At 35.1% G+C, this 72,089-nt stretch overlaps 1 protein-coding gene and 1 long non-coding RNA gene across 2 annotated transcripts; both read left to right on the plus strand.

Annotated features, from left to right (window-relative positions):
• Positions 1-3,720: 3,720 nt before the first annotated feature.
• On the plus strand, positions 3,721-14,170 carry LOC127879878 (uncharacterized). The gene is made up of 3 exons (XR_008049316.1): positions 3,721-4,045; positions 13,491-13,645; positions 13,947-14,170. It is a non-coding gene; the product is annotated as an uncharacterized LOC127879878 (long non-coding RNA).
• A 19,523-nt stretch (positions 14,171-33,693) lies between these two features.
• On the plus strand, positions 33,694-40,737 carry LOC127875981 (uncharacterized). Its single transcript, XM_052420768.1, has 8 exons — positions 33,694-33,829; positions 35,980-36,072; positions 36,841-36,936; positions 37,559-37,620; positions 38,173-38,239; positions 38,787-38,855; positions 40,074-40,240; positions 40,564-40,737. The coding sequence occupies exons 1-7, from the start codon at positions 33,706-33,708 to the stop codon at positions 40,238-40,240; spliced, it is 678 nt and encodes a 225-aa protein (XP_052276728.1). The 5' UTR covers positions 33,694-33,705; the 3' UTR covers positions 40,564-40,737.
• Positions 40,738-72,089: the final 31,352 nt, after the last annotated feature.

Genomic DNA, 72,089 nt, shown 5'->3' on the forward strand with positions numbered 1-72,089 from the left:
ACATTACAAATATGCAAATAATCTAAGTGTATCAATATATATTTATATGAAACGCTTATGCTTATGTATTTATGTTAATAACCACCGTCATGTTAAAGATTGAAAGCCGATTGTTATAACGTTTAATAGGCCCCACAAGCTCGTGGATGACCGTGTTGCTCTTGAAATTTCATTCAAACGGCAAAGTGTATTCACAATAACATGTCATAGTTGTAGATTATCTTGTCAATTATATGTTTATTTACTATTAATATTTTATGCGCATTAACCTCAATACTGTTATTCCATACCTTAGGGGCCGATTTAACGGTGGTCAGTATCTCTCGAAACAGTTTATTTCAATCACTGCACACGTAGCGAAATATACATAGCCAAAGAGGGACGGTCTAATTGACATAAGATACTGGAACTTATTAAACCAATTGTGTAATTATTTCTTCTTCGCCATGTTAAAGGGGACTTTTCACGTTTGGGTAAATTGAAAAAATTGAAAAAAGTTATTTCAGATTCGCAAATTTTCGTTTAAGTTATGATTTTGTGAGGAAACAGTTATACTGAACACTTACCATGCTCTAAAATAGCCATTATATGCATCTTTTTACGATTTAAAAACCCGAAAATTATAAAGCGTTGCAACGCGAAACGAATTAATAATTTGGAGAGTTCTGTTGTTGTCGTTATATTTTGTGACACTACGAGGATTGCTTATATAAAGTATAAAATACATCTGACTTTATATTCGGAAGGATAGCCGAGTGGTCTAAGTGGTAGACTTTCAACTCCAGGACTCCAGGGGTAGTGGTTCGAGCCCTACTGAGGGTTACCTTTTTTCTATTTTTAATTTTATTCTTGTATTTGTACTGGAGCTTTGTAAAATTAATGTTTACATTTATCAATATAAAGCATTTAATGTCAAACTTCAAAACATGCCTAAAATCTGTGAAAAGGCCCCTTAAATTGCCTTCCTTAGAGAACGAATGAGGTGTTTTTATTCTGCAAGCAATATTAGCGGTGCCTAAAATAGACAAAGTTGTTCCGCTAATTCCAAGACGTTTTGCATTTATATAAACGTGCTTTACTTGCACAATACCAAACGTATGACGAACGAGAACATTGATCAAAATGTTATGCAATAACAACACGTTGTCTTGTCGTTAATATTCGTCTTTTATACTCATCCGCATGGGTCGTATTTGTTGTACCGATATAGCACACTAAACAATGCTTTTTCTTTCTTTTTCGCCCCTATTTATCCTATGTCCTCGCTCACTGGGACACACAAGTTGGCCAAGTTTTGTTGCTCTCGGACACATAATTGGGATATAAGGCTCCCATTATAGGGTAATGAAACCTATACAGGCAGTATAGCGAACTTTCGGCGACACTTCCACCGGCAACCACGGCGCCTGAACGGACGGTCGAACTTGGCGCATGCACCGAGACACACATGTGTGCCAAGTTTCGTCGCTCTCGGATACATACTCGGACATAAGCGTGTGTTATAAGGCTCCCATTATAGGGTAACGGAGCTAATGCGGGCAGTATTGCGAACGTTCGGCGACACTTTCAACCAAAGCGACGGCGCCCGAACAGATGGTCAAACTTGGCTGATGCGTGGCACACAGGGACACACCAGTGTGCCAATTTTCGTCGCTCTCTGACACAAACTCGGACACACTCTTTCGTTATAAGCTCCCACTATAGGGTAACCGAGCCAATACGGGCCTTGAAACGAACCCTTTGCGACACTTTCACCGGAAACGACGGCGCCCGGACGGACGGTCGAACTTGGCGCATACGTGGTCAAACGGAACTTCAAGTAAACAGGATTTTTGATCCGGCAAAAACAACCTTTACATACAACTACTCAAGGCCAGTCGTATGGAAAGTATACAATATAAATATGCATTGTCAGAAAAAACTAACAATTATAATTTCTAAGTTTACATTTTAAAAGAACAACAACAGCAACACCAAGCAACTATAAGCCTGAATGAAGAAAAAAAAAGTGACCATATTAGCGGATAAATCGACAATATTGAAGATTGTAGGAACGTGAAAAAATGCCATGATTCAATACCAAAATCCTTACGAATGACGATCTATGCAAGTCAAAAAGCATAGATTGTCAAAAAGAATAAACACTTGTATTTAGATTTAGTTATCAGTATAAGTATTAAATTGATATAACATTTATAGAGGTTTATTGAAAACATCGGCAATGGCATAATATATAAATAACCTTATTAGGAAAACAGACAAAGAATAGGCCGTTTCCAAACATATTCTCAACTTTTCAAAATCTCTAAAGAACTATATGAGCCGCGGCGTGTAAAACAAGGTCGTAGGCGTAGTCTGGTCAGGGGATACCCAGTACGCTTATAATATTACAAAACCTGGATTGACTTGATAGCGGACATGGTGGCTTCTGACCAGACTGCCTGAATGTGAGGGATTATTAAAAGATGAGCTGACGAATACGGCGTCAGATCCATATTTGGATAATGTGTCTTATTTTGTTGATTAGATGTCTTTCCAGTTATCTACTTCTAATGTCTAAGCTGCATATACAATAACACATTTTCATCTTACACACTGATTGTATACAGGAAGTTGCAAATATATTTTTTTACAATCGTGAACACATAGTTATTAGGCAAGGTTATATGCTCTGTGAAAAAGGGCTTTAATGCATGAGCGTAAAGTGTCGTTCCAGACTAGCATGTGCAGTCCGCACAGGCTAATCAGGGACGACGCATTCCGTTTTTAGCTCCACTGGCCAAAGGCCAGCGGGGCTTATGTCGTTGTCCTGTGTCCGTCGTGTGTGCGTGCGTGCGTGCGTGCGTCCGTGCGTGCGTTAACTTTTTCTTAAAACATCTTCTTCTCCTAAACTACTGGTCCAATTCTGATGAAATTTCTCAGGAATGTTCCTGTGGTGAACATCTTTCAAATTTTTTCAAATGATGCTTCTGGGGTCAAATTTGACTTTGCCCCTGGGGGTCAAAAAATTGAAAATTTGCTTATATAAGGCCTATTTTGTGCAAACTTTATAAATCTTCTTGTCAAGAACCATTGGGCCTAGGGCTACCAAACTTGGTATGTAGTGACATTTTATAGTCCTCTACCATGTTTGTTCAAATTATGCCCCTGGGGTCAAATTTGACCCTGCCCCGGGGGGTCATAAAATGAAAATTTGCTTATATAAGGCCTATTTTGTGAAAACTTTAAAAATCTTCTTGTCCATAACCATTGGACCTAGGGCTACCAAATTTTGTATGTAGTGACATCTAATAGTCCTCTACCAAGTTTGTTCAAATTATGCCCCTAGGGTCAAATTTGACCCCGCCCTGGGGGGTCAAAAAATCGAAAATTTGCTTATATAAGTCCTATTTTGTGCAAACTTTAAAAATCTTCTAGTCCATAACCGTATGGCATAGGGCTACCTAATTTGGTATGTAATGACATCTTATAGTCCTCTACCAAGTTTGTTCAAATTAAGCCCCTGGGATCAAATTTGACCGTTCCCCAGGGGTCACAAAATTGAACAAATGCTTATATTGGGCCCATTTTGTGCAAACTATAAAAATCTTCTTGTCCATAACCATTGGGCCTATTTCTATCAAATTTGGTAGGTTGTAGACATCTCATAGTTCTCTACTTAGTTTTTTCAAATTATGCCCCTGGGAACAAATTTGACCTTGCCCCAGGGGCCACAAAAATGAACATATGCTTAAATAAGGCCTATTTTGTGCAAACTTCAAACATCTTCTTGTTCTTAATTATAGAGCCTAGGGCTACTAAATTTGGTATGTTGTGATATCTAATAGTTCTCTACCAAATTTGTTCAAATTATTCCCCAGGGCTCAAATTTGACCCTGTCCCGGGAGGTCACAAAACTGAACATATGACGTTTACCAGGGGAGATTACTGCGGCCGTGTGGCTGTGACCAACAACAACAACAACAACATCTTGTAAACATGAGATAAAACCCTGTCATTTAGTGCCATTTTAGATCAGATGATGACTGCTTACAAAGGAATTGAAGTAAGAACATGTGTTCTGAATGCTTTTCTTATAAACTGAAAAAAGTCGGGATTTATTTAAATATGTCGAAAGTGACCATATATCCGGATAAAAAAATTTCGGATGACATGTTTATTTTATGTCTTTTTTGTAGTGTTTAAACCAGTTTAATAATATCTTATTGATTTTAAAACACAACTTCCATGAACATAATTATTTCCATAAAAGTCAATATATGATTCTGCATTGTAAACTCAAACTTTGTATCCAAGAGAAGGTGTTGGAATTAATGAAGTGCAATGTTCTTAACTGTCTATATGCTGCTTTTTAATAACTAATGATTCATTGTTCCATTTGTGAATTGTGATTCATGAATTGTGGAGATATGATTGTCAATTGCTCAACGATCTATATAAATTTCTGATCATTTTATAATTTTCTTAATATAAGTTATGAATTGATCTTAGAAGTCATATGTATTACTTAATTAAATACATTTATAAATATAAGAAATAATCTTTAGATTATCATAATATTCTCATGCCTGTTGGTCTAAGGGATGTGTGGGTTGTTAATTATATGTATGCCCATCTTCGAAGAAGAGGGTGTTTATTGTTTTGCACATGTCGGTCCGTCCGTCATCCGTATGTCCGTCCACCAGATGGTTTCTGGATGATAACTCAAGAACGCTTAGGTCTAGGATCATGACACTTCAAAGGTACATTGATCATGACTCGCAGATGACCCCTGCTGATTTTGAAGTCACTAGGTCAAAGGTCAAGGTCACGGTGACCCGAAATAGTAAAATATTTTCCGGATGATAACTCAAGAACGCTAATGCCTATGATCATGAAACTTGATAGGTACATTGATCATGACTCGCAGATGAACCCTATTGATTTTCAGGTCACTAGGTCAAAGGTCAAGGTCACGGTGACCGGAAATAGTAAAATGGTTTCCGGATGATAACTCAAGAACGTTTTATGCCTAGGATCATGAAACTTCATAGTTGCATTGATCATGATTCGCAGATGACCCCTATTGATTATCAGGTGAAAGGTCAAGGTCACTGTGACCCGAAATAGTAAAATGTTTTCTCGATGATAACTCAAGAACGCTTATTCCTAGGATCATGAAACTTCATAGGTACATGGATCATGACTCGCAGATTACCCCTATTGATTTTCAGGTCACTAGGTCAAAGGTCACGGTGACTCAACTTAGAAAAATGGTTTCCGGATTATAACTCAAGAACACTTACGCCTAGGATCATGAAACTTCATAGGTACATTTATCATGACTCGCAGATGACTCCTATTGACTTTCAGGTCACTAGGTCAAAGGTCAAGGTCACGGTGACTTCACACAAAAAAATGGTTTCCGGATGATAACTAAAGAAAGCTTACACCTAGGATCATGAAACTTCATAGGTACATTAATCATGACTCACAGATGGACCCCTATTGATTTTCATGTCACTAGGTCAAAGGTCAAGGTCACAGTGCCAAAAATGTATTCACTCAATGGCTGCCACTACAACTGACAGCCCATATGGGGGGCATGCATGTTTTACAAACAGCCCTTGTTTGAGATGATTCTTTACAAAGAAAGATGCTACTATTGTATTTGTTATAAATGTGTGAAAGGCTCTAAGAAGGAACCAGAGATTATTAACCCTTTACCAAACACCAACAGGATTTTACGGGTTTATAGCTGACGACTTTATAAAAAATTATGATTAAATGAGAAATTGCTCAAGATGAGCAATTTTTCCTTTTATCACAATTATTTCTATCCTACCTGATTATTTCCTTAATAGTCCATTACAATTTAATTGTCGTCTGCAACCTTTTTCAAATTGGGAAAGTCCAAAATGTGTAGTTTGGTAAAGGGTTAAGGCATTTTGATTCCTACGGGTCTTGTGAATCTGTTTCAAATCAAATGCGTATATTTGATCTTCAGCATCTAAAAATATGTTAAAATAGAAAGAACGAAAATATCTTTTGGAGAGATAAATGTACCTACGTTATAAGCAATGGGACTGTGCTTCAAAGGAACAATTCACAGGCTTTTTAGTCTGTTTAGTTAACACAGTAGTAACTTTTTCCATATATAAAAATGCTCAGCCTTCCAACTTTAAGCGCCCAATGGGACGAGGGATAGACAGAGAAAGTCACATGCTTGAGTACATTTCAACCCATGCGCATTGCGCGTTTTTTTCGCATAAAAAACAGTGGAGCGATACAGGGCCATCATGGCCCTCTTGTTATGATATTGTCTGTTTAAAGAAAGTCTCTCGTTATCAAAAGTCCAGTTTAAGCGGAAAGTATCGTCCCTGATTAGCCTGTGCTGACTGCACAGGCTAATCTGGGATGACACTTTACGCACATGCTTTTAACCCCCTTTCACTATAAACACTCGCGTATTCGAAATATACTAGGGTTGACAGAGCACTTCTTTCAAGACAGGTCATGTTCGAAGCAACACCTAAAGAGATTCATATAAATTATGTTATGGTTCATAATAACTTGAATCAAAATTGCATGTTCTCACAATGAAAGACATTTGGTGTCGATGGCTACCTCAAGTAACAAGAACACAACGCAACATAGGAAATTGAAGAACAACATAGAAAAGAGAAACGAAGAAAGCATAATACTAAGGCCTTTATTGTATAAAAAAGAACGTACGTACATTAACTGTTCTATTCAAAAGTACTTAATAGAAGAATATATTCACCTAATATAATGTGTACTTGTACACTTTAAAAGAAAAAGTCCAGATGAAACTTGCATAATTTTTTATTTCTATTTTTACATGACATTTATTTTATCTTATCAATTCAATTTGGAGTTTCTTTCCCATCTCATGCCCTTTGTTGGCTGGCTGGCTGGCTGGCTTGCTGGCTGGCTGGCAATAACACAATTTAATACTTATTATGCCAATAAAACCATATAAATAGTTAATGGTGAAATAACAGAACACATAATCAGGAGATCTTTTTGTATGAACGTCAGTTAATACGCATACGATACAGGTCATGTATAAATTGTAACACTTTATAAATGATTTAAATTTCGATAACCGCGGTGGAAAGGACGATGCCAAACCTTTTTGGGCGTTTTCCGGTTTAACAGCTAGGTAAATATTACTTTAAGCTCAGAATCAATCGCAAAGCATACGCAAAACGTAACGAAGCAGTATTATGTGTACAAACATGGCATTTTAATCTAGCACTTTAAACTTTTGCCGATGCTCAAATCTTAATAAGAGAAATGTAAATTTAAAGTTTGGAGGACAGACGGATAGATAGACAGACAGACAGACGGAAGGATGGACGGACGGTCGATCGGACGGACGGGCGGACAGACAGACAGCCAGACTGGCAGGCAGGCAGGCAGGCAGGCAGGCAGGCAGGCAGGCAGGCAGGCAGGCAGGCAGGCAGGCAGGCAGGCAGGCAGGCAGGCAGGCAGGCAGGCAGGCAGGCAGGCAGGCAGGCAGGCAGGCAGGCAGGCAGGCAGGCAGGCAGGCAGGCAGGCAGGCAGGCAGGCAGGCAGGCAGGCAGGCAGGCAGGCAGGCAGCAGACAGACAGACAGACAGACAGACAGACAGACAGACAGACAGACAGACAGACAGACAGACAGACAGACAGACAGACAGACAGACAGACAGACAGACAGACAGACAGACAGACAGACAGACAGACAGACAGACAGACAGACAGACAGACAGACAGACAGACAGACAGACAGACAGACAGACAGACAGACAGACAGACAGACAGACAGACAGACAGACAGACAGACAGACAGACAGACAGACAGACAGACAGACCGACCGACCGACCGACCGACCGACCGACCGACCGACCGACCGACCGACCGACCGACCGACCGACCGACCGACCGACCGACCGACCGACCGACCGACCGACCGACCGACCGACCGACAGACAGACAGACAGACAGGCATTTTATTTGACTTTCAGAATGTACATCGTCAACATCAAGCGTGGTTTGTATTGATATATGACAACAACTATATGCGCAAAAAACAAATGTCAACTAACATAAATGTATACAAAAAATGAATATTGAAGTACAGAGGATGATCAAGTTTGTTAAATTATGTTTCATGACTTTACAAATTCGATCTGATACTCAACGATTCCTTAACAAATTAACAAAAATCCATTAATTCAGACCCGTCGGTTGATTGCAGCAACTGTACATACTAAACACAGATGGATTATTATAGTGATATATTTGTATGTATTTCTTTCTAATGTCAACAGATGTTGAACACATACATTCAAAATGCAATTTGTCCCTAATATTCGTGACATTACAACAAGGACAATATCTTTTTATGTAGCAATTAATACTGTTTTCATTATATCTATCAGTATCTATACGAAGTGGATGAACAGATAATCTTAATCGGATTTAATAAAACCTTTAATATTTCGTAAAATTAATATTCAAGATTTGACTTGAGTGTTCAATAAATATCTAACATTGAACTATCTTCTAGTGTACGGTGCCAAGCCAATTTTGTTAATATAAATCTATAATTTTGGATTTTATAATAGGTTTTAATTTTTTAACACTAATATCATGAACTCTCTTAAAGACATAAAAGACAAAATATAATTGAACCAGTAATCATCACTTAATTTCTTGATGTTATAAATTCAATCTCGACAAAGTCGGGCGTTATCTGAAATTCCAAATTGTAAACAGTTTTGAGAATTATGTTTTCAGAGGTTGCTATTTTAAACAAATATTGTACGATTCTTGTGTATCACTGTATAAAGAGAGGATATCTACCGAACCCTCGATAAACACATTCTTTACACAAATGGCGATCCGCAAATGACGAATATTTATTTAATATTTCTTTAATAAATCATAATTTATTTAAAAACAAATATTTGGGTGTTATTTGTGTCGATCTGATGGAATGCTTTGATACTATATATATGAATGGTTTATTGTTGACAAGTTTTAAATGTGGAATTGAAGGCAAAATATTAAGAATTGTGCGAGATATCTACCAACAAGTTGTCATATATTAAATCATTATGATCAATTTCAGATATTTAAACAATGCTGTTAGTTTACGTCAAGGATAAGTTATGTGCACTTTGTTATTTTATATCTTTGTTTAAGATCATGAGTTGTTTTTGAAAATTAATATTGATTGAGGTTTGCAACTAGATAACATTTTTAATTAATTTTTGCAGACGACATTGCGATTAGACAATGTATATATTTACTGTAGTGCTTAGGGACTGATTATGATAAGACAAAGATAATGATTTTTTAGAGAAAAAAAGAGGATTATTGCCAAATGAAAAGTGGACATACAATGACCATGCTATAGTAACTGTTAATAGTTTTAATTATATAGGTGTTGTTTTTAGTTAAACAGGTAGTCTTAATTTTTAATCAATTACATTTAATTGGCAAAGCTCGTAAAGCGTTGAACCACAGGGTCCAGTAAAAAAATAAAATAAAAATTGTTTATGTATGTTTCCTTTTTCTTACAAAAACAATTTTTTTTTTTTTTTTTTTTTTTTTTTTTACTGGACCCTGTGCGTTGAACAACTTGCTTTGCAAATATTTTTTATTTAAAGCCGCGAATTCTTTATCAGCTATTAGATTCATTTGTTGGGACTTTTTACGTTTATTCAACAGAAGTTTGAGGTTATACGAAATCTAAGTTATCAGAATGGATACATCAGATGCTCTGAAAGAGGCTTTTAAGAGTTAAAACTTCGGATTTGGAACCTTGTTTCTGAAGGATAACATAATACCGTCCGTCCAATGCTCCGGAAAATAACGGAATTTAGTATATTGTTAAACAAATCATATAAATTAGAAGACAAAATGTTAATAGATTCAATTAAATATTCATTAAATAGGTTGTCATTTCCATAAGCTTTAAATCGTTGAAGTGATTTTACAGCAGTTGCTATTTCATGAACCTTTATCGTTTCGGCTTATAAAAGGTATACATGAGTAGGAAGATTAAAAACATTTACAACTTTCCGCTTCTAATTTTGATGCTCCAATATTATTCAAGCATTTCCGCGAAAAATAATCTGTAAATTCCGCTAACGGTATATTATTAGATCTTTTGTTTATCTGGTTGATATGTTTAAAAAAACATCCCATTGGTTATCTTTTCTTTAACTCTGTTATTTCAGCAATTCTTCAATTGTAATCGCAACATTTTATCTTTCTGACATTATGTTTATACTATTTTTTCTTTTACATAAAAACTAGTCTGTAAGTATTCATGACATCAATGTTATATCAGCATGAAAGTAAATCTTAATCTAAATTACTGGCATTTAAGCATTCATTGTCAAACCACCCCTTATCTCTTCTAAGGTAGTTTTTAATAGCAACCTCATCTTTAAACACACACTCTTTCGAAAACAAATGGTCAGCTATATGACGAATACTGTTTGTTAAGAAAAGTAACATTATTGTATTGTTAACCCAATACTTGCTTTTACAATTTGCGGTATGAACACTGTTTTTAAATAACGGCAAAGGTGAAACTTATTCGTGAGCGACACTGATCTCTAAACGTGGAACCAAATTTATACCTAGTCTCTGAAAAGTACGAACCACCACGGGGAATGTTATTACAGTTCAGCGAAAAGTGCAAACGAGCGTGATCACTGCACTCATTGAAGGGACATATCATAATTGATTTAATATGGTGGGAAATACATTTTGGTTAAAAAGTTTTCAATAACTGAGTACCAAAAAACGTATATTGGTCAGTATTACCTATACGATCGTTAATAATTCGCCAACATATACCTTTACTTATTCCACAAAGATTAGAAATTGACCGCAACAATAACACAAACAATTGGTCAATGAAAGTACGGGACATTCTCAACCAAACCGGTTTTAACGATGTATGGCTATTTCCTGAATCTGTGAACTCTAATGAACTAATCCCGTTACTTAAAATCCGATTACGAGACCAGTATATCACTAACTGGAATATAAGTGTCACATCATATACTTCAATGATTTTATATACGGAATTAAAACCAATATTCGAAATATTTGAGTATCTTGATATTGTTGAAAATAAAAAAACATGAGAACGTTATTGCATAATTACATGTGTCGTCTCACGAATTATTTATTGAAACGGGTAGACACCAGAACAATGTCAAAGATCAACTCAAATGTGTTATATAAAACCTAAATGATATCGAGGATGAATATCACTTTGTTATTAAATGTCCTTACTATGCCGATGTTAGGAATACAATAATTCCAAAGTATTATAGATCTCGCCCAAATATGTTCAAGTTTATCGAACTACGTAATAGTTCAAATAAAATAGTGTTAGGAAAACTAGCTATGTTTTGTTTAAAATGCGTTAAAATGCGAGAAAATGTCTTATATATGTATAAATTATATATTTTTCACAAAGACAATAAGCTTAGAATAATGTTATACGTGTTGTTATTATCAAACTATATGTATTAACCTCATGCATGTGACATTCTTACTAAAACACCTTGTATTTCATTCCTTTCTAAATTGATATTTCTTCGGAATGGTGTATGATGTATGTTTTGTATTTAATTGAAACACATGCTGTTGTTGCATATTTATGTTTATGATGATGAGCTGTATATATGCTTAAGTCGAAATAAACTATTATGTTCTGTTCTTATTTAACCTTATTCCCTCATCATTCATGAAGAGCAGAACAAATAGTCAGACAAATATTACAATAATTAACAAAAAGCATGAGCATATGTATACATAGTACAATATGTTACACGTCGTAAGTGTAAAAACACAGTTATAAACATAGAAAACTTATATACATGTGAGTTTGAACTATTATTTAAAGGCATGGAATACAATTAGGTACAGGTATTCAAGTTACAGCATTTTATAATATATATTGATTAATGTTTTGGATCATAGTGCCCGAGCAAGACTATTATATGTTAAAAGCATCCCTTCATCCCACGAAATAACGTTTTTAGCATTGCAAAATTTTACGCGCCTTCATTGTGGAATGTTTAACACACTAATACATCTGCTTGATGTTCAATAGATAAACTGCACCATTGTAAGTAAAAGTCTCTCCCATAAGTTCTAATGATGAGTACAATTATGAGTGCATTGTGCGGATCATTATACGGACAGAAAAAAACAACAAATGTTTAACAATATTGTCACACAAGCTTGAGCACTTGTGACACTTTTCCGCGTATGATCTTGATAACATACACCCTATCGCCCTGTTTACTGAACTCACAATGGGCAGCAACTCTGGATGGGTTTTCGAGATAGCAAACCTTGTCTGTGAGTGTATAGGTCACATAACCCCAAACCGGAACTCCTGTTTTTAGGGTTACATGCAGTCAGTTTGATACTTAGCACACATTGTTCAGTGCATGCTGCATAGGATTTATAAAATACATTGCAAATGGAATGTTTTGGTATCAATTTAAAGGTATATTTGTAAGCAATAATGAAAAAGCCATTTTTGTGCTCTACTTTTTCTGTTGATGGTTCCCGGCTTTGAAAGTAGGTCATACTATTTGAGCCCAAAATGGTCGCCTGCACAGCTGTCAAAACCGGTTTGCCTATTCTAAGGTGAATATTTTGAGTTACAACACATAGAATTTAATGACATCCATTTTTTCAAAAGCTTATGCATTTATTTTTCCAATGATGTATGATGATATAGTAGGTCATTGCTTGATCATGGTAAAAATTGATATCGAATCTTCAACTTTTTTATATGTAATATAGAAGGAAATTAAATGCGCACGCGTAACCTTTAAGCACATCCGACCAAGTTAGTCGTCTGCCAGAATTTTGACATTTGACCATCAAAAACTCTCTGTATTGCAAAACATAACTGCCAGATGTCATTTTGACCCAAATTAGGGCTGTTTGCAATTGGGCTGTTGCACATGGGGTCATAAGGGGGGTAAATGCTGGAAAATCCCACCGAAACCTGTTCCGGAGACATATTCTAAGACTACTTAAACACGCGGTATTGTTTTTCAGTGCCATTTTGACATTAATTTGCATCAATCTCAATAATGAACCTTATGTATGTCTTTATTTCATCTGTATTTATTATTATTGTTTACTTTTTGAGCCTTTTACTGTAAAAAATGCCCGCCAATTTTGGACCGACACTTCTATCTGCCTTCGCCTTTAACCCCGTCAGGCAGATCTACTCAGAATAACACTACTTTGCCTTATTTTACCTGTTTGGATATCTTGCTGAGTTCAAGTAAAATCAAGTATTCAGCTGAAAACACAAAAATGATGATACTATTATGCTTTCTTTCCTGGAAGAATGTTGTTGTGATAGACCCTGCGTGAAAAAACACCAGAGAATCTGTATTTAAGTGACCTCAATATTATGCGTTAACCTAAGTGTGCATTTGTAGGCGGTGTCGAAATGGGTCTATAGCTCTGCCTGATCCGTCGTCCAATTGGTAAACCGGCTGAAGTGACAGGCCATCAAAAACTGTACAGCATGACTGTTTCGGAGACGGCCCTCAACACTCGCCCAGTCGTGTCGAGAGGATCGGTGTCTTTGCAGGTTAGTACGCCGTTATTTTCAATTAAATCTATTGTAAAATGATTTCTTTGATATCCTGGCACACTTTTGTCACCAAATTTAGGACAATTGGGTGTTTTACATTGACTGCAGCTCTGAAACCACATTTTGTGGCGATGACTTTGCCGGTGTGCCCGACAATGTGATGCCGGCGTGGTGAATTAACAATTTGCAGCAAATAAAGCAACAACGGCTATTGAAAGCTTACTGTAATTGTATCTAACTTACATTAGTTGGCACCGTGATGGGTAAATGTGCACAAAAAAACTTTTTGTTTTCTCAGATTACACGGAATTGAGCACCCGGGCCAGACTGACACTTTCCGGAGCCTGTCCGAGACGGAACTCGAGCCGAGGAATCATAGGTACAGGTGTGACAAAAGACTTGAAGCTCATGTCTGACGATGACTTTTTTCAGTCAGGAAGTCAAGTGTGTTGTTTTTCCATGCAAGCAAGTCCTTTTGTTGGGTCAAATGACATCAGAATTGCTGCTTCTACATGGATTTTACCTAAAATGTGCAAAAAATAAAATAAAAAAAGTTTGTTTGAATCTAGTTCAAAACCTTTGATGCACAAATATTGCCATTGATGATTTTTTACTTATTAAGTCATATGTTAGATCAGCTTTGCCTATTAGAACCGAAAGTCATGCCTTGTATGGAGTCTAAGTGTTGCATGTATGATGTAACCAAGTTTGGCTTTTCTACCTTAATTCTTGACGCGAAACGCTGTTACGCATGGCGCTTTCAACGAAACTTTTATGAATTTATCTTTGTGTCATTGTGCCGGAACTTTGTGATCTTTCTCAAAACAGATTATACCTGTGGGAAAAGTGCCTTTAATTTAAATTTGAAGGGGTTGGGTTCTCTAAAAGGTCACATAACCCCAAACCGGAACTCCTGTTTTAGGGTTACATGCAGTCAGTTTGATACTTAGCACACATTGTTCAGTGCATGCTGCATAGGATTTGTAAAATACATTGCAAATGGAATGTTTTGGTATCAATTTGAAGGTATATTTGTAAGCAATAAGAAAAAAAGCCATTTTTGTGCTTTACTTTTTCTGTTGATGGTTCCCGGCTTTGAAAGTAGGTCATACTATTTGAGCCCAAAATGGTCGCCTGCACAGCTGTCAAAACCTGTTTGCCTATTCTAAGGTGAATATTTTGAGTTACAACACATAGAATTTAATGACATCAATTTCTTCAAAAGCTTATGCATTTATCTTTCCAATGATGTATGATGATATAGTGGGTCATTGCTTGATCATGGTAAAAATCGATATCGATCTTCAACTATTTTATATGTAATATAGAAGGAAGTCAATTGCGCATGCGTAACCTATATTTCCGAGTACATAGCATCTCTGGACGGTTTTATCACGTGTCTCCGGAGGATGCTCTTCCAATGCATTTTTGAAACGAAGGTCCCACTGCTCAAATACATATTTAGACACTCATTTAGATTGTACTTATGAAGTAACCTAAATATATCTGGGATAAAACCTTGGCATTGATAATCAAGGTTAAGAAAACGCGTAAGTCTTTTTAGGAACACGTGCTTGGCCAAGTATCTACAAGAAAGTCTGCTTATCTGTCCAAAAATGTTTCTTTGCGTCAAAACCTGTTTCGAGAGAATCAACATCTGACGTTGATAGTGAAAGGTCAGTGCTGTTAGACAGTTTCAATGATTGTATGTGCTTAACGCAAAACCGGTGGTCTACCTGAAATATTTAAAGTCCGTTTGCGTACACGTATTCCAATGTTCACATCTGTATAGTGCTTTAGGTAAAAGCACTGATTGATATAACGTTTTAAGTGTAAGCGGGTTTTAACCTCCTGTATGTAACCCACTATTCAGTATGTTTAGGGACGTTCATCTCAGTTTTTTGCAAGTGTCTTTAAGTGATTTGGCTGTAAAAAGTGACTCGTCGCATACAAGACCTAGGTGGTTGTACACCTTAACTTAGTTGTTGCGTTCCCATTAACCACGTTCTTTCACGACAAAACCACACACTGTCATTAAAGGCGATAACGCCACACTTGTCGGGCATATACTCGAACCGCCACTGCTTGGAGTACTTGTCACAAATGAACATGCATTGTATCCCTTGGCGGGATAATGATCTCATAATCATATCGTCCGCAGCGGTCGGTGCACAAATGTTTATATTAAACATACAGAATCCGTACCCACTATCCGTCAGTTCTTTAATTAGGTCGTTGATGAAAGTCAGATACCGATTCGATGAAGTTTTGCTTCCCTGCCTGGTCCCCTGTTAAATTTGAAAGGCTTCCGACATTAGACCTTTATACCTCATGCAACTTGTGATGTTACGGTACAACTCTGCGATATTGATGAGCGTAGAGTCGTCAAGGCCGGCCTCCGTCACCTTGTGAATAAGGCATTGCTGCCAGACCCGGTCAAAAGCCTGGCAGCAATCCAGAAAGCAGACGTATCTAACAATTTTATCCCGTAGATATTATGGGACCTATCATTGGCGGCCCGTGCATGTCTGGTTTCGAAAACATAATCAGGACAAGCATAACAATCATTTAACTTGTATAGTATAATGTAATTACTATTCGACTGTACTGTTTAAATTGCCACAAATAATACACTACCTAGGCTGTCTTACAGAAACAAGCCATTTTCTAGAATATCAAATAAATCGACATTTAGGTTGTTGCAGATAGTTGAATCTTCTTCCAAAATATAGGGTCCGCATACATAGATATCGTTCAAGGTTTTACAAAACAAATGGTCAAGTTGAAGTCAAATGATTGTATAAAAATGATTTTTAATAACAAGTACATGTATATGTGAACCATCTCCTAATTGTTCTTTATATTATATAACAAATGTCCTCCAATTTTTCTTCGTATTCTTCTATGCTTAAATTTACGGTAAAAATTATGTGAAATGTATCCGTTTAAATGTGTGTTACTTTAATGATCGTACAATGATTCGTAAACAAAACAAATTTCAGACAGTTTTTAATATTTACATTTTCAAGACTGTTCTTTTGTCACTGGTAAGGCCATGTATGTTCCACGAAAGGAAAGAAAGTTCATCACCGTCGTGTTCCTTCCGTTCTACTGTCTTGCTGTCCACGTTAAGGGTATCATACACGATCCAAGACAGGCTATTCTAGCGGCGCTAGACAACCGAAAAACCTTCGAGTGACGCCCCCATCCCTTTATCCGCCTCTAATGAAGCATTGCAGATAAGTCCCATAATGGCTGCAGCGACCATCATGTCGTCGCAACGCATCTAATTATTGGCAAGGGCCTATTGTAATGAAAATGTTTCGATATTGACTTTAAACTCCAGTTTGATCCGTGCCAGTGCTGCATATTAAAATTCTAATGTTGCTGCCGCTTGATGCCGATTTCTTAATCAATTGTCGATTTTGTTTATACAGAAAGTGATAACGGTATTTTAAGGTAATGGTTGTCAAACTTTTTTTTGACGCCCCGTTCCAAACTTATTGATTGTAGGACAAACGCACCCGGACAATCTGCTCCCTGCATGCATTCACGATATATTGGCACCTTGTTAATGTGTCGATAAGGACATTTGGCAACCGATTAAATTGTATACCCGGTCAATCGATGCCTAATAAAACCCCGGACGGCGTGAAATAAATATAACCATTTACATAACGCTCTAAACCTTAAAAAACTTTCCCTTATCCCTCTGATAGTGATGTGTGTCCCTAAATGATTTGATAGAGACGGAAAATAGTCTGTCATCCCGACCAAGGTAAATTTAAGGTACGTAGACTATATTTTCTATTTAATATATGATGACAAATGAAAGAGAGTATTTTTTTTAACACACAATATATTTAAAGCACACATTTAGAAATATGTTAACATACATTCAGATCTTCTTTCTCAGTGACATAATTATGTAGCGGAAAACATAGAGAAAATAATACTCTGGCATGACGCAAGAAATGCTATACATTTCATGCTACACGTGAAACAAGGCTTCGCATCAGCCTACTAGCTCTCATAGCTATTGGAATTGGGAACAAACTTCACATTCTTTACGTCTATTACCACCCTCCTATCTGAAACGTGACGTACTTTATGGACGGCCCCCAGCAGGACGTCTCAACTCATACACAGATCTGTCATAAACATGCTCGATTTGTGTGGGATTCACGGATTTATTAGAGATGGTGCATTCACACTTCAATATCGTTGACAGGCTTTAATGCAAATTACGTACAAATTTCATGATGATAGCCGGTTATATATGAATAATACATGCCAATTACGAATTGTCAATAAATCAAATATCATCATCATGTTTGTACGTTAAAAATAGTATTGAATGAATAAAACATTAAACATTAAAATATGGAAAACAAATAAAAGAACAACATCAATTATTTACCAAAAGGTAAAGACGCGATTTAAGGCTTTGCTTAACAGTATTCCAGAAGCACATAATTAACTTTAAAGTCGCTAAAGAAACATTTTCGAACAGTTTGTTTAGTACTAACAAAATCAGTTCAGACATATAAGATATAAAGCGATACTCCAATTTCATCTGTAAAAATCATGTTTTCTCTGCTTTTTACATCTAAAAATAATTGGTTTGACTTATTAATTGATTTTTACATATACCATCTATATTAACATACTTGTAAGATGGTAAATATAAAGTAACTATGCAATGGTTTTGTCTACATGTTGACTATATTGTATCTGGCATCAATAAAGGTATTAAGCTACCTCAATAATATTGCGTTAAGGCATTAAATTGTAACTTATCCAGAATATGCGTTACGTATTACATTTGAATTGTTGTTTTATTCTATGACCACAACACGTTACCATTTGATTTTGAAATAAAATATTGTGATATTGACACACTGCTTGGCGTTAATTTGCATTAAAGATTTGTCTTAATGTAGGTTAAGAATTATCGTGTTTGGTAATAAACGTCGACTTTGCGTTAAAATTATGTTAGGCTAATAAGCGGTTTTTATTAAAACTTATAGAAATAATGATTTGCATTCAAAAGAATGCGGAAGCTATCTATTTGAAAACAAAATAAGCTGTTGCATATACATACACAATTGAAAAGGAGCAACTGGGAAAATTCTTTGAGATTTGCTATCTTAATGAACAGTATCGCTATTAAAATCCTAAACAAATTGTTATTTGATTGGGCAAATAGTAATTACCAAAAATATCGGGAGATCATTTAACATAATTTGACTCTCCTGTTTTGAGTAATGTTTTTTTTTAGAAACACGTTCTGCTTTTCCGTATTTCGACGATTTTTATAAACTTATAAATGCTTTATTTTTTATATCATAACTGACGCACACAAGAAATAAAGCAAACAATGAAACACCAAAAACTATATCGGGAACGAAACTCGTGTGATCATCAAATTTTTATAATAAAAAACAGCTATATATAGATCTTAACTGTAAATACAGACTTGGAGCGGTCAAATGCAAAGCAATTTGGATATAAATCAGTTTGAGGGCTAGCCGAACCTAAAGATCTTTTTAATAAATGCAAACGGACGATAACAACGCCATATCACTACTTGGATAACACAATGGGAAATGCTTAGCATTTCTTAAACTAGACATTTAATGGTGATCATAATTAATATGAAATATTATATTTACGCAAAATAGTTTATCCTTTCTGATTTAATTCTTACATGTGTTATTTAGAGGCATGTGTTATGTAAATTGGTTTTAATATTAAAGCAGTGAAAGCCAATGTCTACCCTGATATTTATACATTTCATTTAGGGTAAATAGCCATTGAGTCGATTTTGCATTTGAGTCGGACATTTTTATCTTTGTAGTTTGCAAAGAGAAGTTTTGTTTAGCATGATTTTCGACGATATAACGAACACTATACCATCGGCATTTTTGTCAGACACATTTCACATCATTAACAAATGACGTGATATTGAAAACATTACCTTATTCTATAATAAGGACAGGTAGTTTTTTGTCGTTCGCTTTATTGTATAGATTTTACAGTAAACAATGTATATCAATTCAATTTGCCCTTGAGGCGATCATTCGTGTATCTATTGACAGAGGCATGCAATTAAATATAAACCAAATATCTTTTCATATTAACATGACTCAATCTATAAAGAAACCCTGAGCTCACAAACAAAGAGAATCACATACTGTTTTATCTGTGTATGTTTGTACTTTTCTTTGTCAAACCTCAGTGCTACAAATGGTTCCGTTACTGGACAGTTCGGATAGAAACTAAAAGTGACCATGTAATTTGTCCTTTTTTATGACTTATTTTCGTCAATATTGCAAAAATAATAAAGTTATAACTTCAACACAAGACTGTTACTGTGAAAATTGCATTTTTATAAATATTAGGAATTTATAACCAAATAAATGCTTAAAACAAATTTGTGTCCGTGTTAAGGGCGAATTCAGCGGGTTTTGTTAATCAACTGTTTTCCAATTAACATTAACTGGAAATCAAAAAACTATTTGTAAAAATGACTCATATATGAAACTTATAGCTTGCACAAGCTTTAAGTCCCGGCTTTGATCGCAAAGCTTGTTTATTATAGAGTTATACCGTTAACCCGTCCGACTCAAGGGCACAGAAGCGCAGTGATTTTCAATATATGTACAAAATGCATGAATCTAGCGGAAATACGTTCAAAATTACTTTAGTCACGACTTTAACAAATCAACCAAAGATAATCCTATAAGACACATGTTTCTTAAAGGGGCCGTCCAACAGATAAAGCGTCGATGCGAAACGATAATTTGGGAAATAACTAGGATTGCTTATATAGCTAAAAAAATACATCCGCTCAGCATGAGCGTGGACGGTCGAGTGGTCTAAGCGGGAGACTTTTTACTCCAAGATTCCAGGGGTCAGTGGTTTGAGTCCTGTTGAGGGTTACTTCTTTTTCTTTTTTAAATTGTATTCTTGTTTTTTTTTACTGGAGATTTTTAGTTCAAGTGTTTAAATCAATCAATATAAAGCATTTTAAGCATTTAATGAAAAGCCTTAATACATGCCCAAATCTGTTGGACGGCCCCTTTCAAATAAATCAAAATCGCCGTATTTCACGGATTACTTAATATTATTCATATGTTTTTAAGTTTTACAACCGTACCAAGTTTGTTCAGTCTTCACCTAAAAACTATCCTACAGAGGTAAGATACACAAAATGAAAGTCTACCCTAGAAAGCCCGCTAGAAGTGGAGGCATAAACAATGACCCTCTAAGTAAGCCTATAATGAAGAATATGCATATTTGTAAGTGTTCGATAGGTGAATCAAAAACGTGTCGGCCAAGCGAAGTCGTTTGCGCTCGACCGCCTGATAACGTATATCGCTCTATACTGAACTCAGAGGGGGTAATCACGTGATTATCAAGATGGCGACGTCCATGCCGAGGCCGGTAATTTTCGCCGTTTTATACCGTTTAATAACTTGAATTATTTTTCAAATTACGCCCACATTCCAGCCATATTAGCAAGAAAGTTACTGGCGTTTATTTCATAGTAATATTCGCTCTTTATCTCGACTTTACTCGGTGCGAAATTTCTTAACGGGATGACCTAATTAGGGCTCCACTAAGACAATTTGCGGGAGTAAAGTCGAGATATATAGCGATTTTAAATACGAAATAAACGCGTTTTTTTCCAGTATTGGCTGGAAACAAAAGGTCGTTTAAACTATAAAAAAGGAGTAATAAAGTGTATACAACGGCGAAAAATAACTGTCTCGGCGTGGACGTCGCCATCTTGTCTATCACGTGATTACCCCCTCTGGAACTATCCTCGAGGCGTTGACATAGTTTACCAACTATCGATACGCAATCTGCTTATTTCAGTCAATAAAATATTATACGGACATCAACACCTTAAAGAAAGAAAAATTACAACTCCATCTTTTAAACATGGGATAATCCCACTTAAAAAGAAGAATTATTTTTCCCTATTTACTAAGTGGAACATTGGTACACGTAGTTTTCCGGCAAGCGTTAGCTTTAGAAAAGACAATCATTTAAAAGAGTCATTATTTTGCAATAATAAAGAAGGTTTTTTAATAATTGATGTAATATGTGTTATTAAGCTGGCCATTGTGTATGACCCTCGTGAAGTTTGTTTTGAAATGTTCCACCCTCGCAATATTCCGACCCACTAAGCGGGTTTAAGTACAAAACTAAACAGTCTTTATAATAATGCACGATTGGTAGAAATATTACAAAATACAGCTTTTTATGCCCACACTACATTCTAGCAATTAAGCTCCGTTGATAAAACACAATACGGGAAAACATAAGCTACCCAATATGTGGTCAGATACTCCTGTATACCATTTAGACCAACGTTTTAATAGATTATAACAATAAAAATTGTAAAAGAACCAGGTCAATTAACTGGACTGGGAAAAAGTTGACAATATGCGCAAATAAAACGAGGTCCGTTTAAGAATTACTGGCTTTACATTTACATTAGCTTAACCAACAAAACTCATCAGTTTTTCTTGATGTCATGTTTAGTGCGTACAGACGTCTTGGTGATGTCAAATTGTACGAGAAAAATTTCACCACACATACTGTTCACATTACAGCGCATTTACATTCAATTGTTATTTCAATATCGCGTTTAATATCATACATAAACAAGTGAGATAGTTTCAATAGCATATTTGACTCTTCTCCTGTATCGCACATAAAACAATACTTGCATAATCCATAGAACGCAGAAAACACAATATTAACTCTCGATTGGTCATTGTCGGCTCGGGTTCTACTTTCATGTACCGCGGGTACGGTAAATATACTTAAACGTACCCGGTCGATATAAGACTGTACCCGAGTTGTTATCCCGGCCAAAATCCGATGTCGTTAAACGCGCTACCGATTACCATGAAACAATTTTGTTTATCTTAAACAAACTTCTCTTTTTAAAAAACTGCATCAACATGCTTTTTGAGTTTGAGTTTCGATAATATAGGGGCCATTAAACATAATATTTGACTAACATGTGAACATTATTAATTAAAAAAAATTAGCCGACAACGACCGATTTAGCGTTAAAATTCCGGGTACGTTTTAGTATATTTAGTTAAAACTATCGCGAGGGAAGGACCCCCGATAATGTTGAAGAACTTCAGGTCAAACCCTTGTTCCATTCTGTATGTATGGACCAATGTATATATTTGTATAATGTCATTATCTGGAAATAAAATATGTTTAAAGTAAAAGTATATTTACCGTATCAAGGGTACATGTAAGAATACCCGGGGTACATGTAAGTAGTACCCGAGCCGACAATGACCAATCGAGCATTATTAACCATACCGTGCGATTACTATTTGCATGGTGTGATAGTGTTCACAGCGAATTATAAGCACGTTTAAAGTGTGTTCATAGAGCAATCTTATGAACGAATAAAATGTTTAATTTCTACCTGTTATGATACGTTGCAAAAGTAAACATGTTGTAAGTGTCTGAAGCTTATTGCAATAATTAATATAGTGCTGTTTCATTTTGCATGTTGTGCTAGTTTAACACTAGGCTACAGGTACCTAGCATATCATTGAATTTGACAGTTCGGTAATGACATGGAAACGAACAAAAAAGTGCATAACAGACAAAGCAGTAATTTGGACAATATCAGTATAGTAGGTCCGAAAACCCACTTTAAAGTATTATATATGGGCTTCGCTCTGTGAAAAGGGGGTTTAACGCATGTGCCAATAGTGTCGTCCCAGATTAGCCTGTGCAGTCCACATAGGCTACTTAAAGACGCCACTTTCCGCCTAAACTTGATTTTTGCGAAAAAGAAACTTCACAGGCTAATCTAAGAAGACACTTTACGCACACGCATTCAACCCCCTTTTCACAGACCACTTCTTGCATTATTGTGTAAATTAAGCCTGTCAATGGACAATACAGGGATTTATAATTACATCACCAAAATAATATCGCTTTAAGTCATTATATTAAAAATGTGTAATGTACCTTTACAGAATAATGGGTACGGATAAGTTAACTGTTTAAATTACGCACTTTCGGTATATCACTGTTGTTATCGACATAATACCTTGCATAAATATGCATTAAAGATTTATCTTATTTTAGTTCAGAATTATTGCTTGAGGTCATAAACTTCGACAAATAAATAATATTATTTTAGGCAAAGGGTCGGATTTGATCATGTTGAAATCATATCGATTTAATTCGTATAACCATTATTAGTTAGAATCGCCTTACACTTTAATGCGTTATTTTTTGGGCCGACAAACAACGACAAAATGACAATTTATTGTTTCAATTCGTTAACAAAATTAGACTTTTGGGTTTGGAACTGTTTTAAATGTTTCAGAAATACGTTGTCTTTGCCCTCCTTTCGAAACATTTCTTCAAATAATAAATATTTTTTATTTTGTATCATCGACTGACGTTTATAAAAAAATATAGCAAACTATGAATCTGAAGAGCCTCTATCGGGAGAGATATTCTTTATACCAAACAATTGAGACGCGTTATGAGAAAACGGGGCTTAATGCATGTGCGTAAAGTGTTATCCCTGATTAGCCTGTGCAGTCCGCCCAGGCTAATCAGGGACGACACTTTCCGCCTTAACTGGATTTACGCGATGAAGAGACTTCCTTTAAACGAAAAATACCATAAAAGCGGAAAGTGTCGTCCCTGATTAGCCTTTGCGGACTGCGAGCGAGTGATAATTATTACTGTTTTTTTATTTCATACTTTTATTTAACACTGAAATTAATTACTTACTACTTCACAAATAGTATTATTGTACTAACAACTCATAACAAAATACAAACAACGATCACATGTATCAAGCAGCTGAAAAAAACAAACTTATTGAACTTGGTGGCTTTCGGTCAAAGCATTTAAAAAATCTTCTAGTCACTTGAAATACCTCAATACCCGTTACTGTTAACGTGGTAGGTATTAAGTAGACCCAAGGCAATACTGATGCGAACGGTTGTCAATCAGTTATGCGTGAATAACTCCATGACACTATCAATCGACAATATCAGTGGTTGTGGTTGCATTTTTCGGCTTAAGTAGGTGGTAGCTATAGCCCTGATCGGTCCATACATTTTACTCCTCCTCGATTGCGTGGTAGTTAGTTACTTAGAAGAATGCTGATTGCAACCAGGCGGTGATTGTGCATTTGATGCATTAACCCATTTATGAACAGAACAGAACAGAACACAACTTTATTTACATCTCAGGCATACAGGTATGCAGTAAGAGGAACAATATATATTAAGTTATACAATATTTAAATAGACATGTGCTTCACGGTTAACGTCGTATACAAGTAACAACAACAACAACAACAACAGAAAAAGACAAAATTTTAAGTAGAAAACAAAAGCAGACAAAGACAAAAAAGTTATATTTTTTGGAACAATTTGAATCCAAGACACTCGTTGTTTTCAATGTTATGTATCTATGGCCATAAACACAACTAGGTAAAATCCAGTTATTAGATATTTCTAAAAGGGTTTTTAGCAAATGTACTAAATTTATGTAGAAGGGAGAAGAATAATATGTATTTATTTATACAATATTTTAATAGACATGTGCTTCACGATTAAAGTGGTACACTCATATGCAAGTAACAACAACAACCGCAAAAAGACAAAAAAATAATCAGAAAATAAAAGCGGACAATGACAAAAAAGTTATATTTTCTGGAACAATTTGAATCTAAGAGACTCAATATTTTCAATTTTATGAATCTATGGTCATAAACATAACTAGGTAAAATCCAGTTATTGGATATTTCTCAAAGGGTTTTAGCAAATGTACTAAATTTATGTAGTAGGGAGAACTATGTATATATATATTCAGCTATACAATATTTAAATAGACATGTGCTTCACGATTAAAGTGGTACACTTATATGCAAGTAACAACAACAACCGCAAAAAGACAAAAAAAAATAATCAGAAAATAAAAACGGACAATGACCAAATATGGTCATAAACATAACTAGGTAAAATCGAGTTATTTGATATTTCTCAAAAGGGTATTAGCAAATTTACTTAATTTTTGTAGAGATTCCACGTTTTCTATAGACATTATATACTTAAGTTTATTAACATCGCAAAAATGTCTTGAAAACCTAGTTATATCGATTCTATCGGTAGTAAAATGAGTGCACTTTAAAATGTAATGTTCTTCATTGCCAATGTAGCCTTCGTTACATAAAGTGCACATTCTATTAATTTCGGGTGTGCCGTTCCATCTGCCAGCTTCGATAGGGAAATTAGCAGTGCGGAGCTTCAATATGGGTAGATACCTAGATTTTGGGAGCAGCTTAAGGTAATTCTCAAGTTCAAGATTGCTTTTAAAGGAATTATAAAATTTACCTTTATTTGATTGGTTCATGTCTACATGCCACTGCTGAATGTATTGATCAATGAGTACACGTTTTACTTGTAATGATAGTGATTTCATACTAGACGAGTTTTGTTCTTGCCACACGATCGATTTTCCTGTCATGTCTAATATTTGTTTAATTTTCGATAACCATTTAAAGTTATGCAAATTGTTATTGGTAAGGTTAATATACATTTTTTAAGAATATTTGTTTTCGTTACCTGAAAGAATTCTAGCCCAGAAGCCTATCATTTTGCTGTAAATAGTGACAGATAGCGGGTATCTCCCAAGTTCGCCATTTAGCATATATGACGGAGTACTTTTACGAGACATTGTAATTTTCGAAGGAATTCCCTATGTACGCGTTCGATAATGTCCATGTTTTTATAGCGCCATATTTCGCATCCGTAATTAAGTATCGGTACAATATTGTGATCAAAAAGGTTTAGCGTTAAGTCCAGTGGCAGATCGGAATTATTTGCACGGATATAAAGTAAATTCACTGCTTGTTCAACATTGTTTTGACGTGCGCTTAGAAATGAACCGTATACTGAAAATGTGACACCAAGGTATTTGTATTGCTTAACAATTTCAATTTCACTTCTGCCGATGTAAAATGTATACCGCGCGATGTTTCTAGCCCCAAATATGATTATTTTTGTTTTGTTAGTGTTTGCATTGAGTTTCCTTTGTGTGCAATATTCATTAAAAGCATTTAAACATCTTTGAAAATCTTTTTCATCGTCTGACAGAATAATAGTGTCGTTGGCGTATAACAAGACAAGTAGCTTCAGTCAGTGATAAGCACTAGATGGATCAGGTATATCAACACCTTTACCGTCGTATATAAGAATATGATTTTCAAGGTCATTTAAAAATATTGAAAACAGGATCGGTGACAAATTTTCACCTTGCCGAACGCCGTTTTCGCATGGAAAGAGCGGAGACGAGTTATGATAGACGGAAACACATGATTTAATATTCTGGTATATGTTATAGATAACATTAAATATTCTTCCTGTCACAGAGCTAGATAGCAGCTTAAACCAGAGACCATTTCTCCAGACTTTGTCGAAAGCCTGGGAGAAATCTATAAAGGCACAGTACAACTTCTTTTTATTGCTGCGTAAGATTTCAATTAGAGATTGAAGAACAAATATGTGGTCCATACAAGAATGATTTTTTTCTAAAACCTGTCTGATTTTCGTTGAGAATTCCATTTGATTCTAAAAATTTGTTAAGCCTTTCATTTAGAATTGATGTAAAGAGTTTTCCAAAACACCTTAGTAATGTTATAGGCCTATAGTTATTAGGGTCGCTGCTGTCACCTTTATTTTTGTAAATAGCGTAAATAGTGCCTTCAAGCCAGACATTAGGCATATGAACAGTATCGAGTATCACGTTGAATAACTTAACATAAATAGGTAGAAACATGTGTTTAGTATGTTTTATATATTCAATTTCGGTCTCGGTAAAAGGCATGTTTAATTCTAGTGTGTCGTACACGGGATCGTTTTCGAGCGTATGTAAGTTAAACTCATTGTTTTCGGCAGTGCTATCATTACAATTTATACTTTTGAAACGAGTAATTAATGAAACCAAGCTCGGTGTTTTCTTGTTTTTTTTTGCGCCAATTCTATGAATATATTTCCAGTATTCTTTTGGACTATTCGAATGCATTGTACGTAATGTTTGTGCATTTTTAAATTTATATTGATTATTAAAAAAGTTCATCGTTCGTTTGTATTTGTTACTAGCATTTTGTAAAAGAGTCTTATTTCTTAATGATCGCTCGCATTTATATCTGTTTTAGCCTCATAATAAAAAGTTTGTGCTTGTTTACATTTAATACCGAAACATGGACTTTTAAATACGTGATTGAGAGAACGTTGTTTGGTGAGCGTTTCGGCTGCGGCATTATGGAACATTACGGTAATTGTGTTAGTTATTTCATCAATCGATGATGGTGCGCAAGGGCTAACATCGCACAGATATTTAAGGTGGTCAAGTTGTTCTTGGTTTATATTGTTAATAAAATTGCTCGATAAGTTTGGTTTCCATTTTGCGTGCGTAGTATTTTTATGTGATTTCTGCTTGTGTGGTAGTGCTTCTTTAATCCTTCTAGATACGATAAATTTTATTATAGCGTGCCCATCAGAAAACAGCGAATCCGTCTCGATGATCTCGAACGCGGTTAAAACACAAAACATTCAGCAGTGGCAATGGCATAATCGATAACTGAGCTATTCCGGTAGGTAATTTGACCAGTGTCAGAGTCCGTGCCCATTCGACCGTTTAGTATAAAGAGATTGTTATTACGACAAATATCGATCAGCGCAAATCCGTTACTGTTGTTTTTTTTATCCATAGATGTTCTGGACAGGGGTACATTACATTTGGTTAAGATATGGGACTTTTTAAGTGTACTAAGGGTGTCTGGATCAATACCCTGTAAATCTGCACAGAAATCATCAATACAAGTAAAGTCGGGTAGCGTGGCTGTTCTGGCATTCATGTCTCCTATAAGAATTGTGAATTTAAATTCGTCTATTTATGCCTAGTGCACTCTCCCATCCTTCTTTATTGGATCAATTTATTTCCAAAATAAGGGATGTCTAATTTTTTTTCTATATTTAGAATATTTCTTGCATAAATTCCTTTAAGCAAACAGCGCAGACCCTGATGAGACGCCGCATCATGCGGCGTTTCATCTGGGTCTACTCTGTTTGCCAAGGCCTTTTTTCTAGACGCTCGGCATAAATGGGTTAAATTGTCAAAACAATATTTTGCCACTTAAAGCGTATTAACAGATTATAATTGAATTTGATACACACCACTTTTAATGTTTTGTTGAATTCTCAAATAAGTATGTTTTTCCTTATTAGAAAATAGTTTCCAGTTGTAATGGCAAAAATAATTTGAATCTTTAAAGTAAACGTTCAGTAAGATTGAACATTTAAAAAATATTATTAGTGCTACGTCAACCAAACAATATGGCCGTTTGTGGATAAACGAATCAATCTCCAGTATGCATAGTGCGTTAACTACCCAAACAGATGTTAACACATATATCATTAAAGCATTTAAATATTACTTTGAACATCTTGGACATGGAAGCATATTTGATAATCTGATTGTAAATATAACTTTTGCTGGTTTTGTAATGATTATGGATGTGATTATAATTATGCAAATTGTCATATTTATTGTTGTCACCATCCCATAGATTATCTCAATAAACAATCTTATCTTTAATTACTGTGTTCAGTTTAATCGATCCATGATTACATTGAGACCTCCGTCGATCTTTATCATCATAAGACAAATCGGCATCCATACAAGTTACTGATGCTGCTACCACCATTGAAATGGCTACAACTGAAATCATCACCCCCATGGCTTCTACTGACACCCTCGCCACATCAACCACCTCCACCGCCACCGCAACCACTGCCACCACAACCCTCACAGCATCTTCCGCCACCGCCGCTGCCACAATCACCAGTGCAACAACCCCAACTACCATATAACTTGTAGTGTATATACATGTACATATCAATAAATCTTTACTCAAATAGTTTATGTACTGTCTGACTTTTCTTGTCATCAAGAAGTAATTTTATTAAATCTTCAAAATAAATATATAAATTAAATTAATTAATTGCACGCATTGTATGTTGTTATAATGTTAGGAATAGTTTGTAGAAAAGTATCAATATTTCATTAAGATAAACAGTGCATGCATAATAATTTAAAATGCGCATTTATTTCACAATACAACATATTAACTATTTCAGTGCTGGAACTGAATTTTGAAGGTCTTTGCAAACAGTTTGGATCCAGATGAGACGCCACAGAACGTGGCGTCTCATCAGGATCCAAACTGTTTGCAATTCTGATAGTATTCTTAAAAAAATCGAAGTAAATGCTAATTTTAGAAATTCAGCAGACGACATATTAGCAGACGACAAAATTCCCAGCATGCAAAGGGTTAAAGCATGGCAGGTGTGATTTGCGAAGACAACGGTTTCTTTCTTAACTGAAGAACAACATCTGTTCTATATGTTCTGTTTAAAAACTTCTAACTGTTTTATGGGTGGATTTGAGTCCGCAGGAAACAGCAATGCACTAAACAAAATTGGTCTAAAAACTTACACAGTAGACAAATAGAAAGTGAACCCCAATATCCAGATGCGCAGTTACGGAACGGAAAAAAACGGGCGAAAAACAAAAAACATTTGGACGGACGGATGGGCAAAAAATGAATATATATACGACATCAAACCCGGCTATAACTGGAGGCATTACAAAACAACATTCTAATAAAGGGTTAAGTGGAACATGTGCCTATTGATGTTTAATCAGTTAGTGAATCAAAACGAACAGTCTCGGTATAGCGCCGCCGATTCACGTGGAAAGACTTCATAAACAAAAGATACGCAATATGCTTATTTTTTTGTAAAGAACATTTTCCACTTACATTAAAATCGTAAAAAAAATCTGGCATTTAAACATAGAAAACAATTTAACTTTCAACGTTTTTTTTTCTTTTAACTTAAGTAGGAAAATGTCCCCTTAGATGTCAAGGAGAGGTTAGGCTTAGAAAACCGTATCGTTTGAAAAGGTATTTATTTTGAAATTATAAAGTAGGTGTTTAAATATTTTAATAGCGTGTGTGTTTTGAATTTTGCAATTCTGTCGGTCTCCCGTGGTGTAGTTTTGAAATGTTCCACCCTCGTAATATTCTGACACAAAAGCGCTAAGCGGGTTATTTGAAACAGTTAAGAACAAAAGTAAACACTCATTGTCATACTACTAGATTAAGTGGACTATTTTACAATACATTTCGTTATACATAAACAACCTTAATCTGCCTTGATACACAACAATACAGTAATAAATAAGCTCTCCAATAAGTGTTACTTTTACCAGTTTGGACCAACGTTAACCTCTTTGGACCAACGTTTAAACAGTAGACATGATAAGTATTGATGCAAAGCCTCAACGGGCGTCGGTAATTTCAGTGTTAAAGGCACTCAATGAAGTTACATGGAACGATTTGTTTTCTACTGTAAATATTAATATATCTGCCGATTATTTTAAACAAAATAAAAAAAAGATACTGGTATAACCATTATCTATGATTTTGTGTTATAACCTCCAAATAACCATTATCTATGATATTGTGTTATAACCCCCAAATAACTATTATCTATGATTTTGTGTTGTAACAGCCAAATATTTCATAGTTCATTTTATTTACACTGGTTTCCTTTTTTACTGGCATCCGTGTGCAGTTTTCAATAATGGAACAGAACTGTGTAGGTTTTAAATAAATCTGCTTCATCTTGTAAGCGTAATTTCATATTTTTCTCAACTTCAAGGGGAGATGATTCTGAACTTATTCTTACGTTGCTCATTTGCTCGTTTACGATAGGGGTTGAGTACTCATTGATATGAAATCACTGTAAAAGATTTAATGTGTATACGAACCCCCCCACCCTCTCACACATATATTTCATGGGCATAATAAAAACAAAAAATGGTTACAATAAAACAGCATATTTATTTAAACTAAAATGTCTACATCAAAACAAAAAGTTAACATAAAACACAAATAAAATAATTTGATTCTACTGGAGCTCGAACCTTGGACCTCTCACATGTGAAGCGAGCGTGTAACCACTACACAGCTTGAAAAATCACCTTCTAACTAAGATATTAATAAGCTATTAATAGTCGGTTTAAATGTAAACCCGGACGTTTAAACGCTGCATAGCGAGCTGGGTGAAAGGTCCATACCAAAGGGTCCATACTACTGGCAAGATACGGGTCAGGCCTGCGGCCTTCTATATGTGTTTCTTAAAAAATAAACCTGTAGGAGGACTTGATAGTAATGAGACTGGGGTGCTGTGATGGTGCTCCTCATTGATAAGCGGCTGCTTCCTTTATCAAGACTCATTATTACAAATAATAATACGTGTCGCGCTTCGCGCTCTATAGCGCGTTTATTAGTAACTAGGTGGTTGCTAGGATAGTGGAACAAAGAAGTTTTGTTTTTATACAAAACAAGAAAGTTTCACAGGTTCGCGTATTTACCCAGTCCCTGTGATTTTTTTTATTATTGCCCAGTCCCCGTGATCAGTTATTAATTAAAAGAATTAGCTTTGCATTATTGGCGATAAATGTTGTCGTAAATGTAATAGGCACAAATGCAGTACTTATTTACACTAATTTACACAAAAAATCACCACTATGCAAGATATTCTGACAACAAAAATATACACATTGATCCGTAAAATAACTTCTCCTCCCATAAGCGAAAAAAAAGGTATTACATACTAGTCGCCGCACTTCAGTGCGACGCCAATAACAATACAACTTGTCAAAAAATAAGGCCAATTATGTGAATGGTTTAATGCATTTATCCTGGGAAAAGTTAAGAATATACGAACATAAAATGAGGCCCGTCCCAGAAAAGCAGTCGACACATTCGCATGTTCATGACCAACAAACCACATCAATACTTTTCCTTTGCGTGACATGTTCATGATGTACAGATTAATTAATGATATCAAATTATATGAACAAATATAGCTATAATTGCCGAATTACGGCTCAAGATTCACTTTTCACTACATTTAAATATAGTCTTGCATAACATACATGTAAATGATGGTATTTACAAGAAGCAATGGCTCTTCTGTTTGTATGGTACATGAAAGCTTTCTAACATCATTCATAAGGCAGATATCACACATCCAGAATTATACTGCGATATTACACATTGAATACTATGATAGCGTAAATTGTGACACATATGCATGTTCATAGTTCAACCTATTATTAAGTATAATCTATTTACGTCCATGATATTTAAATTTGAATGTTATGGAACGTTGTGATAGTAAACAATATGCAGTTTCTAAAGCTCATAGTGATAGTACATATATATCTTGTTCTAATAAAACTGGGCATAATGCATGTGCGTAAAGTGTCGTCCCAGATTAGCCTGTGCATTCCGCTTTACTTAACATTCTCGCGCGTTTCCAGAATAAATTGGTTTAACAGTGTACAATCCTATGTCTTGAACTTTCCTACTTGATGAGGAATAGAGTAAGTGGCGTGTTTGGTGTCTTTTAATCAAACCCGACATCCTGATTTGTAGTATCGCGCTATAGCGGAAAAATAAATTAAATTGTTCTCTTCGTGGCTGCACGTGCATCTGACGAGATAAGGAAAAGTGAGCCGTGTCTTTTAAGCATATAACATGAGACGATAAGAGCACTTATCGTGAGACGCAAGAAGTATTTGATTCGGTAATTTTTTGCAATTATTTTTAATAAAAAAATTCCATTGTGTAATGATCTCCGCATTAAAAAAACTTTGCATACTTCATACTTGCACAGATTTTTTTGCCTGAATCTTAAACCCATGCCGAGCCTCTGTCATGTTCTACTTTTTGAAAGTCCGATAATTTTATGGTTGAAAGAAAACGAACAATATAGAGCAAAATGACCACCTGCATTACTTCGGATAATGAATACACCCGAGCTCCGGCCGGGAGGGCTATATATTGGGAACCTTTCATTCGTTGTCATCACTCTTGGCCGCAACTTGACACCACAACCATGAAGGCTACTCTGGCTGTTTTGGGACTCGCACTGTTCGCTGTCCTTGCGGAATGCAAGCGCGCGGAAGAGCCCGCACAAAATCTGTTGAGGAAACAAATTCTGGAAAAACTTGCTGCACGAGGTAAAGCGCCGTTTTGTTGTTGTGTTTTAGGTTCATTTTAAATAAAGCGATATGCTTATGTTATATCTGTTTCAAGATTCTGATTTTTTTATAAGGAAATGTATCTATGTCAAATAAAGTTTAAATGACTATATTATAAAGGTAGTTTTAAACACTTGAATGGAAATATTACAATTTAACAGAATCGGTATTTTTTATTTCGCGTTTTAATATATTATTGAATTTATCTGCGGGAAAATTTTCTTGTGATAATACACGGGCGAAATGGATAATAAACCGTTGGAAACACAATTAACATAAAATGACATTTGATACATATATAGGTATGTGTTTATATACGCAATTACCTCAAAATTGCCTTATTATCAATAACAGACCATGTAAAGAGGCAACCATACATATTCCGGTCCTTGAAAAAAAATTGCCAAGTTTATGTATGTTATATTGACAACATATTGAAAGCGCATGTGATGTTTTGAAAGGCGACTATAATTCCGTTGCAACTTTGATTGTGTTAATGTCATACACCATTTATTAAAAGTATGTACTTTTTACTATAAAAGTTTTATATCAAATATCGTCTCTTAAAACTCCATATTATGTCTGGTGTTTTGTATTTATAAGGAATATCGTTCATAGTTAATTTAAATAGCATCAAACATTTGTTTTAATCAGCGACGTCTCATATAAAGTATGAATGGTAAAACCAATACTAGTTCTTTATCTGTAATATGCTCGCTGTAATTTTAACAAGGTTTCTTTGCATCGGATTATGTTACTTTATTAACGCTAAAAGTGATGCAAAACATAAAATTTTGAAAAACATTTAATCTTTCTGCATCATATGTTTTATGTACTATAAGCCATCTATCAGCACATGTGTGATGAATAAAGTATGAACCGCAATAAATCAGCATATGTGTATTTAATCATAGGCGCTCGATGTCAATGACAATGTTTTTTATATTTATTCATTTGTTTTTAGTTACCCGTTGTTTATTATAATGCATACACATACTAAATGAATAAAAATCTTCTGATAAAACGTCTTCTTAAAAAAAAGATTCGTTCGACTTTGTACATAGAAATTGACAAGGTAAATCACTCGCCATTTTCTAAAGCAACGGAAGTGCGTCATTATGCATAATAAATCGCTGTCACCCCATTCGCTTATAGAAATGCGCGCACAGGCCGGGAACCTCGCTCTTTCTCTATCTACTTTCAGTTTCAACAGAAACATCCACAGACGATGTGATAAATCCTAGTAACTATTGTTTTACTCAATTAATGGGGCAATCAACCAAATATATTGTAAATTGCATACACATGAATCATTCCTTACCAATTGTTTAACTTGATTTCGTCTGCCATTGTGATTTCCAGAAAAAAAATCAGCGCGTCAAAAATCAAAGCTGGCGCTTAGTGGCTGTTATTGTGTATAATGAGCGAGGTTCCCGGCCTACGCGCGCATTTCAATAAGCAAGCGGGATGACAGCGATTTAATTATGCATTATGACGCACTTCCGTTGCTTTAGAAAATGGCGAGTGATTTACCTTGTCAATTTCTATAAATACATAGTCGAAATATCTTTTTTTAAGAAGACGTTTTGTCGGAAGATTTTTATTAATTTAGTATGTGTATGCATTATTATAAACAACGGGTAACTAAAAAATAAATAAATAAAAAATAAACATTGTCATTGACATCGAGCGCCTATGTATTTAATAAGTAACACATAATGTGTCATCAGCAGATGTGTATAAAGAAAGATGAACTATCTCTCAAAAAACGTGTGATGAGTACCATGTAAAGCTTGGCAGCATATTTGAACAGACTATAGGATGCAAGATAACAATTATCATACATATGCGTACTTAATTGTTTGTATTGATGTAGGTGCCAGGAGAATCACATAAGCTTTCGCGATCACATGTTACTACGTTCCGTTCCAATTTCAAACGAGGCGCGCCCTGAGATAAATGGGTTTAATGATTATTGCGTAAACCGTCGCCCTAAACTGAGGACACTAGACGAAAATCCAGTTTGGGCGGAAAGTTTCGTCCCTGATTAGCTTGTGCTTATCTGGGACGATACTTCACTCACATGCATTCAAACCATTATTTACAATCCAATTTCAAATATATTGCAGGTAAACTTGGCGAACAAAACTTCGGATCCGAGAAATCTGAGGTTTCCGAAGAGGATCCGGAAGAACCGCGGTGGCCCTACGGCTGGATGGAATGTAAACTCGCTTTCTCGTTATAACATATGATTATATGATTTTTTATGTATATGTGAAAAGAGGGTTTAATGCAAGTGCGTAAAGTGTCGTCCCAGATCAGCCTGTGCAGGCCGCACATGATAATCAGGGACAACACTTTCCGCTTTTATTAATTTTTTTAAAAAAAGTCTCTTCACAGTCAAAATCCAGTTAAGGCGGAAAGTGGCCTGCACAGGCTTAACTTGGACGACACTTTACGCACATAGATTAAACCCCTTTTTAACAGAGCATGGCTCATATAAATAACGGAAAAATCAGAATTCTTTTTGTGGGTAAATTATAGGGGTGCGTATACAGATTTCTTAACCCATTTATGCCTAGTGGACTCACCCATCCTTTTAAAGTTGATCAATTTATTTCCAAAATTAGAGATGTCTAGTATATTTATTTCTATATTTAGAATATTTCTTACAGAAATTCCTTAAAGCAAACAGCGCAGACCCTGATGAGACGCCGCATCGTGCGGCGTCTCATCTGGTTCTACGCTGTTTGCCAAGGCCTTTTTTGTCTAGACGCTAGGCATAAATGGGTTAAGTTGCAGTTTATAGAAACAATCAACATGCCGAATACTAATAATACTGTATATAGTTTTAAGTTAAACGTATTCTTGTCCTATGCCAAGTAGTGGTCATTTTTAATGCGTATTTAAACCGGTAGGATATGGCACGAGTGTTAAGGCTATTTATTTTAAATTTGGTTATTATTTATTGACATATCTATCATGTTCAGTTGCCGCCCTGTACGCCAAGTGTGAGAGTGGTTCAATACTGATTGGGGAGTGGGGAGAGTACACCAACACGGCACTCGAATCGGTCGGCATTGACGGTACGTATTTTTAGTCACCTTGTGATGTAATTACATCGAGGCGGCAGTCGGCGTTGACGGTACGTATTATTCGGCGGCTAATGGGAATGTTTTACTTCAACGCGGCTCTCGAATCAGTCGGCATTAAAGGTACGTATTATTATGCATCTTGTGATGTGATGACATCGAGGCAGTCGGAGTGTACGGTACGAATTATACGGCGGCTAGCCGGGTGATTTGATAACATCGGCACTCAAAGTCACTCGAAGCCGACCGTATGTATTATTGCGATGTTAGTGTTGAAATAACATCAACGCGATCTTCGAAATTAGTTTGATTTAATGACTTGTATGGCACAAATGGTACTTTATATATTTATCACTGTTGGTATTTACAACGATTTATACTGATTTTATTATTTCACAATGTTAAATAGTGGCAATCTAACTACAACAAAAACCAGCAAACATAGAAAAAAAACAAAAAAAAACATGTAAAAAGAAACACTTAATAATGCATTGTACATTAAATTAATTACTAATTGATTCGAGGTAAAAGTGGCAATGTCCTTGTTAAAAAAAACTTATTGTGAAATGTTACACAAAAAGTACATAAAGCATGCATACTTGTTTCTAACTTACAGGCAAAGACTCGGTTTTGGCGTATGCTTGCCCCGGAGTTATGGAGACTGGTAAAATTTTGATGGTAAGGTCAGAAATATATATTTTTTCTACTCATATCGTGGTCGCAAACAAGCGTGTCCAACAATAAAAAAATAACATGTTTCTCTCATCAACAAAGAAAGAACTGTTCTGTACATGAAACGAGCCCGAACGTCAGTATCTCAAACAAAAGAACTTTGAATGTAAGTATTTCAAGAAAGTTTGAAGTACAGAATTTCCTTAACGCGACTAATTGTTCCATCGTAGACATTCCACATAGCCGTCCATGCTAATTGCTGATGAAAAGAACTTTGAATGTAAGTATTTCAATAAAGATAAAAGGTACAGAATTTCTTTAATGCGACTAATTCTTTGTTCACCCTTCCACATGGTGCAGCTAGTGTATATTGATATCCAGTTGACCATGTTGCAATTAATATTTTAAAATAAATCATAGCACATAAGATGACATCAACAAATCATCAAATTTCCCCAATCACCACATGTTACTTTTTGACGTGTTTAAATAACCAGTTGACTTAACCATCTTACAGCTATCTTTTTAAAATAACCAGTTGCCTCCCCTATATTTTAGGAAGCCGATGACGAGGGAAGGAAGGCCGCCGAACCATTTCTCGCTATGGGATTACCTGTCACGCAGTGTAAGGATAACTGTAACTGTTATTGTGAATGTATCCAGTATAATTGCATTAGGTGTGATACAATAGGAGAAGAAAACAAACTCATGGTTTTTATTGTTTATGATCATGATTATTATTTTTATCGATTTACCTATCCTCCTCCTCCTCCTCCTCCTCCTCTTCTTCTTATCATCCTACTCCTCCCCCTATTCTTCTTCTTCTTATTCCTCCTCCTCCTCCTCCTCATTATCATCATCATCATCATCATCATCATCATCATCATCATCATCATCACCATCATCATCATCGTCATCATTGTCATCATTATCATCATCATCTTCATCATCACCAACACCATCATCATCATCATCACAACCACCACCACCACCACCATCAGCAGCAGCAGCAGCAGCAACAACAACAACAACAACAACATGATCACCACCACAACCACTATCAGCATCGCATTTCGTTTATCATAAACATTGTTATACTTGTACAAATAATAATTATTACTAAATTTAACTATTTTGTATCATTATTATCATGATTATATTTGTTTCATTAGGCGTGAACCTGATCGCCGAAACGGAAAATCTGGCTTTCCTCATGTTACTGACTGACAAGGATATAGAGGGTAGGTACCCGGGCGTGGTCTGCCTAACAATATAACAATACCCCCACCCCCATATCTGCACTAAGTAATTTAACTTTAGAATATTCACACTGAAATCTTGAAATCTGTTTTCACTTCGGCAAGTTTGACAATTTATTGAAAAGGCTCTACCATATGTATACGAAGCTTTATAATCCGTGCACTAAGCTAATGTTAATTCGCTACTTTGTTAAGTTCATAAAAATGAATCGCATTTTGCCCAGTTATACCGATTATACCGTTAGTAGGTTCTGTTTGCTGAACGATTTAATCATACATGATAAATATCAAAACAGGATACTATTTCCAAAGTCTTATGCTGTGTACTGTGTTCAGCATTACGAATGCGCGTTGCTGGCATTAAAACGTAACCTTTATTTGATCCAAGTTTATACCTGTATTGTACTCATTATGTGAATACTGTGTCCATTATGTACGATATGACAGGCTTTTGATTGGGTTTCTTTAATAATAAACGTTTCTCGCGGTTACTTCGCTCCACTTTAACCAAAACAAAGATAGACCTACTACATAATGTGAGACCATTTGCGTCATTGCCCGATGTGTTTGTCATACTTGTCTGTGATACATCGCGATTGGACGAGTGTGCTTGTTATACTTGTCTGCGATACATCGAGATGGGACGAGTATGTTTGTTATACTTGTCTGCGATACATCGCGATGGGTCGAGTGTGTTTATTATACTTGTCTGCGATACATCGCGATGGGACGAGGGGGTGACTTGGGAGTCACTTGCAGGAGGTGGGCCCTGCTACACATGCCAATTAACTAGTTAACTGTGATAGGCAATAGTAACTGGTCATTCGTGTAGCATGACAATTAACGGATACGGTGTTATGATTCGCGGATTAATTTCTTTTTTATATAAAATGACGTAAACGTGTTTTTTTGTGTTTAATCAATTTCGTCAATCGCGTTCTGAGAAAACTGGGCTTAATAATTATGTGTAAAGTGTCGTCCCAGATTAGCCTGTGTGTGCAGTCCGCACAGGCTAATCTGGGACGACACTTTCCGCCTTAATTGGATTTTTGCTAACAAGAGACTTCACTTACACGAAAAATGTCATTAAAGCGGAAAGTGTCGTCCCTGATTAGCCTGTGCACATTGCACAGGCTAATCTGGGACCACCTTTACGCACTTGCATTATGTCCAGTTTCTCAGAACACGACTCAATTTCAGAGAGTGAGTTCCTGAAGGAGACGGACGTGCTGTTCAATCTGTGTTACGAGGTGTTTAATAATGTGAATGAACAGCTAGAAGAGGAGGAGGACGAGGCAGTATCAGTCGTTGAGGCAGCAGCGGCAAAGAGGAGCCTCAAGCAGCTACTCGCGCACGTTAGGAAATAGGTGAGAACACGATGTATGTTCATGATATTTTAAATGAACACTTACGATAACAGAGGAGAACACGATGCAGTTTTATTGTAGAGTTATTGAGGGCTTCTGGAATAGGTGAGAACGCAATGCGAGGTTTTACTAATAATACCTTAGATGGGAATCTATCCTCATTAATTCTGAGACATTTTCGCCATGCAAACATTTTGTTTTTACAAAATGAACCCATGGTTAAGCCATGCTAAATATGGATACGTTTAAAAAATGCCTTCTAAATTTTTAAGACGTATACATATAGCAGAAATAAAATGTGTATTATGAAATTGATTTTGCAGACTGGAAATCCGACTACGCTACCCCTACGACGACAACGGCAATTCGAAAAGTGAAGTTAGGAAAAAGAACATGTTAATGATATAATCCATCTTCAACGAACATCTTGTACACAAACTTTGTGTCTGGTGTTGTTTTTAATAAATACAATTGCATTTGTGTTCACGTTTGTGTTTTATTATTTACCTTTTAAATGTTTGAGAACACATTGGCGAACGTGTGAGAAAGATCATAATGTGTTGATTCACAGTGTTTCTAACCACCTGGCTTGGCCGATTAAAATAGTATTACATTGTTCAACGAAAAAGACATAAGTAACTTGTTCATTGATATTTCAAAAAGTTATTATGGTGGCTAACATATAGTATTTACATAGCTTAGTTTGCTTATAATTTATAATAAACAATTTAAGCACGTTTTACATCAATATTTAGTTCGGAATATAAAAATTTGAGCTTAATCTAATCCTGTTTAAGCAGGCTTCAGAATGTTTAAACAGTCGGGGTCATGTTTATACTATTCTTCACATGTTTTACTTTTCGTATGAAGAATTGTGTTGCTGGCAAACTTTGATATGCTATGAAATACTGTCCTTATGCAAAACAATCTCACGCATTCATCTTTTTCACAAATGTTATACTACCATTCTTTCAAATATGTCTTAAGTATAATATTTGTGAAAATGTAAAGTTGTTCATAGTCAGTTTAGTATCAACACACACTAGCACTACGAAACAGAAATTATTTACACATGTATTACAGCATGCGTAATGGTATACTTCAATAACATGTGGGCATGCTAAATATACTGAACTATCGGGATATTGTTAAGATTTACAAACATTCATTCCAGTTTGATCAATACTAAGTCAGACAAGTGACATCTTAAATGGCAATTATGTTTGTCTATACATTGACCTGGTGACCTAGTTGTGCCCCCTCATGACAGATAAAATTGGTTTAGATAAGTCCAAACCTTAGATTACGTTTTGTCTTATCATCTACATAATTCATACCCGTCAACTTAACTTGATTCGATAGCGACGTTGATGCTGTCTTCCTCTGTTATACGTATTGTTAACTTCTACTGATACAAAGGAAGTGTTGATATCAGCTCCCAACAGGTCCCTGTATACTATTTAACGTCAGCTCCAACTGATTTGAATAACGAGTTGATTAAAACTAGACCCAGTATAATATATATAATACGGGCAACTCCGACGGATTACAAAACCATGTACATATAATCTCCCGTGCTGGTCCCTGTCTTATACGTACCGTCAAATGCGACCTGAATGATGGCCGTGTTGTTGTCATCTCCCAACCCGCCGTTGAATAATACTCACCGTCAACTCAGATTGATTCAAAGGACGTGCAGATGTTATCTAACCACAACTGGGTCTTCTTTAAACTTCACAGATAGTATTTTTTAATCGTGTGTCCGCAATTGGCGCATCATACTCTTCAAACAACTAAAGTTTCTATCGCATCCACACATGTCTACATTGAGTGAATACTGTGATAATTGTGTTGGCATTTACAGAAACAAGTTCATTTTTAGCTTGGCGAGATGCGCTATAAAATAGTACTGAGCATGTGCTTTTGACGTGCGATTGTTATCACGTATACTGATGATCTATTAACTTCACGATATATTATAACAATTATACATATGTGATTGTTTTCGGAAATGAAACAATTTTATCTTTATCATATCAACTTCATGCGGAATATGAGGCATTCAATGTACATTTCAAACGGATTCATATTTATGTCAAGATCGCTTTCAATTTATCCTGCTTTTAATTTGCAATTATTCAGTGAATAATTTGCATTTTGAACTTGCAAAGTTAGCTTGCCATCGGCTCTAAATACCCACAGGTCTAGGGTATAATGTATGGCCACAAGTGTTGCCTGCTCCATTTAATGCTAGCAGTAGAGGGGTATAGTTGAACTATGACAAAGTTAAGAACTACGCCTTTAATGAAATATGTACTCATGTTTGTTTTTAACATACTATGACGTCTTTATGTCGTATGAAAAAGTCTGAACATAATTTCCGGGTTTTCCAAACATTGTATATTTCTTTTATATATGAATGCGTGTTTGAATGCTAAAACGAAATGCGTTTGCAATTGTACAAAAATGAAATTTTGCGGATTGACTGGTCTCATTTCTTCGGAATAATTATTTTGTTATATCATCTATGGACTATTTAAAAAATAACAGACACGCAGACAAATATATTTTATTGGTGATACAATAATGAACGTATTTACATAAATCTTTGAGGGGGCCTTTTGTGAACAATATGTAAATGTGTTTGATCCGCGTGAACAAACACTTATTGTCATATATTCCTCCACAAATAAATTCGATCTTAAACCTATTTACCTGCTGAAGTTTGCAAAAGCGATTACCACAAATGAATACACCTCCGATTTTGAAATGTTTGACCATAGATTTGGATAATAAGATATACATTTCTACTGGTTCTTTCAAAGGTTATATTGTTATAAGTGATTTAAAAGACCCGTTTGCTTAACAAGTGTAATGGTCTTATTTTTTGTTAACTTGTGTATTTACTACTTTACAAGTATAATGGGTCTTATTTTTTGGTTAACTTGTGTATTTACTACCTTTTAAGTATAATGTGTCTTATTTTTGGTTTACTTGTGTATTTACTACTTTACAAGTATAATGGGTCTTATTTTTGGTTTACTTGTGTATTTACTACTTTACAAGTATAATGGGTCTTATTTTTTGGTTAACTTGTGTATTTACTACTTTACAAGTATAATGGGTCTTATTTTTGGTTTACTTGTGTATTTACTACTTTACGAGTATAATGGGTCTTATTTTTGGTTTACTTGTGTATTTACTACTTTACAAGTATAATGGGTCTTATTTTTGGTAAACTTGTGTATTTACTACTTTACAAGTATAATGGGTCTTATTTTTGGTTTACTTGTGTATTTACTACTTTACAAGTATAATGGGTCTTATTTTTGGTTTACTTGTGTATTTAAACTCATCAGGCTCAGTGTGGGTAAATTTTGTAATCAAAAGCATTTGTAATTAAATTTTGAAAAAAATATGTCGTTATACTTGAATAAAAAGCGGTTCATTTATGTAGGGCGTACGCTTGGGTTATCACAGCACAACGGTCCCTCGCGCAATACGATGTTGATTCGAAAGACCCGAACAATGTTTGTTTTATTTTCATTCGAACTAAATAAACCAATCATCACCTCATAGAACGACCATATGATTTTGTTTTAAATATTTCAAAATGTTTAGTTTAAATTACTTAATTGATAAGTCACCTTAACTCTTATATTTCTTTTATTTGTCAATTGTTTTTTATTAACATTAACACGATAAATTATTATGTACACGAAATACTCGAATCAAAAGTCTCATTCGTTAGTTGATTTGTGGTGTATATTTTGTAAGCTTTTTAACTTTGTACAAATAATTTAACATGCAATAATGGCTCGCAAAAATAATATGTAAGCAAACAACAATAACGTCACTAGTCTATAAATTGAGAAGTAGAAACAAAGCATCCGTAATAAAATATTTATTTCCAGCTCGTGTGTAAACCCCTAAACCCTTAACAAAACTTTGATTCTGCACCCTGTTACATTACGTGAAAAACATTGTTTCAATGAACATGTCATTTGTTTAAGACGTTGAAATTGTATTACAGAATACATCGGCTCGAAACCCGATGGTCTGATATTGATGTCTTAGACCCGCGGAGACCAAGTCTCACTATTGCCGGTAGAGTCCCGATCAATCCCGATTTGCTAACGCCGGTTGACCAGCCAGAACCGGAATGATGCGTAGAATTTAGATTTTTTTTAACGCGGTCACACTATTTCCCGGTGCCGCCATAGTTGAAACCGGTCAACAACCCGGCAGAGTCCCGGTCAAACCCGAACTAGCTACGGTTTATCTCGGTGAAGCCCCGGCAGAACCACGGTTGTCGCCGGTAATGCACAGGTGGAGCCCCGGTGAAATCTTGCAGCGTCCCGGAAAATCCCCGGTATCACAAATTGAATAAAGTTAATCTACCGCAGTAACTATGTCTGACATTTTATAGTCAAATAAATCAGCTGTGGTACCGATAAAACCTTTCAGTTCGCTTAAGGGAATTATTTATTTCCAAGCGTTTTTGTACTTCAATTTTTCAAAGGATATGCAAAATAAATTTATTTTTTTGGATCATGGTGTCCGAGCAAGACTACTATATGTTAAAAATATCCATTCATCCCACAATATAACGTTTTTTCTTTGCATTGCAAAATTTGAGGCGCTTGCATTGTGGATTGTTTGACACACTGATACATCTGCTTCTTGTTAAAGAGGTTAACTGCACAATTGTAAGTAGAAGTCTACCCCGCAAGTTTGAATGAATAAAATAATGAGTGCATTGTGCGGATATGGGCAGAATGTCAGAATTCCCGAATGTCATCAACGTTACGTTCCACACCGTTACGCTGAATGAGAAACGGTGTTGACAACATCGTAACGGCGCGGAGAAATTTATACAAACAATATGATGAGAATAAAGTTCGTATTCATATCGCCGATTGTCTTTCAAATAACATCACAAATTTTACATGGAACTTATCTGACATACTTTCTAGTAAAAAACACGATGCGAATAAACAAGAATATGAAAGTATAAGATAATCTATCCACACCGTTACAAATGTGGCAACACTGTTACGCCGCATAAAAAAGAAGACTTTTATATACATTAAGATTCAACAAAAACTGCAAACGTGTTTTAACATCATAAAGTCTTCAAAAAGATGTCCAATGAAAGAAGAATTTAGTATATCAACATGTACCCAAACATTTTATAGAAATTCTTAAAGTTGTAAAACGTAATTAAAATGTGTATTTACACCGTTACGCACGTAATGTTCTGATAAAGTCACTGACGATTTGGAATTAATGTAATAGCCACTCATGATCACTTTATACAATGAAACAACGCCAAAAAATTCATTTAAATTAAGTTGAAATAAAATAATATTATCAAACAAGTATTTATGTCCGTAACGGTGTTCTCTTCACAGCTTTTGACGTGCGTCAAATAAGCCTTCATAATCGCGATCTGGGTCACATTAGGTCGTGCCCAGCTTAGGTTGACGTCCATCTGACATGTACCTAACTGATAAACGGTCTGTCGACACTGCTTTACTAATTGTGTTTTTGAATATTTTTTTTATTTAGAAAGGCAACCTAATCAAATATTCACCCAACACCATCTTGAGCACTTGTGACACTTTTCCGCATATGATATTGATAACATACGCCCTATCGCTCTATTTACTGAACTAACAATGGGCAGCAACTCTGCATGGGTTTTCAAGATTTCATAAGGCACATATGGGTTACCGTCCTTCGGCAATAACTCGGACAAACAAAAAAAAGCTTTATGTGGGTAAACTATAGGGGTGCGTATGCGTATGTAGATTTCTTAAGCTAAAGTTTATAGAAACAATCATCATGCCTAATACAAATAATATTGTATGTATTTTTAAGTTAAACGTATACTTGTCCTATGCTAAGTAGTGATCATTTTTAATGCTAATTTAAACCGGTAGGATATCACACGAGCGTTAAGGCTATTGCTACCGATTTGGTTTTTTTTTTTTTGAAATATCTATCATGTATTTGCCGCCCTGTACACCAAGTGTAAGAGTGGTTCAATCATGATTGAGGAGTTGGGAGAGGACATCTCCACGGCTCTCGAATCAGTCGACATTAAAGGTACGTATTATTATGCATCTTGTGATGTGATGACATCGAGGCAGTTGGAGTGTACGGTACGAATTATACGGCGGATAGTCGGGTTATTTTAAAACATCGGCACTCAAAATCACTCGAAGCCGACCGTATGTATTATTGCGATGTTAGTGTTGAAATTACATCAACGCAGTCTTCGAAATTACTTTGATTGAATGATATGTATGGCACAAATGGTACTTTGTATAATTATCACTGTTTGTATTTACAAAGATTGATATTCATTTTATTATTTTACAATGTTAAATAGTGGCAATGACACTACAACAAAACAGCAAACACAACACAAAAAAACACAAAAAAGTATAAAGAAACACTTCATAATGCATTATAGATTAAATCAATTACTTATTGTTTCCGGGTAAATATGGCATGGTCCTTGTTAGAAAAACTTAATGTGTAATGTTACAACAAAATTACATAACGCATGTATTCTTGTTTCAAATTTACAGGCGAAGACTCGGTTTTGTTCAATGATTGTCCCTATGTTATGAAGGCTGGTAAACCTGTATTGATGGTAAGGTCAGAATAATATATTGTTTATCTGTTCATAATCACATCATGTTCGCAAAAAAACGTGTCCAACTATAACAAAAAGCACGTTTCTCTCATCAACAAAGAAAGAACTTTCCTGTACATGAAACGAGCCCTAACTTCAGTAGCTGAAACAAAATAACGTTGAATGTAAGTATTTCAAGAAAGTTTAAAGTACAGAATTTCCTTAATGCGACTAATTTTTTCCATCATAGACATTCCACATTGCCAACCAACATGATGCGGCGTGTCATCAGGGTCTGCTCTGTTTGCTTAAAGGAATGCCTGTAAGAAATACTCTTAATATAGAAATAAATATACTAGACATCCCTAATTTTTGAAATAAATTGATCCGATTTAGAATGATGGGAGAGTCCACTAGGCATGAATGGGTTAAAGAACCAGTTGACTTTACCATGTTACAGCAATCTTTTGAAGAAGAAAAAACAGTTGCCTCCCCTATGTTTTAGGATGCCGATGAAGGTCATAATATACCAAAAGATTTCCTACACAAATTCAATGTGAAAGCAATAACTTTAACGAAAAATAAAGTCAAACTTTTGCGCATAGAGACCCTCATAACTATACCTTTTCTCGTAGAGTATTCCAAGCCGAATTGATCTAAGCAATAAAAAAGATAGGTCACGCGGTATGCAAGAAAGAACTCGTCACGAATCAAAAGTCACTGTTTTACGGCCATCTATTTACCGGCTTCTATCCAGTTCATGAGGGTTTCTCGCCATCTGTCAAAGTCTTATGTAGTCTCCAATCATCAGATAAAAGAGTGAATTTCTAGTAAACAACAATGTTTTCCCTGCCACATGCTCACAGAAATATTCTAAAATTAAGTCATGGTAAGTGACCCTACAGAGAACCGTGTCTTCAAATAAATGATGTTCATGTTTTTAGAGAGTATAGCATTGCACTCCAAAATATTTTAGTATATTGTTACCTGAAAAGAAAAGAGAGGACCAGGAAGTAGCACTTGTTAAGAGCTTGCCTCTCCATCAGTGTAAGGATAAGTTTAAACTGTTATTGTGAATGTATCCAGTATAATTGCATTAAGGTAGCGCACCTGTAATGATTTCCCGCTATGTCTTTGTAGATCGAAGAGTCTGTTTACCTGTTTAATTATAAATTTTTAGTTTAAGAAGGTGCTAATGTGAAGTTGTCGTTGCCGACTGGTTAAAGGGGCCTTTTCACAGATTTTGGCATTTTTTTTAACTTATTCATTAAATGCTTTATATTGATAAATGTAAACATTGGATCGTAAAAGCTCCAGTAAAAAATCAAGAAAAAAAAATAAAAAAAGGAAAAGAACATTGCCCGGAGCAGGTTTCGAACCAGTGACCCCTGGAGTCCTGAAGTAAAAACGCTTTAGCCTACTGAGCTATTCCGCCGAGTACACATTATGGACGTATTTTATACCTTATATAAGCAATCTTCGTAGTTTCACAAAATTTAACGACAAAAACAGAACTCTCCAAATTATTCAATCGTTTCGCGTTGCAACGCTTTATAATTTTTAGGTTTTAAAATCGTCAAAAGATGCATATAATGGCTATATTAGAGCATGGTTAATGTTCAGTATTACTGTTTCCTCACAAATATCATAACTAAAACGAAAACTTACGAATCTGAAACAACTTTTTTCAATTTTGTCAATTTACCAAAGCGTGAAAAGATCCCTTTAAGGCGCAGTGTTTTTTTTCACCTATAGGGGAATGGTGGCGGGGCCCGTCCAAAGGGGAAAAACGCGTTGTTTTTAGGAAAAGGGGAAATTAAAAAGTCATTCTTTCATATGAATCAGAAAGGATATTTATTATATGAATACACATGTATGTATGAATGTAATATTCACAGCTGAATGTCTCTGCTCTTTTTTCTTAAATATATATCAATGATTTGTTCAACATTAGTTTCAGTCAGTTCAGCCATCATGCACAGTATCAGTTTTCCAAGCCAATTAGTCTCAGTCTAATTGGGATTTTTTTAATCAATAAAATGGCAAATTTGAGCATTTTTTATCAATAAAATGGGAAAAATTAGAATGTTTTTATCAACAAATATTGACACAATATAGATACATGGGGCCTTTTCTTGGCTATTTTGGAAAAAAAATTTATTCATGAAGTCCACTGATTTGGAAAAGCCTAATTTAATATAACTCTTAATAATAATAACAAAGCAAATTAATTATAGTTATATACATTGTTAGATGTTTAAAATGAATTTGAGATATATCTATCTATCACGAATCAGTTGTTTCTAAAAAATAATAGAAAATAATAAAATATTTTTTTTAATTTTGGAGTGGATTTTTTCAAAATAATTGGGGGAAAATATATACTATTTTTGGAGGGGAATGGGGCCGGATATCGAACCCGAAATTACCATAAAAAACACTAAGGCGATAGACTAGAAATGTTTTGAGATTTTTCCGAGCAGGTTCGAATCCTGCCGACAACGCATACTTTTTGCGGCGCGTTTTATTTCTTTTCCAACGTAATTTGATTTAATATAGCATATAAGCTATGTTTATTGTTAAATAGTAGTCCGGTTTTCCAGCAAAAACACAAAAATTGCAATAGCTACCTGTATAAACGAAGCCTTGCATCGAAGTACAAAATTTTCATATTTTCTCTAGAGCCATGCGCTCGCGAAAATGTTGCAATTTTCTCACTTCTCATTAAAATAAATGTTTTATATTCACTCAAAACAAATAAATATCCTCTATTAATCTAACGTAAGGAAACTTCTTTATAATATGTGTTATTAATAGAAGTTTTTGTCATAGTAGATAGTACACATATTTTGGCTTGAATTGTGAAAATGATGATTCTTCAGCGTCTGTCGATATAGCCTATTCAGTTACAGTTAATTGAGTCAGAAATGCTTGTATGCTAAAAATAATTACTTTGGATAGCTTAATAATAATGCTTTCATTCATACTCTTTAGTTTTACATGAAATATGTTTCAATTTTTATGCAGTCTTCCATTTTCAAAATTAAAACAACGTTATGTCTAAATTGGGTTATTTACTGCTGAAAATACGAATCATGCATGGTGCATTTTTTATTTAAAAAAGTAAACGGTAAATCTGTCTATTTCTTGGTATTTTTTGTGTTTATAGTGTATCTATAAAAACTAAGTTCAAAATATTACTTAAATGATACTATTTTTAATTTTATGACACTTTGTTTTTAACCAACACAATTTCTACTTTGCTGAAACCACATTCATTTCATGGCGCTCTTCCATAAATAACAAGTTGTAAAAAAATAAATGTCTGTAAAAGAATACTGATTTCATCTTGTTTAAACTTAAGACAACTTTACTGCATCTAAAATTATGGAACTTTCATATACCCCAGGGGTGCAAATAAACTGGACAAAAGGAGAGCGTGGGGTGGGGTTTTGGGAAAAAAAAGCATGGAAAGCCCTCCTAAAAATGTGCATGTAGTTCAGTGAATTAATGCTCATAAGAAAATAATAAATTAGATTATATTTGGAAAGGTGCCCATCGCAGGTGCGCTACCTTAAGTGTGATACAATAGGAGAAGAAGAAAAATCATGTTTTTTTATTTTTTATGATCATGATTATTATTTGTATGTATTTACCTATCCACCTCCTCTCCCTCGTCCTCCTTCTCCTCCTCCTTCTTCTTCTCCTCCTCTTCCTCCTCCTTATCATCATCATCTGCAGAAGCAGCAGCATTAGCATCATCATCATCATCAACATCATCATCATCATCATCATCATCATCATCATCATCATCATCATCATCATCACTGCCGTCGTCGTCTTTGTCTTCGTCGTCGTCATCATCACCACCATCTTCATCTTCTTCATCATCATCATCATCATCTACATCATCATCACCACCACCACCGCCACCACCACCACCATCATCATCATCAGCAGCAGCAGTAGCAACAACAACAACAACAACATAATCACCACCACAACCACTATCATCATCACATTTCGTTTATCATAAACATTGTTGTACTTGTACAAATAATCATGTTTACTAAATTTAATTAATTTGTACCATTATTATCACAATTATATTTGTTTCATTAGGCTTGAATCTGATCGCCGAAAAGGAAGAACTAGGTCTGCTCATGCATCGGTATGGCAAGGATATAGAGTGTAAGTAGCCCCCCCCCCCCCCCCCCCCCCTCAATATCTGCACTTAGTAATTTAACTTTATTATATTCACACTGAAATCTGTTTTCTCTTCAGAAAGTTTGACAATATGTTCAAAAGGCACTATCATATGTATACGAAGCTTTATAATGCGTGCGCTAAGCGTATGTTTATTCGCTATTGTGTTAATGCCATTAAAATGAATTCCATTTTGCCCGGATATACCGATTATACCGATAGTAGCTTCTGTGTGCTGAACGGTGTAATCATACATGATATATCAAAACAGGATATTGTTTCCAAAGTCTTATTCCGTGTTCTGTGTTAAGCGTTACGTTAACATGGTCCAGGAATGCGCGTTGCTGTCATAAGAACATAATATATATTTTGATCCAAGTTTATACCTGTATTGCACTCATTATGTGAAGAACTTTATTCATTAGACCAGAATTCTTTTATAAAATGATTTTCGGATTTTTTTCTAAAAGTGTCTGGTAGGAGGACGGAATAAAAAAAAGATGGGTGACCAAATATGCACTCATTTTAAAAATGTTATTGTATGAAGTTCTTTTTACTAAGTAACCACAGTGATTTTTTTAACTTGTTGATGTGCAAAATGATCACAATCAGACTGTAGGTCTTGATGGGCAGTTTTTAAATTAGTTTGAATTTTAAAAATATCTTAACTGGTTCAAAAGTTATGCATTTTTTTCACTTGTCCATAATAAACTTTTTGGTAATGTTTTTACTGAGCATTTTGGTCATAGTTCCTGTGCGTTTTGCGGACTTCGTGCGTGGAACAAAATAACTTTTTTTCATTTTGCTATCACTTGAATTTTTTTTTTGTTTTAATTGTCTCATTTGGTTGAAACTTGCCATCTCTATGGTTGTTTTTTTTTTCACAAGGAATCAATATTTTGCATTAAAAATACTTTATCTCAACAAACACAAATACGTTATTGAGGTTTAAAAGAAACATTTAACAGTTTTATATTGTCCAGTTAAAATCAATACCGCAGACAAATACAAATAGCATAACAAAACGCTTTTCAGGGGTTTCACTGGCCCATATAAAGTTGTTGCCACTTTATTGCGGTGTGAAAACCGCCGGTAATTCCAACTTTATTAATAAGGACAATCATTTAAGGAACCTTACTACAGTAATGAATAATGGCATTTACTATATTTTTTATTACTCTGAGAAGTATGTTAATACATAAATAACAATAAGTACCTTCATAAGTCTTAATAAGCATTATTTTTATTTAAATAACATTTGTTCCACTTGATAAACCAGATAACCAACATAATATAATAAAGTTAAAAATAATGTAACAGTATGCTGCATAAATGTTTCAGAATTATTGATTAAAAACTAGAATCACACAAATATACATCATCTGAAAGGAAAAAATAAATCAAACATCAGAAAATTAAGCATCTCAATTAAAATTGTTAAACATTTTATACATTTGGTCATTTGGGAATGATATACATTAACTTCTGTTTATTATCAAATTTCACAAATTCTAAAACAACACCTATTGTTAAAGTTTTTCTGTTAGCTGTGGAGGTTGATTTCCAGGTTCAATTAAATGAATATTTTTCACAAATATTTCTTGACAGAAAGGCCCAGGATAATTGCCACCATCCATTCTTGTTGCTTGAAATAACACAAAAAATATTTTTACAAACTATATACAACAAATCAACACATAAATATCACTATTTAAATGTCCGAATTTTAACATATCCAAAATACATGTATAGTACATCGAGTGAAAGACCTACTTTTGATTTCAGAAATAGTTGGTATCTAAATTAAAATATATCGGTCCCAGAACATTATATTAATGGAACTGTTAAACATAGATGCTCACAAATGCCTGTTGAAACAAGTTAACATGTGTTTTTCGAAATAATTTTTTTTAAATATAGCGTCGACGTCTGCGTTCCAGTTGCATGCTGGTATATCTGTTGCTTTGCCAAATGACTTAATATCATTTATGTTAATGTTCCACGAAGGAACAAGCTCAACAAAGACATTGGGGTCACTGGGGAAGAATTGTGGAGTTAGCATGATGGCACTATCTGTGACATTTGTTGATTGTTCGAGTGTGCCGTTACATTCCGGTGAAGCCGGAGATGGTAGTTCCGTATTCGGTGTTGCCTCGCAACTTTGGTGGCTTCCATCGCTGCTACAAAAGGTTGAAGTTGCATTTGGAACCGGAAGTGGTCTGTCGAAAACGCGAGAGGGCATCATTTCTTCATTTCTTAATGGAGAGCAAGAATATGGGTAAATGCCACAGGAAGCAAAGCCGCTTTTGATGTTGCGTGACGTCATCGACCTTTCCCAAGCTCTTGTGATCAACCGCGGGAATGACCATTTGCTGATGGTATTGATCAGATGTGAAGAGAGGTACTCCGTGCAGGATTCGTTAAAATAAGAGCTCAGTGGACCGAATACGCTCTTGTTGAGGGGCTGTAATTTATGAGTTGTGTGAGGTGGCAATGCTAAGATGTGTATGTCGTTGGGCTTTGCTGTTTCGATGAGATTCAATGCCTCACGAGAATTATGACTGTCGCATATCAGTAGCTGAGGACGTTCAGGGCCACACTCTTTTAAAAAACAATCCTCAAACCAGCTTTGATAGATAGCATCGGTCATCCATGCATTCTCCTGAAAAGTCCATTTTGATCCAGTATTCTAGGAGTGAAGGCAGCGACTGGTTTTTCCTTTGACGATGAACAAAGGGGTCTTGGCTCTGCCGTCAGCATTAACGGACGCTACGATGGTTGTATGTGTTCGCTGATTCGATGTTCTGCCGGGAAGATTCTTGACACCTTTACGGGCAACAACGCGGACGGGATTGTGTGTTTAAACTGCTTGCCAGTCTCGTCCATATTCCAAATCTGGGTCGGCTTTTCCAACAAACCTAGGCTCCCAAGAATTTTGCCCAGATTAACATTCTGGCACGAGATGTCCCGAGTTTTTCAGGCTTGCGGATGATAACTGATGGATGCCTTTTTTCAGACCTTTAAAATAGCCTTTCCCGGGAATTCCATTTTTAAACGGCGTTTTCAATCCAATCTTTTGGCAAAGTCGTCCCGTCTTTACAAGAAGCTCTCGTCGCGTTATGCCAAAACCACAGCTTGCGGCAGTTGAAACTTGATCAATAATTTTCTCTTCAATTTCAAGAGGAACAACAAGAGGGCGACCTGGTTTAGAATCTATATCAATTTTGCCATTCAATCGATCACTAAGGGTTGATTTAGAGACTTGAAATTGCTTAGAAGCCTGTTTTAAGCTTAGATCACCCCCCCCCCTCTTTACCCCTTCCACCGCCTGTTTTAATACGCTAACGTCGTATTTTTGTAGATATTTTTTGATTTTCGCGCCATCATAAAAATCAGTTTGATGTGTCTAATGTATCTTCATTTTTGGATATTTTGAAGTTGTCCGAAATTACAGTATGTAAAGGTTCGAAATTACAGTCACTAGGATCATCGGCGGATTGTAATTTCGGACATTTTAAAAAGGGATTTTAAAATAGAATTTAAATAGAAAATGACATCTATTTATAACATTTATCAAGTCTTAAAATTAAACAGCACGATTGTTAAGGTAATTATGTCAAATATGCAATATACCTTTTAATTTATGTAAAAAACCACAATACCTTTCACGTGTTTCAGATTTCGCGCCTAGTGAACTTCGAAGCAAGGGTGTAAAGGGAGTTAAATGTGTGCGGTTTAAATAAACATCACGTGACAGACATGCTTGATTGACTGGTTTAATAAATATAAACACTGTAACCAAAAATTTGGTTAAAAATCGCCGAAATTATTCAGCTGTGGTAAGCGTGAGTGGTTTATTATCGGTTAAGTGTCCGAAATTTCACGACGTCCGAAGTTGTCAGCTTTTACACTATATGGCTAATAATCGTTATAGTTATTGATCTTCGTGACAGTTTATCCCAGGATAACATAATTGATAGTTCAATGTCATACAGGAGCCGTTTATTCGATAATAACCTTCATATTAAACTTGACTATTTAATTCGGACATTCATGGCTTGAAATCGTTTTGAAAACTGTTGATTTTGCAATTTTTGAACTTTTGGTACGAACCAGTTCGGAACAAAACCGAAGTTTCGTACCCATTGAAAATAACGAAAACACACATAGTGTATGCACAAATTCTTCACTACAACTGCATTAAACAACACATTTAATTGTATTCACTAAAATATGACCGTATTTGTGCGTAAAAAATGGAAGGTTTAAAGTTGATAGGCGTAAATGGGTTTCGCATTTCGAGCACCTGTTAAATTAAAATCGTTCTTTTCTTATTGCTTTCATAATATTGTATAGTCATTTTAATACTATCAATTTTATAAAATTGTAAATAAATAATAAAATATTTACTTACAAATCGATTCCATTCAGGATTTAATTTGACGGTAACATAGTTATTGGGAAATTAGCAGACTTTGCTGATGAAAGCGTTGGAGCGTTCTTGAACAAACAATGATGGCGTAGCTTTTGGTAAATTCCAGCACATGTACATGATGAAGGATGTTCACGTATAAATGTGGGTAATTAAAACTGGGTATATTAAGATGATTTATAACTCATTTGAACTTTTTCTAAAACACGGCAAGCGTTTCGTGGTTAAAAGCCACCTTTCGGCATCCTAAAAAAATCGAGATTTTTTTTTTTTTGTTTCGTCAAAAACTGGAGTCGGCGGTTCCGACATTCATTATATTAAAAAATTCTAGCCTTATTTACTATATTACTGGCTTTTGATTGGTTTGTTTTATTCATAAACGTTAACCGCGGTTACTTCGCTCCACTTTAACCAAAAAAATGATATAAGTACTACATACTATGAAACCACTTGGGTCATTGCCCGATGTGTTTTTTTATACTTGTCTGCGATACATCGCGATGGGACGAGTGTGTTTCTTATACTTGTCTGCGAAACATCGCGATGGGACGAGTGTGTTTGTTCTACTTGTCTGCGATACATCGCGATGGGACGAGTGAGTTTGTTATACTCGTCTGCGATACATCGCGATGGGACGAGTGTGTTTCTTATACTTGTCTGCGAAACAACGCGATGGATCGAGTGTGTTTGTTATACTTGTCTGCGATACATCGCGATGGGACTAGGGGGTAACTTAGGACTTACTTACAGGAGGTGGGGCCTGCAACACATGCCAATTTACTATTTAATTGTGAATGGCAATAGTAACTGGGCCTTCATGTAGCATGCCAATTAATGGATACAGTGTTATGATTAGCGGATTACTTACTATTTCATAGAAAATGACGTCAACGTGTTTTTGTGTTTAATCAATTGAGTCGCGTTCTGAGAAAACTGGGTTTAATGCATGTGCGTAAAGTGTCATCCCAGATTAGCCTGAGAAGTCCGCACAGACTATTCAGGGACGACACTTTCCGCCTGAATTCGATTTTTGCTAAGAAGAGACTTCATTTAAACAAAAAATGTCATAAAAGCGGAAAGTGTCGTCCCTGATTAGCCTGTGCGGATTGCACATGCTAATCTTGGACGACACTTTACGCACATGCATTATGCCCAGTTTTCTCAGAACAAGACTTAATTTCAGAGAGTGAGTTCCTGAAGTAGGAGGATGGTCTGTTCAATAAGTGTTCCGAGATGTTAACGCGAGCCCGTAACAGCTAGGCAGCAGCGACAAACAGGAGCATCAAGCAGCTACTCGCGCACGTTAGGAAATAGGTGAGAACACGATGTATGTTCATGATATTTTAAATGAACACTTACGAAAACATAGGAAAACACGACGCAGTTTTGTTGTAGAGTTATTGAGGGCTTCTAGAATAGGTGAGAACGCAAGGCGAGGTTTTACTTATAATACCTTAGATGAGAATCTATCCTAAATAATGTTGAAACATTTTCTCCAAGCGAACATTTTGTGTTTACCTAATGAACCCATTATTAAGCAATGTTAGATATGGATACGTTTAAAAAAATGCTAACTAAATGACGTCTACATATAGCAGAATAAAATGTGTATTTATGAAATGTATTTTGCAGACTGGAAATCCGACTACGCTACACCTACAACGACAACGGCAACTGGAAAAGTAAAGTTAGGAAAAAGAACATGTTAATGATATCATCCATCTTCAACGGACATCTTGTACACAAGCTTTGTGTCTGGTGTTGTTTTTTATAAATAGTATTGCATTTGTATGCACGTTTGTGATTTATTATTTACCTTTTAAATGTTTGATAACTCATTGGCACACGTTTGAGAAAGTTCATAGTGTGTTGATTCACAGTGTTTCTAACCACCTTGCTTGGCCGTTTATAAATAGTATTACATTGTTCAAAAACTTAAGTAACTTGTTCATTAGTTCATATTTCAAGAAGTTATTATGGTGGTTAACAGATGGTATTTACACAGCTTAGCTCACATATAATTTGCAATAAACAATTTAAGCGCCTTTTACATCAATATTTAGTTCGGAATATAAAAATTTGAGCTGAATCTAATCCTGTTTAAGCAGGCTTCAGAATGTTTAAACAGTCGGGGTCATGTTTATACTATTCTTCACATGTTTTACTTTTCGTATGAAGAATTGTGTTGCTGGCAAACTTTGATATGCTATGAAATACTGTTCTTATGCAAAACAATCTCACGCATGCATCTTTCCACACATGTTATGCTACCATTCTTTCAAATATGTCTTAAGTATAATATTTGTGAAAATGTAAAGTTGTTCATAGTCAGTTTAGTATCAACACACACTAGCACTACGAAACAGAAATTATTTACACATGTATTACAGCAAGCGTAATGGTATACTTCAATAACATGTGTGCATGTTTAATATACTGAACTATCGGGATATTGTTAAGATTTACAAACATTCATTCCAGTTTGATCAATACTAAGTCAGACAAGTGACATCTGAAATGGAAATTATGTTTGTCTATACATAGGCATTGTAACCTTGTTGTGCCCACGCATGACCAAAATAAAATTGGTTTAGATAATTCCAACACTTAGACTACGTTTTATCTCCTCTACTGCAGTATTTTTACCCGTAAAACTTGCTTGATTCGATAGCGACGTTGATGCTGTATTGACTTCCTCTGTTATACGTATTGTAAACTTCTACTGATACAAAGGACGTGTTGATATCAGCTCCCAACATTTCCCTGTATATTATTTAACGTCAAATCCAACTGATTTGAATCACCAGTTAATTCAAACTAAACCCAGTATCAAATATTTCCGGCAACTCCGGCGGATTACAATACCATGTACATAACCCCCCCTTTGATCCCTGCCTTATACGTACCGTCAACTGCGACCTGAATGATGGCCGTGTTGTCATCTCCCAACCCGCCGTTGAATAATACTCACCGTCAACTCAGATTGATTCAAATGCCGTGAAGATGTTATCTAACCACAACTGGGTCTTTTTTAAACTTCACAGATTGTATTTCTTGAATCGTGTGTCAGCAATTGGCGCATCACACTCTTCAAACAACAAAAGTTTCATTGAGTGAATACTATGATAATTGTGTTGGCATTTACAGAAACAAGTTCATACTTAGCTTGGCGTGATGCGCTATAACATAGTACTGAGCTTGTGTTTTTGACGCGCGATTGTTATCACGTATACTGATGATCTACTAACTTCACAAGATATTATAGACAGACAGACAGACAGACAGACAGACAGACAGACAGACAGACAGACAGACAGACAGACAGACAGACAGCAGGGGTGGCGAAATCAAATGTCCGAGTTGCCCGAGTCGTACATTTGCTTGTCCGGGCAACTGATTTTTTTCAATTAAGTTGTCCGTGGACAACCAGTCGGGTTGAGAAATAAAAAAAATAGATTGTATTAAAGCCGTTATTAAGGTTTACAAAACCGGATGTTGACACCCGATAACATTGTCAGTGCTATTTGCGGAGCAATCAAACTAAAATATGGGCACTCTCCTGCACAGTGGTCTCGCTTATTCTATAAGCATGATAAGAGACCAGGAGGCTAGCATGCCGCATTTTCAACATTCGGCCCGTCTGTTTAATAGGCAGTGTACAGACTGGTTTGCTCGTTCATTCCGTACCTAAATGTTGAACGTTCGTCTTAAATTTTAAAATGCATTATTAATACCAAAGGGAAGGTATAAAACCCAGAAATGTCCGGAAAACCCAGAGTATGTCACATCGCTCCTACCTAACTAAATTTCTAGACTCACAAACGTCGGGACGTTGTGACGTGAAAAGCCGAAAGCCGAGTTGGATTACGTACAGTTCCGTTGATTGGGTGAAGTGTTCCGTTTGAATCAACTACAATTTATATTAAAGTTGAACAAAGACGGTAAAATAGTCATTACGTATAAAAACATATATATATATATAATGTATAATTTGAACATTACATTTCCTAGCTTATTTCATCTGCAAAAATGAAAATTATATATTGAAATACTGTTTTAAACACCGCTGTAGTTTTATCCGAGTTGAATGGTAGAACTCACTACATACAATTACGACTGACTTATAACATCATGACGTATTTTCAGGTGAGCTTATGAAGCAATATTATACATTTAAAGCAAAATCACACTACTTCCTGAAGTACAACTTACTCGCATGTGCTTTATTGGTTTCCCAATTTTATAATTCAAACCCGAAACTAAAAGAGACAGGAAGAAAATTCATTCAAATTCAACTGACATGGATGTAAAGACCGGAATATTATGTTAAGATAAAACAACAAATAACACGTAAACAGGAAAAAATAGTTTTCCCTGACAAAGAAGAAAACTTGAACAATTGATCATATGATACGACACAATTGGACAGGAAGAAAATTCATTCAAATACAACTGACATGGATGTAAAGACCGGATGATTATGTTGAGATAAAACACCAAATAACACGTAAACAGGAAAAAAATAATTTTCCCTCACAAAGAAGATTACTTGAACAATTTATCATATGATACGACACAATTGGACGCGTTTGGCCAATCCGAAAGCAATGGCGTAAATATTGAGCGGAGATATTTGGTAAACAAAATATTTATGTCAGCAATATATTTCGGCGTTTTACTCACAATATCCCGCTTATAAATCCGGTTTTGTACGCAAATATAAACACGTGTAATGTTTCAAGACACTTCATTTTTATACTTTGTTAATCAGTGCTTGCTAGTCTTCCTAATGCTTCTTTTCTTATCAATGGCGTTGATACCATTTAAAATTACTGTAGTACGTGTTAACCATGTAACCAACAACCCAATACGTTATAACATAATACTACTGTTCTGAATGGTTTGATATAATGCAACCTTTGTGTCATACACGCCTCATGATATTGTGAATAACCAGGATGACTGACCAAAAAGGTCAAAACACAAAATGCATTTGCAAAATGTGAACTCCGTTAGCCTGATGACAGGTTATCAACAACTATGCTGGGTTTGCAAGTCTATTATTTTAATAAAATACTTTTAAATACTGTTGCTCAAAAAGATACAAGGCAGCGTATACATACAAGTAGTATTTAAAGACGAATGTGCTGTTCATGTATAACTTGGTTTGAATAAATATAAGATAATAAAAATGTCAAAACAAAAGCCAAATGGAAGAAGTTCAGGATTTATTTCGTTATTTCATTTAGAGACTTGTACTTTCGTAGTAATGGAAGTCAACACATATTTACCTTAAATTATCAATTTATTAAAGATGCTTGAAAATCACGGTCGGTGTTACGCGGGTCATTTCGTATTTTGACATCAGGGCATCATGTCCAACTATTCAAAATCAGATTTTTTTTCACTTTGACGATGACGGCTTAGATTTAGACAGGCAGACAGATAGTTTATTCAGACTTATACAACAGTACATCGTCTTCAACTCAAATATATTCATTATTTGTAGACGAATTGTTAGGTGATTACACATATAGCAGTGATGATTCTGAGAATGTTGCCATGTTTCTTATCCGTGTAATCTAGAGTCCGTGGTTTGAGCATTTTTATCGCGGTGTTCAATAAAAGATATCTAAATAATCTGGTTTATTGATAGATCTGTGGTTTAATTGCCCCTGTGTTCAGCACAAACCAATTATCTCGTTATGATCAGATACTGTGCCGACCAATACTAAATAACACTATGGTGTCATACGCCACAGCAGGGACCTATACTTGTATATTTGGTCTCTAACCACAGGTGGCAATGTCTGGTGGGGTTTACACTTTTTATGACACCTCCATGTCTTCTCGTGGTATTAGTGGTCATTTCTTGGAGTAATGTAACGCCAAATACTCAATTTTACGTTTATAAGATATGTAGCGTATTGAAAGCATTTATAGTCATCTGCCCATACAGATTGCCATAAACTACATACTGTATAGATGTTAGCCAGCTTAATCATAATAATTATAAGTGCTTAATACCTATACATGTACATTTTAAACATTTAAAAAATCTAATACTTAACATTTAACGTATTTAGCGGGTACCGGTAAAAACTCCGTCATTCGTGGCCATCATCAGTTTTCTAAGAAACTGGCCACTTGTGTATCTGATTAGAATTGTACATGTGTAGGTATAACAAATAAATGCGTTTATAATTAATATAAACATTAAGTTTAATGGACAAGTGTAGTTCAGCATCGGACAAGTTAAATTTCCTAAATTGTTGTCCGTGGACAAGTATAGTTTTTTGAGATTTCGCAACCCCTGGACAGACAGACAGACAGACAGACAGACAGACAGACAGACAGACAGACAGACAGACAGACAGACAGACAGACAGACAGACAGACAGACAGACAGACAGAAAGACAGACAGACAGACAGACAGACAGACAGACAGACAGACAGACAGACAGACAGACAGACAGACAGACAGACAGACAGACAGACAGACAGACAGACAGACAGACAGACAGACAGACAGACAGACAGTTGATTTCGACTTGTACAATGTACATCGTCAACAACACATAGTGATAACAGTACAGTTTGTCAATTGTGATAGGAACAAAGTTTTATACAAATTTACAAATCATTTACTAAGCAAATACACTGGCGTGATTACAAATTAAATATAACAACAACAGAAAAGAAAGAAAAATGAAAAAAGAGGATGAACAATTAAAGTATTCTTGCATTTAGAATAGATGTTCGTACTTCAAGTGATTCTGTTACATAAAGGCATGTATTAATTAGTTCTGTTTTATTATTCGTTTGCAGTAAACTTAAATATTTATACATAGATGGTCTTATATAATAACATGCTTTAATGTATTTTTTCTAATGTTTCCAAATGTCGGGCAAATACAAATAAAGTGAAATTCATCTTCAATATCGGTCGAATCGCAACAAATGCAATATCGTTGGTTTCTAGAAATGATTTGTCTCGCATAACAACCGGTTTGAATATGTAATGGGTGGGCTGACAATCTAAGTCTAGTAAAAAGGTATCTCAAACTTCTTGGGATAATGTCTAGGTAGGACTCATATTCAAAGTTGATTTTAAAACTTCGAACTTTTTAAACATCTAGCATTGAACTGTTGTTTTGATATTTCAGAGAGAAAATGCACACTCTGTAATCTTAATGATGTAGGAGATGAATCCCATTTTTTTGCTGAAATGCCCATTCTTTGAGTCAGATAGGAAAACATATATTATGAAATATTACTTCTGCAGACCAAATATGTTAAAATATAAAGAATTACTATTAAGTTCTTCAACTATTGTATTAAAAACACGTCCAAATTCATGCAAATACTAATGAATACAGTTTCTAGATAATCTAATTATTTTCAAGTACTTAAAAATTACTTCACTAATTTATAAACATTGTTATATGTCTCTTCCATGCATATAGCACAGGTGGAAGTAACGTACCCAGGATAGTATTTTTCATATATATATTTTTAGGAGCCCAATATATTCAAATAAATATATATAATCATGTTTAATGAGAAAAAAATTGACAAAGAGCCATGAAAAAAAAAAATCCCCATCCTCTGATATTGGAATCATAACAAGGTCATTAACTAGAATTTATCATAGACCTGTCTTCGCGGGCCGCAAAAATGTCAAAAGTAGCTTTAATCAAAAGCATCCATTGATCCTCCTATGGGCTATTGGACAACCTTTCAAAAAAAGTTCACTTTAAAAAAATCTGTCCAGCCGTTAACTCACAGTCGGTCGAAAACCGAGCAATATTTCGAGTCCGTTTGTCAACCCGAATAAATCTTCTACAGACTTTCAAACAATATTTTTGAGTTTTTGCCCCTTAATCGATAGCTCGCGTCCTATTCCTTTGAAACAACGAAGCGTGTCAAATAATGCATGCATATGCAACCACTTACCCATAAAAACTAATTCCAAAAGTTTATATTTTCTTTGCAACAACTGTTTTAAGTCTAAATTTGATTTACTTGAAAACGAAAGTAGCCATCGCTCTTGAACCCGGCTTAGCAGTGAATTACACTGACAGAGCCAGGCACATAAATATCCAATCAACAACAACAACGATGTTTTAATAAATGTAAATAAATGAAAAATACTTATCATTCTGATTGTATTGGAATAAGTTTTGAGGGGTAAGTGGTTGCATATGCATGCATTATTTGACACGCCTCGTTGTTTTAAAGGAATAGGACGCAAGCTATCGATTAAGGGGCCAAAAACTCAAAAATATTGTTTGAAAGTCTGTAGAAGATTTATTCGGGTTGACAAACGGACTCGAAATATTGCTCGGTTTTCGACCGACTGTGAGTTAACGGCTGGACAGATTTTTTTAAAGTGAACTTTTTTTGAAAGGTTGTCCAATAGCCCATAGGAGGATCAATGGATGCTTTTGATTAAAGCTACTTTTGACATTTTTGCGGCCCGCGAAGACAGGTCTATGATAAATTCTAGTTAATGACCTTGTTATGATTTCAATATCAGAGGGTGGGGATTTTTTTTCATGGCTCTTTGTCAATTTTTTTCTCATTAAACATGATTTTATATATTTATTTGAATATATTGGGCTCCTAAAAATATATATATGAAATACACTATCCTGGGTACGTTACTTCCACCTGTGGCATATAGCAGCATGTTATATAAGTTGAGTTGTACACGCATAGTTAATTTTACTTTTCAATGCAAGAAAATGTCACACTGTGTTGTATAACATGATCATCTTTTCAAGTGCCTATGCACTACAACAATCCTATAGTTACAAGTGCTGTAATATACCTCTATGATACTATTGTTGATTTAAGTTTTGCTCCTAAACTTATGCGCATGCATAGCATGTATGTTTAACAGTGCATCCTTGTTATAGTGTAAGACACTTATTAAGAACTACATGTACTAATTTTCTTTACCTATTGTGCATTCAGCCGCCGCTTGTTTTGTTGCAATATCGAGGTTGTAATATTTTGTTCCATGTTCAATTAATTTTGTTGTACAGACATCATAACTACCTTTTCGGCAGTATCCTAGCTAGACTGCTACAAATTATCAATTACATGATAATATTAAACTCACCCCATGTACAGGTCCAAATGTGGTGCCTCTGGTTAATCATTGAAGAATGTTCACAGAAATATCCGGTAAAAATCACAAGATTATTCCACAGTCTTAAAAAAACTCCAAAATTGTTAAACAAGCGTGAATCGCATATGTCAACACAACTCTCATGCCTGTTACACTGACCTGATTAACTCACGTGACCATGCTTACGTCACCCGTCAATTACTTCTCCACGCGCTTGTAACCTATAGTCTGTTTCAATATTTGAGGTTACTATACATTTAAAATGTACTACGCCCATGTAAAAATCCAATAACTAGGTCAAAAATCAACTGGACACCCCCCTTTCCAATTCCCTAAATAATTATTACCTAGGAAAATGTACGTTACTTATCTTTCTTAGTAGATCTTATCTAACCATGTCATGTGAAAATTATGTTTATATGACAATATTGTTCTGTATACTCGTATGTTGCAATTGTAACTTGAGTTAAATAAAGATATGTTCTGTTCTGTTCTGTTCTGTTGTTTAACGTCCCATACCAGTCCTGTGTATAGTGATCATACACTCTGCGTTTAAATTCCTCTACAAATGTATTAGTATCAATATTAATATTAGTTACGTCATCAAAAACATAACTGAAACCATAGTCATCAAGCATCTTTTTAACATTAAATATCCAATTATGACAGCCTTTGTGGTAATCTGAAACGGTCAAGTTATATACAGTTTTAATAATGATATTTTTAGATCTACGTATATTAAACCAATATTTAATGACACGTACATATCTATTTATATACATGGGATATCTACCCAGCTCACCATAAACACATGCATTACACGTGTAAAGTTTAACCTTTAATAATCGTTTACAAAATTTCAAATGGATCCTTTCTAATTCCTTAGATTTAGTATAGCCCCAAACTTCCGAGGCATAGTTTAAAATGGAACCAACAAAAGCGTCAAATAGTTGACAAAGTATTTTGGGCTTTAAATCATAGTCATGACATTTAGATAATAAGATATTAATTGCTTTTAATGCTTTACCCGTTAGGTGTTCCTGATTCAATGTAAAACTCCCAGTATAACTAAAAACAACTCCTAGATAATTAAAATCGTTCACTAATTGAATGACATGTCCATTGTAGGTCCACTTTTCATTGGGCAATAATCCGCCTCTTTTCCGAAATACCATAATCTTTGTTTTCTCTGTATTTACTTTTCATCCCCAAACATTACAATAATAATGTAGATTATCTGAATGATTCTGAATTTCGTCTGGCGATTTACCTACAATGGCCATATCATCAGCAAATAACAGTAAAATCAAGACAATGTCATCAATATGCAATCCGGATTGTACATCATTTTGTAAAAACAACTCGAGATCTTCTACAAACAAAGAAAATAAAAAAGGGGACATAACCTCCCCCTGACGAAGCCCCACTGCATATGAAAAATAGTCAGAATATGAATACAAAGACTTAACACAAGATTTAACTTTTTTTATACATATCCCGAACAATCCTAAGAATTTTACCCTGTATGCTACATTTATACATTTTTAACCATAATGCATTTCTATATATAGTATCAAAACATTTCATCATGTCCACAAAAAATAATATATTATAACAATTATACAAATGTGATTGTTTTTGGAATTAAAAACATTTTTAATTTTATCGTATCAACTTCCTGCTGAATATGAACCATTCAATGTACACTTCAAAAGGAATCATACTTATGTCAAGATCTCTTTCCATTTACCCTGCTTCTAATTTGCAATTATTCAGTGATTAATTTGCATTTTGAATTTGCATAGTTAGCTTACCATCTTCTCTACTCTTCTAGAGTATAATGTATCGCCATAAGTGTTGCCTGCTCTATTTTAAAGCTGGCAGTAGAGGGGCATAGTTGAACTATACCATTAAACGAGCAGACTATTTCAGGTGATTATGCAAGCAATACTTATAATATACTTATTTGTTTTCGTTTTTTTTTATTTATCTTGTTATTTTTACCTATGATGTCTTTATTTCTAACTTTAAAATAAATACGGAATACGTGACGAAATCCGAAAATATTTAGCATAATTAGTGTTTAAAACAATGGTGATACAAATTATATTAAACCATTTTAATGTCAACACTTTATTACCTCAATCTTAAAACAACACATGCATGTGAACGAGATAAGCGACCTTGAAAATACTAATAGCGTGTCAACGGTATCAGAAATCAAACATCCTATATGACAAAGTTTAGAACTACGCCTACCATGAAATATGTACTCGTGTTTGTTTTTTTAACATAATATGGCGTCTTTATGTCGTATTAAAAAGTCTGAACAGTTTTGCCGGTCTTTCCAAACATTGTACATTTCTTTTAAATATTAATGCGTGTTGGAATTTAAAAACTAAACGCGTTTGCAATTGTACAAAACTCATATTTCGCGGATTGACTTGTCGCATATTGTGGATTATCATCTTTTAACTATTTAAAGAATCGCTGACAAACAGACAAAAATGTTTTATTGTTGATTCAATAACGTATTTACATAAATCTTTGAAGGGGCCTTTTGTTCACAATATATAAATGTGTTTGATTTGCGAGAACAAACACTTCTTGTAAACTCATCAGGCTCAGGGTGGGTTAAATTTCGTAACCAATCATATTTGTAATGAAATTTTGAAAAAAATACATGTCGTTATAATTGAATAAAAAGCGGTTCATTTATTTAGGGCGTTATAACTTATTGTGTTGTTGGATTATCACAACGGTTCTTTTGCGCAATACGATGCATTATGTTGAAAGACCCGAAAAACATTTTTTTTACTTTCGAACAAAATAAACCCATTACCACCTAATAGGACTACCATATGATTTTGTTTTAGATATTTCAACAGTTGCAGTTCACATTACTTCATTTTGAAGTTACCTTGTAGTTCCTTCATTTTTCAAGGATTACACGAAATATTCGAATCTGACAGTAAATATAAAGCACAAGTCTCGTTCGTGTGCAGACTGATCGTCTATATGAGTGTTGTTCTGAGAAAACTGGGTTTCATGCACGTGCGGAAAGAGTCATCCCAGATTAGCCTGTGTAGTTTGCACAGGCTCATCAGGGACGACACTTTCCGCATAAACAAGATTTTCCTTAAGGAGGGACTTCATTGAAACTAAAAATACCATAACAGCGGAAATTGTCGTCCCTAATTAACATGTGCGGACTGCACAGGCTAATCTGGGACGACACTTTACGCACGTGCATTATGCCCAGGTTTCTCAGATCGCGACTCATATTGTGTAAGCTTTTAACAAATTGTCAATATAATTTAAATATTCAAACATAGCTCGCAAACAGTATTATGTAAGCAATTACAATAACGTTGCTTAACTTTAAATTAAGAAGTGCAAACAAAGAATCCGTAATAAAATTTATGTGCATCGTTGTTCTTATGCAAAATATAGATACATGTAAATTAAAAATCCATCTCTAATATGAATATATTAGATCGTCTGAGATTGATGTTCAAGACCCATGTTTACATAATTATATTCGCTGGATAAGTTTTATTACTTCCGGTTGTTTAGTGTAATTATGCGTAATGATACGTTCATGCTTAATAAACTTGCCCACTAAAATATCTATGAAACTATCCCAAAAAATAAAAGAGTTGATTCATTTGTTTTTTGCATTTTAGAGAAATGTTCGAAAATACTTTTTTTCCGTTTTAAGTGGTTTCTATTTGCATGTTTTATAATAATGTTGAAAAAGATCATCTTTTAAGGATACGTTATATTTGTTTAGAAGCTTCGGTTTCTGGCATTCATAAGAGCATACTTTTAATATAATGGCGGACGAAATATTTTGATAAATTCTACACAATTAAGTAGCAAAATTAATTTCCAATAAAAAGGTAAATATTAAACACGTATTAGAGGATGTTCTATAATGCAGCCACGTGAAGCGTCTTTTCAATCCAAACATACAATTCAGTCCGTTTTCAAAATCATTACAAATGAAGGAACACTTTCAACTAGTTGTAACACAACAGTAAATAGTGATTATCTATACGATATTGGCAAAAAATGAATGTGTGAACGTGCATCTCAATTAAATAGTAATCTGTAAAAATTGGGTACCTGTTTTAGGGTAATGATTATAAGCTTTAATTTATCTTTTATTTAGGGCATCTATCATACTTTATTTGTAAATAAACTGATATCTGTGAATTTGCAGTACTCTTCTTTACAAAAATCGACTGACAAATGTGTTATAATATGATGTAAGCATATCATGAATATTTTTAGTACAAATATTAGTTTTTTGCATTGTTATTTATGTATATGGAATACAAATCGTATGTACAAATAAAATAGTGTGCTTTCGAAAAATACCATTATATATATATTATAATAAAATAAAAACCGGTAGTGATGGACCAAAGCGATCATATGGGTTCTGTCGATGACGATTGATTGACATACAAAATATGGGCCATGCTCTATGAAAAATGGGGTTTAATTCATGATTGTAAAGTGTCGTCCTACATTAGCTTGTTCAGTCCGCACAGGCTAATCAGGGACGACACTTTCCGCTTGTATGATTTATTTTTTTCAAGAAAGTCTCCTGTGAGCAAAAATACAGTTTCAGCGGAAAGAGTCGTCCCTGATTAGCCTGTGCGGACTACACAGGCTAATATTGGACGACTCTTTAGGCGCATGCATTAAACCCCATTTTCACAGAGCAATGCCCATATATTTGCATATTCACATGATAGTATTTGACTAGTTTTGTCAAACTTGGATTCCAAAAGAGAACTAGGAAAGATCTAATTTAGATAACCGACGACTTCAACATTATTTAATGAAGTTATTAAAGAAGACTCAGTTTCCATTGGAAATCGATTTAATCCAGTGCTTAATATTTAACCCATTGCATGCTGGGAAATTTGTCGTCTGCTAAAATGTCGTCTGCTGAATGTCTTAAATTAGCATTTCCTTCGAATTGTTTTCAAAGAATACTATCAGAATAACAAACAGTTTGGATCCTGATGAGACGCCACGTTCTGTGGCGTCTCATCTGGATCCAAACTGTTTGCAAGGGCCTTCAACATTCGGTTCCAGCACTGAAAGAGTTAAATCTCCAAAGATCAAACTGATTTCATTGAAGGTCGATTAATTGGCAAAACACGAGATTACTTTACAGTGTGTTGATATTACGAAGTTTATAATTACCCAGATTACTTATGACAATCGATTTTGAAAAGCATTCAATACATTGTCTTTCCACTTTACCGACACAACTTTTAGCGAGTGTTTTTTTTTTATATTTCAAACCCATTATACATAAAAGGTTATCTATGTACTTATATAGCAGTTTTTACAAATTTTCTTTTTTTAATTGGTGCCTGGAACACCGCAAATCTGGACAATAAAATCTGTCTCAAACGTTGATTGATTTGTTTTCACAGATTTAAAAGAATAAAGTTAAACTTTGGGAGCCATATTTAAAAGCAAGCCGGTGCTAAATGCCATGTTTGCGTTATTTAAATGTGTGCAACGGCATGTCTCCTATATATTATATATTAAAAACGCGTGAATTAAGATGCAATTTTAATTCACAGCAACACACAAACAGCGTGCATAAAAGATATTTGTCGAAGATATAGTTTATCGTTAAAATGTTCTTTTTCACGGTATCTTTTTCGAGCGTCCATTGTCGTAGTAGGGGTAGCACGGTCGGGTTTCCAGTCTGAAAATTAAATCAAACAAAACATTTGAGACGTTCTTTTTGAAAATGGGGTTTAATGCATGTGCTTAAAGTGTCGTACCAGATTAGCTTGTGAAGTCCGCACAGGCTAATCAGGGACGACACGTTCCGCCTAAACTGGATTTGTGCAAAGAAAAGACTTTGGGTTAATGATAAATACCATAAAATCGGCAAGTGTCGTCTCAGATTAGCCTGTGCAGTCCACACAGGCTAATCTGGGACGACACTTTTAGAACATTTATTAAACCCCCTTTTCACGGTCTGTCCATATATTGTTTTTTGCTGAAATGACCTAAATCAGCTCTCTTATGTATGTTTAAATGAATGCAATCTATACATTTTGTAGAAACAAAAGGTTCTCCTCGCACAAGTTGCCTATAAACACTACAATAAGCTAGCGGTGGGTTCCCACAAATTAGTGTTGATAGGGTTCGCACATAATGTATTCATAGTTTACTCAAGTCTTCCACCTATTCCGGAAGAGCTCAAAAATCTTACAATACAATGCATATCCCATAGTATCGGCAGTATTTATGAAAATGTTAATCTACAAGCCTTTTGTTCGTACTGTTTTCGAAAGTTTTTCTCAAAACAACAACAATGCATAGTGTCTCCTCACTATTTCCTGAAGTGATTGAGCAGCGTCTTGATGACTCTCTTGTCAGCACCCTCAGCGGCATCAACTGCCTCGTTCTCCTCCTCACGAAGCTTGGCCTCAACATTCTCGAACACCTTGTCACACAGCTTAAACAGACCGTCTGCTCCGTTCAGGAACTCGTTATCTACAATGGATTTAAAATGCATTAACGTCATATTTTATGAAGCAGTAAGTACATATGTAGCAATTAATTCTTCTAATTTAGAGAAGATAGTTAACATTTACTGCATCTTACAGAAAGGCGGAATTCGAAACAACCTATGTTAAGCCTTAATAAGCGTTAACTACAACTAAGTTCTTCACATAATGGATGCATTTCAGCAATTTGATTGTATTGCAATACATTATTTTTGCAACAGCGGCTTTTATGGGTTATTGTGGGGCCATGTTCACGTATCGTTGGATTAGTAAACGTATCCATATAATGTAATTATTAAGTGCACATATGTGTCTTGTTCTGAAAAAAAGGGCATAATGTATGTGCGTAAAGTATCGTCCCTGATTAGCCTGTGCAGTCCACATAGGCTTATCAGGGACGACACTTTCCGCTTAAACTAAATTTTTGGTAATGGGACTTCCTGTAAACGAAAAATACCATTAAAGCGGAAAGTGTCGTCCCTGATTAGACTGTGCGGACTGCGCAGGCTAATCTGGGGCGACACTTTACGCACATGCATATTGCCCAATTTTTACAGAACAAGACACATATAAAGGCGCTATGGTCACTTACCCTCTGGGTCCCCACCAGACAGAAGGATGGTCAGGCTCAGGGATTCCTTGTCGGCCATCAGGTTTGCGCCTGCAGAAACAAGTTAAATAATGATAGTTATAAAATGATAATGATCATGATAAAATAATAATAATACAAGTAATAATAATAAATACATTACAGTATAGTAAAATTAATAAAAAGAAGATAACAAACCTTTTGATCGATATTTCTATTTATTTTACTAGAATGAATATAAATATTGTGTTAATGAACATTATAATTTAATCGTAATAATAATGA

The sequence above is a fragment of the Dreissena polymorpha genome, chromosome 4 (genome assembly GCF_020536995.1).
Source record: "Dreissena polymorpha isolate Duluth1 chromosome 4, UMN_Dpol_1.0, whole genome shotgun sequence".
In the NCBI taxonomy this organism is placed as follows: domain Eukaryota; kingdom Metazoa; phylum Mollusca; class Bivalvia; order Myida; family Dreissenidae; genus Dreissena; species Dreissena polymorpha.

What these genes read in the sequence shown, in the direction of transcription:
- LOC127875981 (XM_052420768.1), top strand. Translation starts at nt 33,706, where the DNA reads ATGAAGGCTACTCTGGCTGTTTTGGGACTCGCACTGTTCGCTGTCCTT. An exon ending in AGACTGGTAAAATTTTGATG is followed by an intron (nt 37,621 to 38,172) that starts GTAAGGTCAGAA and finishes CCTATATTTTAG; the next exon opens with GAAGCCGATGACGAGGGAAG. An exon ending in GGGATTACCTGTCACGCAGT is followed by an intron (nt 38,240 to 38,786) that starts GTAAGGATAACT and finishes TTGTTTCATTAG; the next exon opens with GCGTGAACCTGATCGCCGAA.